The 72089-nt window shown below is 42.6% G+C and overlaps 2 protein-coding genes and 2 long non-coding RNA genes across 12 annotated transcripts; 2 read left to right on the forward strand and 2 right to left on the reverse strand.

Moving 5' to 3' along the window:
• The first annotated feature begins 3647 nt into the window (after positions 1–3647).
• Positions 3648–6650, forward strand: kbtbd13b (kelch repeat and BTB domain containing 13b). Its single transcript, XM_021598811.3, has one exon. It carries the CDS (start codon positions 4459–4461, stop codon positions 5941–5943), a length of 1485 nt encoding a protein of 494 aa, XP_021454486.3. The 5' UTR covers positions 3648–4458; the 3' UTR covers positions 5944–6650.
• A 6311-nt stretch (positions 6651–12961) lies between these two features.
• LOC149983917 (uncharacterized) lies at positions 12962–34673 on the reverse strand. Of its 2 annotated transcripts, XR_016495580.1 has the most exons (4): positions 34470–34671; positions 28627–28786; positions 17645–17759; positions 12962–13515 (listed from the first exon to the last, which is right to left on the reverse strand). It is a non-coding gene; the product is annotated as an uncharacterized LOC149983917 (long non-coding RNA). The 2 variants fall into 2 exon arrangements; XR_016495579.1 differs by lacking the exon at positions 17645–17759 and having other exon boundaries at positions 34470–34673.
• Positions 34674–63413: 28740 nt separating this feature from the next.
• On the reverse strand, positions 63414–66412 carry LOC149983918 (uncharacterized). The gene is made up of 4 exons (XR_016495581.1): positions 65276–66412; positions 64676–64997; positions 64201–64536; positions 63414–63887 (listed from the first exon to the last, which is right to left on the reverse strand). It is a non-coding gene; the product is annotated as an uncharacterized LOC149983918 (long non-coding RNA).
• A 927-nt stretch (positions 66413–67339) lies between these two features.
• On the forward strand, positions 67340–71942 carry LOC110521328 (bile acid-CoA:amino acid N-acyltransferase). 8 transcript variants are annotated; one of them, XM_021598814.3, is made up of 11 exons: positions 67340–67565; positions 67944–68140; positions 68243–68342; positions 68443–68633; positions 68772–68941; positions 69861–69980; positions 70096–70178; positions 70287–70380; positions 70527–70607; positions 70786–70927; positions 71357–71942. In XM_021598814.3, exons 2-11 carry the CDS (start codon positions 67945–67947, stop codon positions 71485–71487), a joined length of 1308 nt encoding a protein of 435 aa, XP_021454489.2. In that variant the 5' UTR covers positions 67340–67565; position 67944; the 3' UTR covers positions 71488–71942. The 8 variants fall into 8 exon arrangements, with proteins under 8 accessions (XP_021454489.2, XP_090089552.1, XP_021454488.2 ...); XM_090233426.1 differs by having other exon boundaries at positions 67345–67579; XM_021598813.3 differs by having other exon boundaries at positions 67345–67569.
• Positions 71943–72089: the final 147 nt, after the last annotated feature.

The raw sequence follows: 72089 nt of genomic DNA on the forward strand, positions 1-72089 counted from the left end.
TTAACTCTATTTCTTGAACTGCATTGTTGGTTAAGGGCTTGTAAGTAAGCATTTCAAGGTTAGTTCTACACCTGTTGTAGACCTGCGCATGTGACAAATAACATTTGATTTCATTTAATTTGATAGCCTGTTTGCTGCTGCTGACTAAGGGCCTGGACAGGGATGGTTAGTGACTAAACAGTGTCAGCGCTTCACCACTGGCAAGTTATCATTCTGTCATCCAAATTCCTAGGTGTCAGACTCACCTTCCAAGTGCGTAATTCATGGGGGGCTAATGTGTTCCTATCAACTTTTGAGGTGTAACAGGGCTACACGATACATCATAAATAAGCCCTTAACCTGTCCTGATGTGATAGAGTTTCTCCCTGACCTTTGGAGGGAAAGTCACCACTCCACTGTTCGCTCCTCCTTAGACGTCCATGAATGGAGTCCACTCTGTTTTCCACTCTATGTTTTGAATGAAAGTTATGATAGTAGGCCTAGATTAGGATTTCTCTATACCACAACCGCTATGAAAATACAATCCAACAAAGCTTGACTGTTGTTTCCGTGGTTGAGGAAGAGCAATAATGACAAGCTAAAGACACTTCACACCTCTGTTATATCAGAGGACGGTAGAGCTCTCTGCCAGAACATATATGCATTTGCTGGGATTACAATCAGTGGGTCCTGTTACGCTCTGTTGTTCCAGCCAAGGGCACAGGTAATGAGAGGAGCCACAACACATGACATACTTGGTCACAGTGTGAGAGTTTTGTGATTGAAAGGGTCAGACTAAACAGGAAAACATCTCCACTACGTGGGTCTACTTTATCATGCTCTGGCACCTTTTGGACTTTGAGAGGACTCAAATTCCTTTGCCTACGTTTACACTTTAGAATTCAATGCTTGCCTGCCGTGCAAACACCAGATAGGCACAAATCCTTATGAAACTCCAGGGCCAGCTTTTTTTTTGGGGGGGGGGGGGGGGGGACTCAATCGGGGTCTCAACTTACTATTTTGTGTAAGAATAATAGAGTACACCAGGTGCAATTTTGAAATTTGGTTGTGTGTTCAGCAGTTTTTCTCTTGTTATGTCAGTCATTGACAGTCACTCAATTAGCCATGTCGGCTAACACTTTTTTTATTGGTAGTTAGTCTAGCCAGTTATCTAAACATGTAGTAATCATGGCCGAAAACTGAACGGGCACGGAGGTCATGTGCCCAGGGACCTGATCTCCAGGGGGCCCCCGTTGATTTTGTTAGTCATTTTCACTCAGATATCATGTTAACATGGCATAAGTCATGGCAGAACTTGTAGAAGTGATGTAAACTTGCTTTCAAACTGCAACATTTTCTCTACGCCCCATGGCAAAATGTGTACAATTGCAGGAAATGTACTTAAAAAACGTTTTGCCCCAAGGTGTGGAGTGGGAAGGGGCGTACCAAATCTTGCTTAAGGCCCCCAAAAGGCTAGAGCCGGCCATGTGAAACTCATTTCATAAACCTTTTATTATTTGAAAATTCTACACTTCACGTAATGCCTCGTTCAGTTGGTGCAGAACAATCTGGTTATGAGAGTCCCTGGAGCTTGTGTGTGACCTAGCTTTCATAATAGTCTCCTTACAAAATAGCATTACAACACAACAGCAATCCAGTCTGATACCAATTACTTTTAAAACTGTGAAAGTGTGTGTGTTGGTGTGAGAGCGTGGTGGTGTTGGGGGTGCAGGGAGGGGGAGGATGGTTATCCAAACAAAAAATTGAGGTCATGTGACTTCTGCCTCATTATTCCGCTTCACTTTAACTCTTCATCTTAACTGGTTGGCTGACAGTGGTCAGCTGACTCTTCCTCACTACCGCCCCCCACCTAGTTGTTTGTGTTGAGGTCTAATGGGAGTGTTACAACATCTGTAGACTAGGAAGTGAACAACATACAGCACTGTGAGAAGTATATGACTTAAATCACCTCGGATTGTGTCTCCCTATGTTAGGGTGACAATCATAGTCTCCTTCAAGATATGAATTTATGTTTCCTGTATACTGTATGTCTCTGTATATATATGTAAATACAGTATAGATGTGTATATATTTATGTGTATTAAAGGGGCAGTCTGCAGATGCTACATACATTTTTTATTTTTTTAGTTAAGGATATATACCCATTGATTATTTAAGAAAATGACTTATAAATGCCTCATGAGCTTATTTCAACTGCCGTGCCCCATCAGAACCCCAAACATAAGCTTGTCTTATTCCAATGTTTGTAAACAAAGCAATTGTAAACAAACAGTATACAGCTTCTTAACATATACCTTTGATTTCATGGATGGCCTGTGTTTTGGGATTGAAAGGGTTGGACTAAACGGGAAAACATCTCCACTATGTGATTCTACTTTATCATCCTCTGGCACATTTTGGACTTTGAGAGGATTCAAATTCCTTTGACTACGTTTACTCTTTGGAATTCAATGCATGCCTGCACCTGCAAACACCCTGTAGGCACAGACGCTTGTGAAATTCATTTCATAAACTTTACATGATTTGAAAATGCATACAATAACCAACACTTCATGAAATGCCTCGTTCAGTTGGTGCAGGACAATCTGGTTATGAGAGTCCCTGGAGCTTGTGTGTGACCCAGCTTTCATAATAGTCTCCTTACAAAATGGCATTACAACACAACAGCAATCCAGTCTGATACAAATGACTTTTAATACTGTGAAAGTGTGTGTGTGTGTGTGCGTGCGTTGTAGTAGTGGTGTTGGGGTGCGGGAGGGGGAGGAGGGTTGTCAAAACAAAAACATTGAGGTCAATGTGACTTCTGCCTCATTAGTCTGCTTCACTATGACTCATCATCTTAAATGATTGGCTGACAGTGGTCAGCTGACTCTTCCTTACTACCGCCCTCATCATCTAAACTGATTGTCTGACAGTGGTCAGCTGACTCTCCCTAACAACCGCCCTCATCATCTAAACTGGTTGGCTGACAGTGGTCAGCTGACTCCTCCTCACCTAGTTGTTTGTGTTGAGGTCAACATCTGTAGACTAGGAAGTGAACAACATACAGCACTGTGAGAAGTATATGACTTAAATCACCTCTGATTGTGTCTCCCTATGTTGCTAGTTACATCTTGTCTTAATAATGTTGATAGTACGCATGTTGTGGTGCTTCATGATAGTTTCACAGGGTGACAATCATAGTCTCCTTCAAGATATGAATACTGTATGACTGTATATATGTGTAAATACTGTATAGATGTGTATATATTTATGTAAGTGTGAAATGTAGTACATTAGCACATGATTTAGTTGCTATGAGTGACTAAACTCACACTTTCAACAGCACTTAATTTTGTCAACATGACTGACAGTCATACATTATGATGACCATGTGAATGGATTTAAGCCTTGAGTGCATCCACGTGGTGGTGCGTTGCACAGGAGTACAGGCATGAGAAGACTCTTGACTTAGATTAGATCATGTGACCTCCACAGGTCAGAGCTCAAAGTGCGACAACAGAGAAGACGTCTTGGAGGCCAGTTTCCATGGAAACGATGGCTGGCACCAGAAGGGCCATGCTGTCTGGGTGAGTGAAGCTAATGAGTTTCAATAAGTGGGGCTGAGGGTTAACTTCACGAAGAGACTTTAATGCAGTTCAGGGCGACCTTTGACCTTACAATTACCCCGTTTCCACGCTTCCGGGCTTTGTTAATTACCTTTGATTACGAATGTGAGTGTAGCAGGCTGCTTCCTCATCTGAGAAGCCCCATTAAAGTGTTATTAGAGATGTTTAATCTGAAAGGCTTGTTGCCATTGTGATTGAAATTGAGCCAGAAATCATGACCATTTACTAAGGCAGAGCTTATTCAATAGATTGAATATTTATCTTTTAAAATGTGGGTCATACTATTCCACGGTGTGGTTAATGTGATACATCTTATTTCTTAGTAGCATATTTCTAATATTTTATTTGCTGCGTACAGTAACATCTCCAGTTAGTTGCATTATAATTAAAGGTTGACCTTACTGTCATCCAGAGTTCCGTAGATAGCTGTAATAGCATTAAACTTAACCCTCAAGTATAGATTAAATTAATTTGACCTGAATTGACATTTCTTTGGCCTTTACCATTGTTCATGAATGACAGAGTTGTCAGCAAACACAATATTCTTGATGTATTGCATTTTTTAACAGATATCCCTGACCTCCTTTTTGGTGGGACGCTGTTTGCTTTTCTGACCTCAACACGCAACTGATGTCTGTTGCTGGTCCTGTGCTATGTATAGCTAGTGCTATTTCCATAGCTGTGAAAAGAATGGAACCTCCCTTTGGAGTAGACCGACTATATGCAGACCCACTTCTGTTTTGTTCCGTTCTAGAGAAAAGTCTTTCGGAAATGTTGTCATCTCTTGTTCGTTTAACTTAGTCTGTGATTGAAATATTGTAATTATATAATTGGAGGAATAACAACCGCAATGTCTAACAATGAGGCTATGGAATGGAACAGCTGTGATAATGCAGTGCGCGAAAGGGATTTGCCATATCGGGTCCCAGGACATGATTTAGGGATAGCCAAGTTAAAGTTAGTAGTGGAGGGTTCTGTTTTTACAGAAGAGAGAGATTTCCTGGTCAAGAGCTGTGAGTATTTCCAAGCTCTCTACCGTTCAGGGATGAAAGAATGCCGGCAGGAGGAAATCCACTTGAAGGGTTTGTGTGCTCGAGGATTCTTGATCGCACTGGTGGTTTTACGAGGCAAGAGACCTATCCTGGATGCTGACGAAATCGTGGAGGCCATAGAATGCGCTGCCTTCCTGCAGGTGGAGCTTCTTGCCAAACATCTCACGGACCTGATCGACTCTGATAACTGTTTGCTAATGTATCACACCGCAGCAACCTTTGGCCTAATGACCCTCTACCATGCTGCTGCACTGTTTATCCGGAACATGTACCATGACTTAGAGGTCGAAGTCAGGAAAAGCTTACCGACAGAACTTGTTCGGTATGTAGAGTCACTGGTTCCTAGCGCATTTGTAGCAGTTGGAGCCCACTCGACTTGTGGTGTGGATGAAACCATCCACACTGGCAACAGGACTTTGTGCTACCTGGACGATGAGGGGAAAAACTGGAAGGTCCTCACAGACCTACCCCTAGAGGCCAGTACCTCTATGGCCGGACTGACCGTTTTGGACAACAAGCTGTATGTCGTGGGAGGGATACAGGTGCAGGGTGCCCGCAAGTACGCTGTGGACACCTGCTTCTGCTACAGCGTGGAGGTTGACCAGTGGACCATGATAGCCAGTCCAAAACAGTTGCGGTACAACTTCTCTCTCGTGGGACTGGATGGATGTCTTTATGCCATTGGGGGCGAGTACGAGCGAACAATCATGTCATCAGTGGAAACTTATGAAGTTGCGACTGGAAGGTGGTCATTTGTGGCACATTTGCCTCGACCAGTCACCGGAGCAGCGTGCACCAAGGGCATGGGCCGGATATTTGTGTGCTTGTGGAAGCCCATGGAGACCACCGAAATCTATGAATACCTGCCCAGGACAGACCAGTGGTTGCTTGTCAGCACTTTGATAAGGCATCAGAGCTACGGCCATGCCATGGTGGCTCACCGGGATAACCTGTATGTCATGCGTAACGGGCCACAAGATGACTTCCTGAGATGCATGATGGACTGCTACAACCTCACCACAGGCCAGTGGACAGCCTTGCCAGGGCACTTTGCCAATAGCAAAGGCTCCCTGTTCACAGCCGTGGTGAGAGGCGACTCGGCTTACACGCTGAACCGAACCATGACTTTGGAGTACGCTATTGAGGGGAAAACGTGGAAGCCCAGGAACCAGATGAAGGGTTTCCCAAGAAGTGGCTCCTTGTGGACATTTTTTCTTAGGATTCCCAAGGGACGCAGAGGGTCCATATTGAATGGCATCCCAGATGGATATGGACAATGTTGAGAGAAAAGATTCCCCTGATCAGATCTGACATTCCCTTGAGAAGATGAGGTAGATGGGATCTTATATGCGATAATTAAATGCCACCTGAGCAAACCGGCAAAGGGATGGATATAGTCTCAGAGTATGACTTTGAAAAACCAAACTAAACATTGCCTCAATGAAAAGACCTACAACTGAGATAGATTCAGATATATTTGGACTTTCATGTGGATTTGTGTGACCGTTTCTTGAAAGTGTGAATAATAATAATAATATGGTGGCTGCTAATTTTTGTCCTACTTCACACATGTACAAGTGTGTTTTATATGCATGTGTTAGTTGGAAATGTGTTTTCTTTCATATCCCAAATCCCCCTGAGACACCCTCGGAGAGTGGGGCCAGGGTCAGCCATTATCAAGAGCAACCCTTGAGCAATTAGGGTTAAGTGCCTTACTCAAGAGCACATTGACAGATTTTTCACCTAGTCGGCTTGGAGATTAAAACTAGCAACCTTTCGGTTACTGGCCCAAAGCTCTAACTGTTTGGCTACCTGCCGCCCTTGAGGCCCCGCAAATCATTGCCAGGTCTAAAAGATCAATACGTATGTGTGTGTCAGACCTATGTGACAGGTACATTTGTTCCTCAGTTGATGTGTTTCATCACTGTGTGTTGAATATCCAGGAATGCGATATATGTCTCTTTGAAATAAAAAAGGACACAGGTCTGCACTCTGGGTGTTTTTTTTTTCAATTATGTTTTATTTGTAATATAAACAGTAAGATATAACAGTGGAAAATCCTGTCATAACCTTGTTCAAAGGGATATTCGCATTTTCAAGTGGAGGAGAGCTTTCATGGGTCAAGTTAGGACAACAATGCATTCAAGGCTCAATTTAGGCGAACATTGTAAAATATCTTGATTACGCTTGGTGTAAAATAAGCTTGGTGTAAAACCCATGTTTTCGGTAGCCAGATTCAAAGAAAGAAAGACTTGGGTTGAATCAGGGCAGCCATGGGCAGGCTGTAATTAGAAAACATCATTAAACACACCAGGACATGTGGTTTTGTAGGACTTACTTAGGGATTGCAAGTCACATGCCATCATTTAGAAATGGTAAATTAAGTTATATGCTATGTTGTGTTGTAAAGATGAGTTATTTGTGTTTCTTTCACGTGACAATTAATCTACCATTATCATTCATCTAGAGCCCAGATCCACAGACTAAGGAACCTTCAGCATAGAGCATTATTTTTTCAATTTGACTCAAGAAATATGTCTCAGTCAGTACATCCACGTCAGTGATTCGACCACAATGCACAACAACATCCCTCTCATCAGTCATGTCCAAGCTCTTTCTTAGCTCCCATTCCTCTGCGTTTCAGAGCTACTGTAGTTTTCCCGTAACACAAAGATTCTGTTTTTAGCGGGCTGCAGCCTTGGTTTCCTGTTGGCATCGACTGACTGAGAGTGTGTGGGAGTATAAGCGCTGTGTATACCAGGCAGAGATAGGCACAGTGGGCAGCTGGGTACACGCCACCGCAGCCAGCAATGTTAAATATGTCCATCCTGACTCAAAATGAAAAGCCCAGGGGTGAGGCGGGGACAGCGTCCTTATGTAGCGTCCTCCACCACCCCTCCCATCTGCCTGCTAGACGCCAGCAGAGAGGCGTGCAAGCTAACGTCTCGACAGTCTAGAGCTGGAGCCAAACACACAAATCATGCACAGACTACTGGAGTGTGGAAAGGACTATTGGTCTGCATGACCTTCATATGAACATCTGATCTGTGCATCACATTATTAGCGTGTTACTACATGATCTGTGTGTTCTCCAGATCACTGTTATACTACCCTTCCCATTCTTTTATTTTTTTGTTTTTCACATGTATTTTATCAGGGAGTCCCATTGAGAATAAGGTCTCTTTTACAAGGGAGCCCTGCGTATACACAATTGACAAATACAGCGCAATACAAATATACAAGATTGGAAAACACACTCAAGAAAAACAACCACATACCTCAGCAAAGAGGGCCCCAATCAACAATTTGAACTGCCCGAGAGGCACCAGTACATCTAGTGGTAGATTGTTCCATACATGGGGTGCAAAGACTAAACACAGATTTACCTAACTCTGAGGAGACCAAAGGGATCTCTAGAGTTAGCGATCCCTGAGACTGGGTATGGTAACTTGTACGTCTAAAGGTTATTGATGATGTTAGGTACAGCAGAATTTTTTGTAAGAGAGCTTTATCAATAAAAAGAGAGCAATGAATCGGCCTACCAAAGAGGGCCAGCCTACTTTCTGGTAAAGAACGCAGGGATGCATACTGAACCTATTTCCCGTAATAAAGCATGATAAACTGCATCTAACAGCTTTAATATAGTGGCAGCTGCATTCATATAGATAATGTTGTCATAGTCTAGAACTGGTAGGAACATCGACTGAATAATCTGCTTTCTGCTATTGAGCGAGAGGCAGGACCTATTTCTATAGAAGACCCTTTTTATTCTTAACTTCTTAACTAACTCATCAATATGCTTTTAAAGAGATAGATTTTCATCTATCTGTAAGGTGCGACGCTAGAGATGAGAAGCAGGTACGGGGAGTTGAACATTTAATGCGGAAATGACAGGTAACAGGACAGGAACAAATTAAATTAAATAACATTTTATTAGTCACATGCGCCTAATACAACTGGTGTAGTGACAGTGAAATGCTTACTTTCGAGCCCCTAACCAACAGTGCAGTTTCAAAAAATACGGATAAGAATAAGAGAAAAGTATCAAGTAATTAAAGAGCAGCAGTAAAAAATAACAATATAAACAGGGGGGTGCCGTTACAGAGTCAATGTGCGGGGGCACCGGTTAGTTGAGGTAGATTGTACATGTAGGTAGAGTTAATTAAAGTGACTATGCATAGATGACAACAGAGAGTGGAAAGTGTGTGTGTGTGGGGAGGGGGGGTGGGAATGCAAATAGTCTGGGTAGCCCTTTGACTAGATGTTCAGGAGTCTTATGGCTTGGGGGTTGAAGCTGTTTAGAAGCCACTTGGACCTGGCTTGGTGCACCGGTACCGCTTGCCGTGTGGTAGCAGAGAGAACAGTCTATGACTAGGGTGGCTGGAGTCTGTTACAATTTTCAGGGTCTTCCTCTGACACTGCCTGATATAGAGGTCCTGGATGGCATGAAGCTTGTCCCCAGTGATGTACTGGGACGTTCGCACTACCCTCTGTAGTACCTTGCAGTGATGCAACCATGCTCTCGATGGTGCAGCTGTGGAACCTTTTTTAGGATCTGAGGACCCATGCCAAATCTTTTCAGTCTCCTGGGGGGGAATAGGTTTTGTCGTGCCCGCTTCACGACTGTCATGGTGTGCTTGGACCATGTTAGTTTGTTGGTGATGTGGACACCAAGGAACTTGAAGCTCTCAACCTGCTCCACTGCAGCTCCGTCGATGAGAACGGGGGCGTGCTCGGTCCTCTTTTTCCTGTAGTCCACAATCATCTCCTTTGTCTTGATCACGTTGAGGGAGAGGTTGTTATCCTTGCACCACATGGTCAACTCTCTGACCTCCTCCCTATAGGCTGTCTCATCGTTGTTGTCGGTGATCAGGCCTACCACTGTTGTGTCATCGGCAAATTGAATGATGGTGTTGGAGTTGTGCCTGGCCGTGCAGTCATGAGTGAACAGGGAGTACAGGAGGGGGCTCCCTTGAGGGGCCCTTGAGGGGCCCCTGTGTTGAGGGTCAGCGTGACGGATGTGTTGTTACCTACCCTTACCAACTGAGGGCGGCCCGTCAGGAAGTCCAGGATCCAGTTGCAGAGGGAGATGTTTAGTCCCAGGGTCCTTAGCTTATTGATGAGCTTTAAGGGCATTATGGTGTTGAACGCTGAGCTGTAGTCAATGAATAGCATTCTCACATAGGTGTTCCTTTTGTCCAGGTGGTAAAGGGCAGTGTGGAGTGCAATGGAGACTGCATCATCTGTAGACATGTTGGGGCGGTATGCAAATTGGAGTGGGTCTAGGGTTTCTGGGATGATGGTGTTGATGTGAGCCATTGACAGATGTGGTGTACTCCTGCCATTGGAGGAATCCCGGAACATATTCCTGTCTGTGCTGGAAAAACAGTCCTGTAGCTTAGCATCTGCTTTATCTGACCACTTTTTTATTGATCTAGTCACTGGTGCTTCTTTAATTTTTGCTTGTAAGCAGGAATCAGTAGGGTGGAATTATGGTCAGATTTGCCAAATGGAGAGATTTGTATGCATCTCTGTGTGTGGAGTAAAGGTGGTCCAGAGTTCTTTTCCCTCTGGTTGCACATTTAACATGCTGATAGAAATTTGGTCAAACTGATTTAAGCGTCAGCGCACGGGTATACAAAGACATACAAGCATTAATGCAGCAGTGGGGAACTGACAAATATAGGGGAGGTAATTAACAGCTTATTGAGTCCAGGTGAGTCCAATAATCACTGATGCGCATGACGGAGGGAAGGCAGGTGTGCGTAATGATGGTGGCAGGAGTGCATAATGCCGGGGAGCCTGGCGCCTTAGAGCGGAAGCAGGTGTGACACTATCCAGATGCATAGATATTTATAAGCGAGGATACGGTCAATGCCGGCACCATCCAAAGTACAAATCATCAGATACATTTTTACGTGTTCTATAGAGTAACATACACTTGGGTTTATCTGCATTTCAGCACATATTTCAGTTCCAATTTGTTGTTGTTGTTGTAAAGCAGTGAATGCAGACTGAAGCTCAGAAAGAACCTGGTCAACCGTGAGTGTAATAGCATACACAACTGTCATCGGCAGGTTACCATTTTTTATGTTGCTCATCAATCAATCATATTATATAGGCATCAACCTTGTTTCGATAATGTACAGTTTACAATCACCTTACCCAGCCTAGACCCTCAAAGAGGAATAACTCCAAGGAAAGATTAGAAGGATAAAAATACCTGTTTTATTTTAGGCCAGTCACCTGTAGTCATGACTACACACTTACTAATGTTGATGATGTTGATTTCTAATTGTATTTTTGTTACTAAATGCAGAATTTCATACTCAAGACCCATTCAAGGAGTTATCCCGTCTATGATAACTCTCCATGCCCCATTGGCCGATGGACATAATCAGAATGGTGGCATCAGTCATCATGTCGGTAGTCTATGCAAACACAATGACCTTTTCTCATTTGGAGAAAAGTCTGTCCTCTGTCCTCTCAATGACCCGGAAACCGATAACTAGTCGAATAGTCGAGGAGTGTCACTTTGTTAATAGGCTAATGGAATTGTGTCCTCCTCTCTTCGACGGCCACCTTTCATTGAGGATAGTCATGTGTATCCTACCTGAGTCCTTCACGGAAGAGTCTTTATGTCTGTTACATCCACTTTGAAGCACTTGTTGTTTTCTCAAGGGAGAAAAGCATGCAGATGTTTAAAATGATATCGTACGTATCCTTTTATATTTACAAAACTAAAATATAAATGCAACATGTGACATATAAGGAAATCAGTCAATTGAAATGAATTCATTGGACCCTAATCTATGGATTTCACATGACTGGGTGGGCCTGGGGGGACATAGGCCCACCCATTTGGGAGCCAGGCCCAGATAGTTTTTCTCCACAAAAGAGCTTTATTACAGACAGAACAACTCCTCAGTTTCATCAGCTGTCCGGGTGGATGGTCTCAGACAATCCTGCAGGTGAAGAAACCAGATTTGGAGGTCCTGGGCTGGCCTGGTTACACATGGTCTGTGATTGTGAGGCTGGTTGGACGTACTGCCAAATTCTCTGAAACGACATTGGAGGTGGCTTATGGTATAGAAATTAACATTAATTTCTCTGGCAGCAGCTCTGGTGGACATTCCTGCAGTTAGCATGCCAATTGCACGCTCCCTCAACTTGAGACATCAGTGGTATTGTGTTGTGTGACAAAACTGCACATGTTAAAATGGCCTTTTATTGTCCCCAGCACAAGGTGCACCTGTGTAAGGATAATGCTGTTTTATCAGCTTCTTGATATGCCACACCTGTCCAAGTTGATGGATTATCTTGGCGAAGGAGAAACGTTCACTAACAGGGATGTAAACAAATTTGTGCACCAAATTTGAGAGAAATAAGCTTTTTGTGTATATGGAACATTTCAGCTCATGAAACATGGGACTAACACTTTACATGTTGCATTTATATTTTTGTTCAGTATATAAACTGTCTTGCAGAACTCACAAAATTTGTTTTGATTACTTTACACATTTATTTGGGGATTCCACCCCTGTAAACGTCATTTTCCTGGTTACGAGCGAGTGGAAAGGTGAGTCTCGTTTCATACCAGAGCATTTTCGTCCACACTCCTTGCGCCTCTCCTTGATGACCTTTTTTAAAAGGAGCCCGAAAGAGGACGGAGTGAAGACACAGAAGTTGAGCAAATCAAGTTGAGAAAAAGACAATATCAGAGAGAGCACAATGGCTTGAGTTTCTCTAATATGGTCCCATAGCTCATGCCATTATTCCAACATGTAACCAATTCAACCAATGTCAACATGGGGACTGTGCTGGTGATGCGGTCATTATTCCAACATGCACACAATCCAACCAATGTCAACATGGAGATTGTGTTGGTTATGCAGTCAGCCATCTGAGGTTATCCTGGCCCCAGGGCATGTTACCACCCCACTGTGTATGTCCACTACGCTCCACAGATGGGACCCTGTTTCACCCGCCTCGAGACACAGCTCATCTCGCTCCCACAGCCGCCTCTGCAAAACATGCAAACACCCCTGCTAAATCAGAGTGACATCAGTAGATTCGCACCATAGCAGTACTTGTCAAACGTTATAGGTGAAGTCTTAAATAAGCTGCTCTCAGCTGTAACTTATTGCAATATAAGAAATGAATTAGGTTGAAAAATCTTTAGAGTGAGTTTTGAGGCTGTGCGGGGACCTTAGATAGAATATTTTTAGCATCCAAAGCATCTCATGGAATGGAACATGTAAATACATTATGATAGTGAAAGGTTTGTAATGAACCAGAAAATAAGTTTGTGTTTTTTTATTGATTCACCTACAGTAGCGTTGAGCACAAACGGGCTAACAAACACATTTACACATTTGGAAGATACACTATATCTAAAAATACACTTTCTGATGTAAAGTTTTTCTCTACTTCCCTTGGGGGCATGCATTTTTAACAGAGCCATGATCAATGCTTTCTCATGTGTTAATAATGTGGGTGTGGCCATACTCAAAAATATTTTTGACATTTTATTTTCCTTTCCAATGTGTACTTGAAACAACACTGAAAACCTTTTTGCTTCCGGTAGATGCCAGGAGATGTGATAAAAAAGTGACAGATGGACATTTCACCGGCAACTCTGGTCCCTTTAGTTACATCACACAATGCTAATTATATTCACTAGAAAGCTAAAATTACTTCCCGTTGAAAGGCACTTTTAATACAATTTGACAGTCTTGATTGTTTTTATTGTGTGGCCCTGTGAGCAATGCAGTCCAAGGAAACAAACGATGTGAGAATCCTTCAGTCACTCAAATCACTTGAAGATCAAGGCCGTTCTGCTGAAGAGAAAAAAACTGTAGGGGAAAACATGCAGTCAAGAGAGATTAGTGTTAGAGGGTGTGACGTCATTTCAACCATTTATGGATGCAATAGTAACCTAACACAAAATAGCATTGGCCTCGCTCTCATTCATATAACTTACTGTCCAAGATGCATTTTTTATATTTCTGAATCTCTTAGTCCGGTGCTAATGCCACATTGGTCATGTTTTATGATGACCATTCTTTGTCCATTTGCAGTAAGTCCATGTCCCAACCTGTACTTCTAAAGCACTGATGGTGCTTGCATTAGGCTACCAGCTCAGAGAGGTATTGTAATGATTAGCGACGACTGCCCAGGAAGTAGCTGTGACAGGATGAATGCTGACAGGCTAACAGGAGGAAGGAAATGTGTGTTGGAAGGTCAGGGGACATGGTCATGTGACAGAAGAAGGTATTTATGAACAGACATACAGCTTCTGTGGACCTTTTTGGCTATAATAATTCTTTATGGATTTGAATATTAGCCAATATTTTGATAAGCTTTCCAACAAGTGAACCAATGACCTCCGTTCCCACCACCTCTTCACAGAACATGATCCATCCTATTCTTCTTTTGAAGTCGTTTTGCTATACAGGGAGGGAGGAGGAACAGAGCGCATGTCATGATGTTACAACTTTGCTGTTGCCCAAACAAGGTATGGTTTACTTTAGAAATGGAGTGTATATCCTTCATGATATAGTAGGATGTGGAGGTGTCTGAGGGTATGTTTAAGGGGGTTATGTGGGTTTCCATCCAGCAACCATATCTGGCTCAAGTCCAGCAGCAGCAAACGTCAAAAATAAACCTCCTCAAGAGCGACTCAAAACAGGAAAATGGAGACTGGGTTTTGTTACTCTGGACATGTGTCTCTGTCCCATCAGGTATTGCTGAGATTGAGGGGTCAGTCTCATAACAGGAAGTGTAGGGGGAAGTTGATCGTATTGTCAGAGAGGACGGTTATGTTAGTTCACTGGGTTCAGCTCAACCCCTTTTTCCAGAACAATGACTGTTAGAGCTGTCTGTTGTATCCAACTGTTAATGGCTGGATAACACCAGATAAAAACATACAATTGAAAACATGAAACTTCATTCAAAACACTCAGTGTGTTTTGTCTGTGTTGGGAATGTGTTATGTCTAGCTATTAACTGTCGTTTGGGGTCAACAAGTCGATGAAGGTTTACGTTTTCTGTCTGTGTTTATATGAGAGAGAAGGGAAGCCAGAGAGTTGTGTGTTATCGGTCCAACCGCCCACTGTAAGAGGAAGAATGAGGTCATTCTAAAAAAAACGTTGCTCTGTGACACAGGCACTGGGTCATGCTAGCCTAGCAGTGATATCATGGCTCCTGTGGTGCCTTTTGACCCTGGGCACCTTATCCTGATCCCATCCTGACAACAGAGGAACTCAGAATGGTTCAGCCTTGATCAACAGCCATGATGCCACATTTACAGCAAATATCATAGAAATGAATGATGCCATGCACCAAATAGCACATATGTATTTCTGCATACTTCTACACAGTCCATTCCTTTCTTGATGTAAAAAAATGAAATCCTGGACGTACAGTAATTTAATCAAACCTGCACTGTGGAACTGCTCTGAAACGGATATCCTTCAATACATCCTTAAGGATAATGAAGTCCTATCTTACTCTTGACCTCTGAGGCAGAATGTCACCTCCAGGTCGACTTGGAGAAAATGGGTCAACACTTGTTTTGTGTGATACCTCTGACACCATATTAGGGCCTTCCCTAAAACATGTGACCTCAATTGCCCCACATAGAAACATACCATTGTTGAGAGACGTCTTTAAGCAATTTTTGTGGTCCACTGTAACTCAGTTGGTAGAGCATGGCGCTTGCACTGCCTGGATTGTGGGTTTGAATCCTGGGGATACCCATACGTGAAATGTATGCAGGCAGATGTCCTTAAATTATAAGTCGCTTTGGATAAAAGTGTCAGCTAAATGGCGTATGTTATTTATTACAGCTTTAGTTATTGCTAGTCTATCAATGTCGTAGCGATGGTACATAAAGGGTCCTTTTTTATAACAATGGGAAGATATGTGATCGTGTAGCCTCCTATCAACAACACAAAGAGAACAGCAACACCTGCTTTTCCTTGATTATCAAGTGTTTGAAAGAAAAATAAGAATGAATTTAATGGTAAGATTTTAACATGGTTTTCTCCATATTTCTATGGAGTACCATCTCTCTGGGGATTACAGTCTTGGGAGGTAGCTACGGTAATGAAAGAGCTTCCCATTTCCCTCCCCACCTCTAATCAATTTTTAACGGGGCGATTAATGGGAATACGTCAATGAGTCTATGGGGTATTTTATGTCTGAATCTCTTGGAGTGCTTGATCTTGAGAGGAAAACATCATGTAAGGACATCTATCAAAACTGATATGGAACCTCTGTTTTCTTTGTTTCAGCTCAGAACGTATGTTGTCTCTAAATCTGGAAGCAATACCATGTCTATTGAGTATCAAAAGAGGACATTTTCCCTTTAGTATGGAGCATTAACTTGATGTACAACTTTCCATCAGATCTCTCAGTTCCATCAGATGGCAATTATCCGACTCCCCTTTGGCCAAGCAACTAATCCGAAATGGAAATTGAATGGATAAGGGCACTGTCCCGCATGAAGTTCAGTTCCCTATTCTCTCAACACTGGTAAAGGTCAAAGCCTAATGTGGGTTGTGTTGCTTTAAAACATCTATATTGGGAAACCAGCCAGCCAAAGATTTGTACTGAATGTGGCCCATAAAAAGACACATTAGCAAACGATTCGGTCCCTTGCAGTCGACTGAAGTGCAAATCACTGAGTCCCCATTGTGTCTGATGAATGATGTCTATTAGCCTCGTAAAAGCACTAGTATAAGTATTGCTTCAGTTATCCCATCTCCTGCTTCAGTTATCCCATCTCCTGCTTCAGTTATACTATCTCCTGTTTCAGTTATCCCATCTCCTGCTTCAGTTATCCTATCTCCTGCTTCAGTTATCCTATCTCCTGCTTCAGTTATACTATCTCCTGCTTCAGTTATCCTATCTCTTGCTTCAGTTATACTATCTCCTGTTTCAGTTATCCCATCTCCTGCTTCAGTTATCCTATCTCCTGCTTCAGTTATACTATCTCCTGTTTCAGTTATCCCATCTCCTGCTTCAGTTATACTATCTCCTGCTTCAGGTATCCTATCTCCTGCTTCAGTTATCCCATCTCCTGCTTCAGTTATACTATCTCCTGCTTCAGTTATCCTATCTCCTGCTTCAGTTATACTATCTCCTGCTTCAGTTATACTATCTCCTGCTTCAGTTATCCCATCTCCTGCTTCAGTTATACTATCTCCTGCTTCAGTTATCTCATCTCCTGCTTCAGTTATCCCATCTCCTGCTTCAGTTATACTATCTCCTGCTTCAGTTATCCTATCTCCTGCTTCAGTTATACTATCTCCTGCTTCAGTTATACTATCTCCTGCTTTAGTTATCCTATCTCCTGCTTCAGTTATCCTATCTCCTGTTTCAGTTATGCTATCTCCTGCTTCAGTTATCCTATCTCCTGCTTCAGTTATACTATCTCCTGCTTCAGTTATACTATCTCCTGCTTCAGTTATCCTATCTCCTGCTTTAGTTATCCTATCTCCTGCTTCAGTTATCCCATCTCCTGCTTCAGTTATACTATCTCCTGCTTCAGTTATCCCATCTCCTGCTTCAGTTATCCCATCTCCTGCTTCAGTTATCCCATTTCCTGCTTCAGTTATACTATCTCCTGCTTCAGTTATCCCATCTCCTGCTTCAGTTATACTATCTCCTGCTTCAGTTATACTATCTCCTGCTTTAGTTATCCCACCTCCTGCTCCAGTTATCCCATCTCCTGCTTCAGTTATCCCATCTCCTGCTTCAGTTATACTATCTCCTGCTTCAGTTATCCCATCTCCTGCTTCAGTTATACTATCTCCTGCTTTAGTTATCCCACCTCCTGCTTCAGTTATCCTATCTCCTGCTTCAGTTATCCTATCTCCTGCTTCAGTTATCCTATCTCCTGCTTCAGTTATCCTATCTCCTTGACATCGATTATCTATATTTCTGTCATTGTACTGCTAATGAATAACCTGTTATTACCTGAATAACCAACACTTCATTTGCGTTCCTTTTTCATGCTTGGCCAAGTCAAGTGTGTAGATGTGGTGGTTATTGTATCCGTCCTCCTCCTCATCCTGTCATGAGTAAAAGCACTCTGAAATCAGAGGAGACATTTTAATAATCTCCCACAAGGCATGTAATGAGGTTGGGTCCCTGTGCACCACATGTCATATCCAGGGCTTTTTAATAGATAGGCATTTTGTGAGGCGTCAGATGGAGGAGTGGGAGGATGGGGAAAAGTTGTGGCAAATTGCCCCATTAGAAGCCATTCAAGGAGAAGAGTGTTTAAGGTGGTGGTGTCGTGGGACTGCCTACCGCCTGTTACAGTGTGTGTGTGTGTGTGTGTGTGTGTGTGTGTGTGTGTGTGTGTGTGTGTGTGTGTGTGTGTGTGTGTGTGTGTGTGTGTGTGTGTGTGTGTGTGTGTGTGTGTGTCAGTGCATGTATGCATGCTTGTATGAGTGAGATGGACATTCAGAGACTTGTCCCGAAGCCACTCCTGCATTGTCTTGGCTGTGTGCTTAGGGTTATTGTTCTATTGGAAGGTGAACCTTCGCCTCAGTCTCAGGTCCTGAGCACTCGAGCAGGTTTTCATCAAGGATCTATCTGTACTTTGCTCTGTTCATCGTTCCTTTGATCCTGACTAGTTTCCCAGTCCCTGCTGCTGAAAAACATCCCCACAGCACGATGCTGCTACCACCATGCTTCACCGTAAGGATGGTGGCAGGTACCCTCAAGACATGACACTTGGCATTCATGCCAAAGAGTTCAATATTGGTTTCATCAGACCAGAGAGTATTGTTTCTCATGGTCTGAGAATCTTTAGGTGCCTTTTGGCAAACTCCAGGCAGGCTGTCATGTGCCTTTTACTGCGGAGTGGCTTCCATCTGGCCACTCTACCATAAAGGCCTGACTACCATAAAGGCCTGACTGGTGGAGTGCTGCAGAGATGGTTGTCCTTCTGGAAGGTTCTTCCATCTCCACAGAGGAACTCTGTAGCTCTGTCAGAGTGGCCATCGGGTTCTTGGTCACCTCCCTGACCAAGGCCCTTCTCCCCCGATTGCTCAGTTTGGCCGGGCGGCCAGCTCTCTACCTGCCGAAGGCCAGCTCCTTGATGAAAACCTGCCCTCAGCCAGTGATGCTCCTACCAGAAAAAATTCACTAACTATAGGGTATTGTGTGTAGATTGATGAGGATTTTAATTTTATTTAATCCATTTTAGAATAAGGCTGTAATGTAACAAAATGTGGAAAAAGTTCAACGGTCTGAATACTTTATGAATGCACTGTATGCTAAAATGATTGGCTCCCGTAATAAAGATAAGCAGATAAGACTATAAAATAAGTAATACAAATATGGAGCTGTATTATATTCTCAAAACATTTGGGAAATTATCTATTTTTATACTAATATAATTTCTCAGAGAAAGAGATTTTGTTTAACATGTAATATTTGTTTTTCTTTCGATGTAAAACCCACCACTGGTGTGTCACGCAAAGAGCTCTATGTTCATGTCATCCAACAAATGTGATCTGGAGTTTACAAAATGGCAATGACACTTGGATTAGAACTGGTGCTATGGTCAGATGACTTCATAATGCACACCAGTGGTGGGTTTTGCATCGAAAGAAAAATGTATATGCAGAAAGGAATCTCAGAACTACTGCAAAATATAGTGGCGGATCTTTGATGTTATGGGGCTAGTTTGCTTCCACTGGTCCTGGGGCCCTTGTTATTAAAGTCAACGGCATCATGAACTTTACCCAGTATAGGGACATTTTATCCAAAAACCTGGTTGCCTCTGCCAGGATGCTGAAACTTATCCGCAAGTGGATCTTCCAGCAAGACTTTAACGCCAAGCACACATCAAAATTCGCAAAGAAATTATTAATTTACCACAAAATCTAATTTTCTGTAATTGCTGTCTCAGTCTCTGACCTTGAACCCCATTTAAAACCTATGGTTTGAATGAAGAGGCCATTCCATAAGCACAGACGAAGAATATCAAGGGTCTGGAAAGATTGTGTTTTGGAGGAATGGTCTAAAATCACTCCCATTGTGTTCTTAAAAGATTTTTAGAAAAAGAGCGAGGTATTGAAAGGTATTGAAAACAGGGGAAAACATTGGCACCCCTATTGAAAACAGGGGTGCCAATCATTTGGACCTATATCTTTTTTTAGAAGAAAAAAATTATTTGTTAAACAAAATCTTTATCTGGGCAATTATATTAGTATAAAACAATATTATAAATAACAAATATCAAGGGGGTCAATCATTTTGGACATGACCGCATAACTGCATAACTGCATAACATCATCGTGTACAGTAAATAGTTTTGAGACCTGATCATTAGGCAGCATTTTTGTTAGAAGGGAGAGGATGAAAAATAAATATATATTTGATCTGAGGTGGGTCAGCACAGCTGTAATGTGTATCCAGCTTTTGTCTAAGAGAATGGGGAGTAGTCGACCCTTACCTCTGGTCCAGGGTTAGGATTGGGGTAGGGTCATCTGATCTACTATACAGTGCCTTGCGAAAGTATTCGGCCCCCTTGAACTTTGCGACCTTTTGCCACATTTCAGACTTCAAACATAAAGATATAAAACTGTATTTTTTTGTGAAGAATCAACAACAAGTGGTACACAATCATGAAGTGGAACGACATTTATTGCATATTTCAAACTTTTTTAACAAATCAAAAACTGAAAAATTGGGCGTGCAAAATTATTCAGCCCCTTTACTTTCAGTGCAGCAAACTCTCTCCAGAAGTTCAGTGAGGATCTCGGAATGATCCAATGTTGACCTAAATGACTAATGATGATAAATACAATCCACCTGTGTGTAATCAAGTCTCCGTATAAATGCACCTGCACTGTGATAGTCTCAGAGGTCCGTTAAAAGAGCAGAGAGCATCATGAAGAACAAGGAACACACCAGGCAGGTCCGAGATACTCTTGTGAAGAAGTTTAAAGCCGGATTTGGATACAAAAAGATTTCCCAAGCTTTAAACATCCCAAGGAGCACTGTGCAAGCGATAATATTGAAATGGAAGGAGTATCAGACCACTGCAAATCTACCAAGACCTGGCCGTCCCTCTAAACTTTCAGCTCATACAAGGAGAAGACTGATCAGAGATGCAGCCAAGAGGCCCATGATCACTCTGGATGAACTGCAGAGATCTACAGCTGAGGTGGGAGACTCTGTCCATAGGACAACAATCAGTCGTATATTGCACAAATCTGGCCTTTATGGAAGAGTGGCAAGAAGAAAGCCATTTCTTAAAGATATCCATAAAAAGTGTTGTTTAAAGTTTGCCACAAGCCACCTGGGAGACACACCAAACATGTGGAAGAAGGTGCTCTGGTCAGATGAAACCAAAATTGAACTTTTTGGCAACAATGCAAAACGTTATGTTTGGCGTAAAAGCAACACAGCTGAACACACCATCCCCACTGTCAAACATGGTGGTGGCAGCATCATGGTTTGGGCCTGCTTTTCTTCAGCAGGGACAGGGAAGATGGTTAAAATTGATGGGAAGATGGATGGAGCCAAATACAGGACCATTCTGGAAGAAAACCTGATGGAGTCTGCAAAAGACCTGAGACTGGGACAGAGATTTGTCTTCCAACAAGACAATGATCCAAAACATAAAGCAAAATCTACAATGGAATGGTTCAAAAATAAACATATCCAGGTGTTAGAATGGCCAAGTCAAAGTCCAGACCTGAATCCAATCGAGAATCTGTGGAAAGAACGGAAAACTGCTGTTCACAAATGCTCTCCATTCAACCTCACTGAGCTCGAGCTGTTTGGCAAGGAGGAATGGGAAAAAATGTCAGTCTCTCGATGTGCAAAACTGATAGAGACATACCCCAAGCGACTTACAGCTGTGATCGCAGCAAAAGGTGGCGCTACAAAGTATTAACTTAAGGGGGCTGAATAATTTTGCACGCCCAATTTGTCAGTTTTTGATTTGTTAAAAAAGTTTGAAATATCCAATAAATGTCATCCACTTCATGATTGTGTCCCACTTGTTGTTGATTCTTCACAAAAAAATACAGTTTTATATCTTTATGTTTGAATCCTGAAATGTGGCAAAAGGTCGCAAAGTTCAAGGGGGCCGAATACTTTCGCAAGGCACTGTATGTGGTTAGGAGCAGAGCCATATACAGTATTTAGAGAGTTGGGCCAATGCGGATATCTGCATTATGATACATTTACATAACACTTCAACATTCTATGGCAGCCATGTTAGTCCCCATAACATTACATGGGGAATATTTAAACAATGCTGTGTAACTGAATGTGTAGAATTAGAACAATATACATGTATACAGTTCTTGTTAGGGATAGCTTCTCCCTCAAGTGGTAGGGACAGGCAGACTATTACTGCAGGTCCCTTAGCTTGAGTGGAAGTATTTTGACTTGTTGCCATAGTGAATTATGAGGCTTTAAGTGAGGTGACCTGGCTTACGAAGCATCCCTTTTCCCTCTGTATGACCTAAGCATAACCATATTTGTTTTCATTTTACAGTAAGTGATCTGTCTCTCCATGTCTGTCTGACTTCCCAGCTGTAAAAGCCGGCCGCTGCGGCAGGCACTGTGACAGTGACAGAGTGATTCGAACCCCTTCACCCGTCTGTGCCGCAGCCAGTCATTGATCTGTTTTCTGGGGAGAGGCATATAAATCTGTCTATTTGCACCGGGAAGGAGATATACGCCCTGCCTCCTTGCATACGCAGCGTCAGAAGTCTTATATCAAGGAAGGCTCCAACTTCCACAGGATAAAAGAGAATGAGACAGTCTTTGTGTAGTAGGGTAAAGAGAATGAGAAAGTCTTTGTGTAGTAGGGTAAAGAGAATGAGACAGTCTTTGTGTAGTAGGGTAAAGAGAATGAGAAAGTCTTTGTGTAGTAGGGTAAAGAGAATGAGCCAGTCTTTGTGTAGTAGGGTAAAGAGAATGAGACAGTCTTTGTGTAGTAGGGTAAAGAGAATGAGAAAGTCTTTGTGTAGTAGGGTAAAGAGAATGAGCCAGTCTTTGTGTAGTAGGGTAAAGAGAATGAGCCAGTCTTTGTGTAGTAGGGTAAAGAGAATGAGACAGTCTTTGTGTAGTAGGGTAAAGAGAATGAGCCAGTCTTTGTGTAGTAGGGTAAAGAGAATGAGCCAGTCTTTGTGTAGTAGGGTAAAGAGAATGAGCCAGTCTTTGTGTAGTAGGGTAAAGAGAATGAGCCAGTCTTTGTGTAGTAGGGTAAAGAGAATGAGACAGTCTTTGTGTAGTAGGGTAAAGAGAATGAGACAGTCTTTGTGTAGTAGGGTAAAGAGAATGAGCCAGTCTTTGTGTAGTAGGGTAAAGAGAATGAGCCAGTCTTTGTGTAGTAGGGTAAAGAGAATGAGCCAGTCTTTGTGTAGTAGGGTAAAGAGAATGAGACAGTCTTTGTGTAGTAGGGTAAAGAGAATGAGCCAGTCTTTGTGTAGTAGGGTAAAGAGAATGAGACAGTCTTTGTGTAGTAGGGTAAAGAGAATGAGCCAGTCTTTGTGTAGTAGGGTAAAGAGAATGAGACAGTATTTGTGTAGTAGGGTAAAGAGAATGAGACAGTCTTTGTGTAGTAAGGTAAAGAGAATGAGCCAGTCTTTGTGTAGTAGGGTAAAGAGAATGAGCCAGTCTTTGTGTAGTAGGGTAAAGAGAATGAGACAGTCTTTGTGTAGTAGGGTAAAGAGAATGAGCCAGTCTTTGTGTAGTAGGGTAAAGAGAATGAGACAGTCTTTGTGTAGTAGGGTAAAGAGAATGAGCCAGTCTTTGTGTAGTAGGGTAAAGAGAATGAGACAGTCTTTGTGTAGTAGGGTAAAGAGAATGAGCCAGTCTTTGTGTAGTAGGGTAAAGAGAATGAGCCAGTCTTTGTGTAGTAGGGTAAAGAGAATGAGACAGTCTTTGTGTAGTAGGGTAAAGAGAATGAGCCAGTCTTTGTGTAGTAGGGTAAAGAGAATGAGCCAGTCTTTGTGTAGTAGGGTAAAGAGAATGAGACAGTCTTTGTGTAGTAGGGTAAAGAGAATGAGCCAGTCTTTGTGTAGTAGGGTAAAGAGAATGAGCCAGTCTTTGTGTAGTAGGGTAAAGAGAATGAGACAGTCTTTGTGTAGTAGGGTAAAGAGAATGAGAAAGTCTTTGTGTAGTAGGGTAAAGAGAATGAGACAGTCTTTGTGTAGTAGGGTAAAGAGAATGAGACAGTCTTTGTGTAGTAGGGTAAAGAGAATGAGCCAGTCTTTGTGTAGTAGGGTAAAGAGAATGAGCCAGTCTTTGTGTAGTAGGGTAAAGAGAATGAGACAGTCTTTGTGTAGTAGGGTAAAGAGAATGAGACAGTCTTTGTGTAGTAGGGTAAAGAGAATGAGACAGTCTTTGTGTAGTAGGGTAAAGAGAATGAGACAGTCTTTGTGTAGTAGGGTAAAGAGAATGAGCCAGTCTTTGTGTAGTAGGGTAAAGAGAATGAGACAGTCTTTGTGTAGTAGGGTAAAGAGAATGAGACAGTCTTTGTGTAGTAGGGTAAAGAGAATGAGCCAGTCTTTGTGTAGTAGGGTAAAGAGAATGAGCCAGTCTTTGTGTAGTAGGGTAAAGAGAATGAGCCAGTCTTTGTGTAGTAGGGTAAAGAGAATGAGACAGTCTTTGTGTAGTAGGGTAAAGAGAATGAGCCAGTCTTTGTGTAGTAGGGTAAAGAGAATGAGACAGTCTTTGTGTAGTAGGGTAAAGAGAATGAGCCAGTCTTTGTGTAGTAGGGTAAAGAGAATGAGACAGTATTTGTGTAGTAGGGTAAAGAGAATGAGACAGTCTTTGTGTAGTAAGGTAAAGAGAATGAGCCAGTCTTTGTGTAGTAGGGTAAAGAGAATGAGCCAGTCTTTGTGTAGTAGGGTAAAGAGAATGAGACAGTCTTTGTGTAGTAGGGTAAAGAGAATGAGCCAGTCTTTGTGTAGTAGGGTAAAGAGAATGAGACAGTCTTTGTGTAGTAGGGTAAAGAGAATGAGCCAGTCTTTGTGTAGTAGGGTAAAGAGAATGAGACAGTCTTTGTGTAGTAGGGTAAAGAGAATGAGCCAGTCTTTGTGTAGTAGGGTAAAGAGAATGAGCCAGTCTTTGTGTAGTAGGGTAAAGAGAATGAGACAGTCTTTGTGTAGTAGGGTAAAGAGAATGAGCCAGTCTTTGTGTAGTAGGGTAAAGAGAATGAGCCAGTCTTTGTGTAGTAGGGTAAAGAGAATGAGACAGTCTTTGTGTAGTAGGGTAAAGAGAATGAGCCAGTCTTTGTGTAGTAGGGTAAAGAGAATGAGCCAGTCTTTGTGTAGTAGGGTAAAGAGAATGAGACAGTCTTTGTGTAGTAGGGTAAAGAGAATGAGAAAGTCTTTGTGTAGTAGGGTAAAGAGAATGAGACAGTCTTTGTGTAGTAGGGTAAAGAGAATGAGACAGTCTTTGTGTAGTAGGGTAAAGAGAATGAGCCAGTCTTTGTGTAGTAGGGTAAAGAGAATGAGCCAGTCTTTGTGTAGTAGGGTAAAGAGAATGAGACAGTCTTTGTGTAGTAGGGTAAAGAGAATGAGACAGTCTTTGTGTAGTAGGGTAAAGAGAATGAGACAGTCTTTGTGTAGTAGGGTAAAGAGAATGAGACAGTCTTTGTGTAGTAGGGTAAAGAGAATGAGACAGTCTTTGTGTAGTAGGGTAAAGAGAATGAGACAGTCTTTGTGTAGTAGGGTAAAGAGAATGAGACAGTCTTTGTGTAGTAGGGTAAAGAGAATGAGAAAGTCTTTGTGTAGTAGGGTAAAGAGAATGAGACAGTCTTTGTGTAGTAGGGTAAAGAGAATGAGACAGTCTTTGTGTAGTAGGGTAAAGAGAATGAGACAGTCTTTGTGTAGTAGGGTAAAGAGAATGAGACAGTCTTTGTGTAGTAGGGTAAAGAGAATGAGACAGTCTTTGTGTAGTAGGGTAAAGAGAATGAGCCAGTCTTTGTGTAGTAGGGTAAAGAGAATGAGCCAGTCTTTGTGTAGTAGGGTAAAGAGAATGAGCCAGTCTTTGTGTAGTAGGGTAATGAGAATGAGACAGTCTTTGTGTAGTAGGGTAAAGAGAATGAGACAGTCTTTGTGTAGTAGGGTAATGTGCATTAAGTGTGCATCAAGGGAATATGTATGTGTGTGCATGACAGGGTTATTCTTACTGTATATTAGGGATATTTGCGGTCTGATTCATCACCCCGTTCTGGCAACAGATGCAGAGTTGATTAAATCAGGTGAAACTGGTGTGATCCGGATCTGAAAAGGCTAAGCTAATAAAGTGTCATCCCTGTCAAGTTAGCCAAACTGTGTCCCATTATTTTCAAGATTATAATTTTTTTTTCAGGCTGAAGACAGTGGTCAGTGTTTCTCTCTCTTCTTTGTGTTAGGATGCAGCTGTGGCTCTGTTCGGACCGCCCCAGCCTGTGACTAACCCCCCCCCATCATCACTCCCCCTTCCAATCCATGTCCCCCTGGCCCCATCCCCTTATATGGGCAATCAGCAAACTCAAGCCGGAAACTCTGCTTTCTTCAGCAGAAAGAAGGCCTTTTGTCTGAGCAAACAGAGTGCCCCCTCACAATCAACCCAAACCCTCACAATCAGCTGGGGCAGCCAAGGAACTGCAGAAAAGGAGAGAGAGAGAGAGAGAGAGAGAGAGAGAGAGAGAGAGAGAGAGAGAGAGAGAGAGAGGCTATGGCACAGTTTGCAGAGATTTCCAGAAATGTCTCAGACGTTCCAGCCACAGCCTAACAAAGACTCCACTGAGGTACCACCTCTATGACCTCACCCCCTCCCCGTTTGGGAGAAGCAGAGCCCCTTTTTCAAGCCGCCGTTTTCACACGGTGTGTTTTCTTAAAAGAGCAAATCTCCTCAGACGCAGCCAGGCGCAAAGCCACCACCGCGGAGCCAAGATGTCTAGCGAGCGCCTCCAAAGGAACAAGAAGCGATTCTCGCTCGACAGGTCCTGGCGGGCGCCGAAATGAGACCCTCATTCATCAAGAGATTCCCTCAGTCTTGAGTCGCCCCTTCCACACAAGGACGTGTGTTGTTCACAATCGCCCCATGTCAACAATGTACAAAGTGTTCATTTTCAGCTGGGCCCTAAATGGTCCTCTTCTTTAAAAGAAAAGGGTGTAATTATTATAATTATAGGGTCTCCGTGAGGTAATAGAATGTTGGGCCTGATTAAACAAATGTAGCAATAAAACGGCACTGTGGCCTTTCTGTTTGGTCTGTCTCATCCCTGGCCATGTTGTGCTCATAGAGCAGCTTTTGAAAGGGGATCGTTTTTTGGAGCTCTATGGCCGACACACTGTTGAAGTACTCTCATTACTCCCTCGGGAGGTTGGGCTCCTGCAAGAGTCCAACCCAGCAACCTAGGCCATGCAGGTCATCCTTGCCTTCAACTGGCCAACTAATGAAAGCACACTTAATCGTAGAATGCAGGCCTGGACTTTTGAATGTGTCCTAAATCCTTGGATTGGGACTTACAGCTTGGCCTTTAGAATGCAGACGGCTTGTTCTTGTTCCTATAATGAAGGTTTTTATACTAAAGTGTCTCAAAATCAGTGGGTATTTTTTTATCTTATAGATTTAATACCAGCTTTGTCCCCGCGACAGTGGCAGTATGTAACTTAATACACAGTTATGCCATTCATAAAAATGTTGACGTGTGTGTCTACTGTCTTCCCAGCAGACTGTTATTGCTTCAGTTATCCATTGGATAACTGCAAACCATGTCAACTAGAAACGAACAACAGCATGTTCATAGTTTCCCATGTCCAACAGACAACCTAACCCTTGTGCTCAAGTGAATGTAGCTAAGTGTAGTTTAAGTGGTGGAAGTGTGTAGACACCCCCCCTTCCGCCCACACACGCACTTAACGTTAACACACGTCTTTCTCCAGGCTGCATCGCAACCTGTATCACGGTCTTGATTGGGAGTCCCATAGGGCGGCCAGTCGTCCAGGTTTGGCCGGTGTAGGCCGTCACTGTAAATAAGAATTTGTTCTTAACTGACTTGCCTAGTTAAATAAAGGTTAAATAAAGAAATTAAATAAAAAATTCTCAGTGTGTAGTTGACTTCTACTAACCGATGGTGGCCTTTGGCACACTTCCACCCAATGTCAAAATAAGCTTGAGACGTCAGAAGCCTGATTTTTAGTGTCAACACACACACATACAAATACACACAGAAAGGAAAGATGTGAGCTCTGAATAAAAAGGGGTTAAAATGTAGTTAACACAGGTCAAATCATGGGTCAGAATCATGCAAAAATGGTTTCACCCAAAGGTTAATTCGTCTAGCCGGTTTCTAAACGTTGGTTTGTGTTCTGTCCTAGTTCTTCCACCGTACGTCATTCAGCACGTTAGCATAGTGGATTAAAGAAGTGAGCAACAATCGCCCACTAATCCATTGAGCTTGCATAACTGTCGCACTGCTCTTTTTCTCCTCCCTACAATGGATTATGAACCAAACAACGCCGCCCTTCTTTCTCATGAGCTGAGCAGTAGGAATGTCATCTTAACCTTAGTTTATGACAATAATTATCATTCAAAACAACATCGGCTGCCCAGGTAGGCTGTATGTCAAGAACAGGATCAGGTTTTGAGACCCACTAATACAGAATGTTTATGTAACAGGTAAGCTGTGGTGGTTTGAGAAGACTTCTTTAGTATCTGTGCAACAAAAATTGTAATTGGAAAATGTGGCTATGTTGTTGTCTGGCCCTGATTACACATTAGCTCGAACGAGGTTCTTGTTACACGGCTTTTGTTATGCAAACTTAGAAAAAAACACAACAGTATCATTATCCCTACAATAGTATCCCTGCATGTTCTGAAATTGCCAAGTTGTTTCAGATATGTGAGCACTTGTTGCAGTAAGAAAGAAATTATGTATTTATTTAACATGGTAAGTCAGTTGAGAACAAATTCTTACTTACAATGACGGCCTTCCCCGGCCAAACCCGGGCCAGTTGTGTGCCGCCCTATTGGACTCCCAATCATGGCCGGTTGTGATACAGCCTGGAATCAAACCAGGGTCTGTAGTGACACCTCTAGCACTGAGATGCAGTGCTTTAGAACGCGGTGCCACTCGAGCCACTTGGGTGAAAGAAAGAAAGAAAGAAAGAAAGAAAGAAAGAAAGAAAGAAAGAAAGAAAGAAAGGCAGGAAAGGACAAATTAACTAAATAAAACAAGGATAGCAGCTCTCTCTCTCCTTATCCCACTCTCTTTTCCCTTATCTCCTTTTCTCTCAATTCCCACTCTGTCTGACTCCTTATCCCTCTCTCCTCCTGTCTCCTTATCCCTCTTTGTTTGTCTCATCTCGTTCTCTCTGGCTCCTTATCCCTCTCTCTCTGTCTCCTTATCACTCTCTACTCATGTCTCCTTATCCCTCTCTGGCTCCTTATCCCTCTCCCTCTGTCTCCGTATCCCTCTCTCTCTGCCTCCTTAACCCTCTCTCTCTGTTTCCTTATCCCTCTCTCACCCTGTCTCCTTATCCTTCTCTCCTCCTGTCTCCTTATCCCCCTCTCTCTCTGGCTCCTTATCTCTCTCTCTCTCTGGATCCTTATCCCTCTCCCTCTCTGTCTCATTATCCCTCTCTCTCTCTGTCTCCCTCTCTCTCTGCCTCCTTATCCATTTCTCTCTGACTCCTTATCTCCCTCTCTCTGGCTCCTTATTCTTCTCTCATTCGGTCTCCTTATCCCTCTCTCGCTGGCTCCTTATTCCTCTCTCTCTGGCTCCTTATACCTCTCTCTCTGGCTCCTTATCTCTCTCTCTGGCTCCTTATCTCTTTCTCTCTGGTTCCTTATCCCTCTCTCTCTGGCTCCTTATCCCTCTCTCTCTGTCTCCTTATCTCTCTCTCTCTGGCTCCTTATCACTCTCTCATTATGTCTCCTTATCCCTCTCTCTCTGGCTCCTTATCTCTTTCTCTCTGGTTCCTTATCCCTCTCTCTCTGGCTCCTTCTCTCTCTCTCTGGCTACTTATCCCTCTCTCATTCTGTCTCCTTATCCCTCTCTCTCTGGCTCCTTATCTCTTTCTCTCTGGCTCCTTATCTCTTTCTCTCTGGCTCCTTATCTCTTTCTCTCTGGTTCCTTATCCCTCTCTCTCTGGCTCCTTCTCTCTCTCTCTCTGGCTCCTTATCCCTCTCTCATTCTGTCTCCTTATCCCTCTCTCTCTGTCTCCTTATCTCTCTCTCTCTGGCTCCTTATCCCTCGCTCATTCTGTCTCCTTATCCCTCTCTCCATCTTTCTCCCACTTCTGCTCTGTTATTACACTAAATACAGTAGACTGCACTGACAGACCTATTTTCTCTGTCTCCCTGCTCCATCCTTCTCTCTCTCCCTCCCCCATCCTCTCTCTGTGGTAAGCCTGAGAGTGTATTTTGGTTACGAGGTGGAATATTATGAGTCTAAACGCTCTAGACGCTACTACGCTGAAATTCCTCATCTGTCTCTATTTCTGCTCTCTCTCCCTACTTTTTTCCCTCCCTCGCTCTCTTCCTCTCTCTGCAGTGTGTGTATAGTAGCTGTGTCCTGAATGCTGAGCTGGAGCCAGCATGTCCCCAGTTCACCTGTCTGCCGCGCTGCATAAGCAGTATTAAAGAGCCCCAACCTCCCCCGTGATGAGCGTCAACTGCAAGAGGGACACTAAATCATCATATTGTGTTATCATTGTATTGTATTTTATTATTTTATATGTGTATGTATGTGCTCGAGTGTGTGTGTGTGTGTGTGTGTGTGGGGGGGGGGGGGGGGGGGGGGGGTACTTTATATGAGTGGCTTAAATTTTGAGGAGTAGTAATACTACCGTAGTATACCAAATTGCATTAGATCTGCATGTGTGTGACTTCTCGACTGTGATTGTGTTTGGTTCTGCATCCTCACTTGGGTATGTAAGATGAATGAAACAGGGAGATAAGATGTCTCTTTCTCTCAAAAACATATTCTCTCTTTCCCACATCATCTCTCTTTATAAGAGTAAGTTGAGCCAAAGGGTAAATTGAGCCACTCTTGTTTCTATGAAACCATACACAAAATAAATCATTTTACCAAATATTTAGGAAGAGGTATTTCATGGAGTCTGTGAAGGAAGACACCACATGGAAAAAGTGAGAAACAAGTTAGGTCCACGAATCTGATCTTCACCAAGTCAAATAATTTATTGTGTTAGAGGTTTCATGATGCTTGTATCCAAATGAAAGTAGATACTTTTAAGATTGTTGTATACATCTGTTGGTGTATCTATACACTTCAAAATTAGGTCCTAAACCTAGCATGAAAGTGCATCCTTGTAGCTGTGTGGGCTAATATAGTCAAGATGTTTGCCTTGGGGTAAGATGAGCCTATGGTTGAGTGAATGGCAAGTTGAGCAAATTGAAGTGTTTTATTCCCAGGTGTAATGCAAGGTGTTTTCACTGGGATATGAAGTAACATCAGGGCCTGGCCTATGCTACAGCTGCAATATGTAACTTTTTGGGCAATCTAACCAAATGAACATAGAAATGTGTGTTGTAAATCTTTCATTCTCAACGAACGCAATTCTAAGAATTGTTAGATCTGTTCTATGAAGGCTATGTCTATGCTTCCCCTTCTTAAGTTTTGAAATTTTTACTTTATGTTTTGTACACCAATACATTTGGTTATGGAAAATATATTTCACAACGGTTTAGAAGTTACCATGACTCTCTACACTATACTTGCTTGTTTTGTCACATAAACTGAAATTAGGTGAACTATTAGAATTTTAGCAACCAGGAAATGGGTCACGCAAAACAAACTCGCCCACTGGAACGTCTTCCCAGACAGTGGTTAGTACTTACCCTTGCTTGGGAAATAGCTACGCTAGTGAAAATGGGCTTCAATTAAGTTATTCAACAATCTTGTAAAGATGGGCAGGATATGGATTAAATCCGACTGGCCTGAGATTGGTGTGTAGTTGGTAAGTAGCTACATTTTGTTTATAGCTAGCTAGCTACCTAGCTATTTGTCATTGTTTGGTAGGCTGTGCTGCTATGATACCGGGATGTTACTAGCTAAATACATAGCTTCTCCTTAACATGTCATGTGAGAGGAAGATTTGCCTTCTGAAAGTTTTCACACCCCTTGACTTCCCGATTTTTGTTGTGTTACAGCCTGAATTCGAAATTGAGGACAGGGAGGCGGGTTGGGGGATGAGGGGTGGGAAGGGGTATAGTTGTGAAAACTCTCGACATCTGTCGTTATGTAACCAAGGAGGTGAATGCTGTTGAATTCTTAAATTAATTTTAAAAAGATGGTGTCAGTGTGGACTCTTGACAGCTTAGTATTAAACTCCCCTCTTAACCCTGAATCCTATGAGGAAAGCCCATACTGGTCCTCTTCTGTAAGAGGGTTTGGGTTTTAAAGGGGTGACTGCGACTGGAAATGTAGGCCTACATGGTGTTTTGGCAGCAGGTTTGGGAAAATGTTGTGCAACGTAGTTAACACTATCATGTTGGGGGTGGGGGGGAGCATTCACTAAAAACCTCACACTCTGACCTGATTGGATCTCATCTGGCATTCCCAGGCAACCAATTTGACAGAGCTTGAATAATTTTTTTTTTTTAATTAAATTTTAAAAAATGTTACCCCTTTTTCTCCCCATTTTCGTGGTATCCAATTGTTGTAGTAGCTACTATCTTGTCTCATTGCTACAACGGGAGGCTCTTGAATAATTTTTTAAAGAATAATGGGAAAATGTTGCACAATCCAGGTGGGGAAAGCTTAGAGATTTACCCGGAAACACACAGCTGTAATCACTGCCAAAGGCGATTCTAATTTGTATTGACTCAAGGCGTTGAATACTTAAGTGTTATATTTTTCATGATTTTTTAAAACAAATGTTAAATATTTTCTTCTACTTTGACGTAACAGAGTACTTTGTTTCGATCGTTGACAAACAATGATAATTTAAACCATGTTAATCCCACTTTGTAACACAACAAAATGTAGGAAAAATCAAGGGGTGTGAATACTTTCTGAAGGCACCGTAGCTAGCTAGCTCATAATCATGCAACCGTGACGACATGTTTGATGCACGTTACCAGCTTTCTTTCAATAATGTTTTAACTCAAACTGGCTAGCTATTGTCCTTGTTTGTTGTGATTGAAGGGCAAAGACACACGCATGAAACACTTACATCAAACCACAACCCCAAGACAACTCTTGTTTGACTTCTGTCATGGCCGCTAACCTTTCTTAATGAGCATTGATGAAAAACAAGGCCAAATCAGGAAGTGCAGTTGACCTTTAAAATATGATTGAAATTATTAAAAGACAAAAAATCGATCTTGATTGTGTTGAATTATGTTTGGGATATAAAGATAGACATGGTTTTAAAAGTTAGTGGTAATTGCAGCCACTGTCCCCGCATAAGGCCTTTTGATTTTGGTAGGCCATCATTGTAAATAATATTTTTTTCTTAAAACCTCTTTGGGATAGAGGGCAGCATTTTCACTTTTGGATAAATAGTGTGCCCAATTTCAACTTCCTGCTACTCATGACAAGAATATAATATATGCATATTATTAGTAGATTTGGATAGAAAACACTCTGAAGTTTCTAAAACTGTTTGAATCATGTCTGTGAGTATAACATAACTTATGTAGCAGGCAAAACCCCAAGGACTAAACATTCAGATTTTTTTTTTTAGGTCACTGTCTATTCAATAAGTTCTCATTGGAAAACAATATTTCTAAGGCACTTGTTTGCAGTTCCTACTGCTTCCACTGGATGGCACCATTATTTGGAATTTGGTTGAGGTTATTCCTTTGTCCAATGAAGAAATACGGCCATCTTGGAACAGGGTAACGTTATGAGTACTGTTTGAGAGTTGCGCAAGACTTGAAAAGTAGCGTTAGTTTGTGATCCTCCTGTATTGAAAACAGATAGACCCATCTTCAATTTGATCGATTATTAACGTTTAAAAATACCTAAAGTTGTATTACAAAAGTAGTTTGAAATGTTTTGGCAAAGTTTACAGGTAACTTTTTGGATATTCTGTAGTGACGTTGCGCAAATTGGAAGCTGTTTTTTTCTGGATCAAACACGCCAAATAAATGGACATTTTGGATATATGTCGACGGAATTAATCGAACAAAAGGACCATTTGTGATGTTTATGGGACATATTGGAGTGCCAACAAAAGAAGCTTGTCAAAGGTAAGGCATGATTTATATTTTATTTCTGCGTTTTGTGTGGTGCCTGCAGGGTTGAAATATGCTATGCTCTCTTTGTTTACTGTTGTGCTATCATCAGATAATAGCTTCTTATGCTTTCGTCTTTTTGAAATCTGACACGTTGGCTGGATTCACAACGAGTGTAGCTTTAATTTGGTATCTTACATGTGTGATTTAATGAAAGTTTGAATTTTATAGCATTTTTTTTTAAACTTGGCGCTCTGCATTTTCCCTGGCAATTGGCCAGGTGGGACATTTGCGTCCCCCTATCCCAGAGAGGTTATTAACTGACTTGCCTAGTTAAATAAATGTTAAATAAATAAAATATTTCATTGAGTACAGCCATGTGTAGATGGCTTAACTTACCCCGTCCTGCGTCTCAACTTACCCCATACCTGGGCTAAATTGTGCCATGGGACCAGTTTTTTGTAAAACTGTAATGTTTACATTCATTCAATTTTTTTTTCAGGGAAACACAACATTCTGAAATATATGAATATATCTTTGTTAGAAAGAATACTATAGTGCCCCTGACCGAGTGATGCTGAATGTATAAAAATTCTACGCTTACCCCACTCTCCCTTACCTCTCTTATTCCGTCTCCTTCTCAAATTGTCTCTCATTCTTCCCCTTTCTCTCACTCATTCCCTCCCCTTCTCCCTCTTCCCATCGCTCATCCCCCTCCCTTTCTGCCTCCCTCCATCCATGCCCTGCAAGCCTCAGTGGGGGCTCGCGGGCTGCAGAGGAAGCGCAGTGCGTGCTCATCTCGTAGCGAGGGGGACGGAGAGAGTGAGAGAGAGAGAGAAAGAAGAGAGAGGGGGGATTCACAGAGCGCCACTGTGGCTCCGATGTGAGCTGCGTTCTTCAACACGACAACGAACCCCCTGACCCGAATACTCAGCGAGACACGCCCTCCACAGCCCTGACGCAGAGCCACATAGGCCACCTGCTGGACAGGGATGGAAATGCAAATGTTTTCCCTTTTTTATTAACTGGTTTTTCTCTTGCATCTTTTACACCTCTTGCCAGGCCCTTCTCTTTTATCATTTGTGGTCTGTCAGAAAGTATGGTTGTTTTATGCAGTTGAATGTTGTAATTCTTGAATATGTATTTTATCTTGGTTTCTTTTTTGCGGAGGGTTCTGCCTGGTTCTGTTTCTGCCTGTGCCCAGCTCCTCCTTTTCTCCTCTCAGTCTGTTTCTCTCTCTCCTGATCTTTCTGTCCACGTCACCACCCTTGTCCGTCTGCACAGCTTGCCTTCTCTCTTTCTCTCTCTCTCTAACTCTCTTATTGTCTCACGTTTTCTCTCTTTTTCCCTACATCTTGTTCCTCCCGTTCTCTCCTTCCTTCACAATAAATATTTTGTTTTTCCCTCCGTCATTCTATTTAAAAAAAAAACTATATGGGAACCCAGAAACACACAATAAGAGCATGTCTGTCTCCTTCTCCCCACTCTCCTTACTCTGCCAGCCAGTCTACTCAGAGACCACGGTTAGTGAGATGCAGAGTGAAAGAACACAGAGGGCCCAGTGTGAGAAGTAACCGTTTCTCTAGTGCCTGAGAATTCAAGAACAATTTGCCGAAAAAAAACCAACAAGAGGCACTCGATTACTCAGCCTCCCCTCTAACGCTCACACACTGACTCATACACAAACACATTCAGACCTACCCATCCATCTCCAGGAAAGAAAAAGAATAACATTTTCCCTGCAGACAGACCTCCAGTGTATCCACGTGTACAATGAATGTCTATTCTCACAAGAGATTTTTGATTTGAAGTATGAGAGGGCTATGTAGATCCATATTCGAGCTGGTTTGACTACAGTGTGCCCATACGGGGGGTGAGGGGTGGGGGGACAGGGGGAGGAGTGTGGGGGGTTGAGTGGTGGGATGACAGGGGGGAGGCGGATGGGGGGACGGGAAGGCGGGTTGGGAGATGAGGGGTGGGAAGGGGTATGTGAAGACTCTCGACATCTCTCATTATGTAACTAAGTAGGTGCATGCTGTTGAATCTCAAGCTCGTTTGAAAAAGATGGTGCTAGTGTGGACTCTTGACAGCTTAGTATTAAACTCCCCTCTTAACCCTGTATCCTATGAGGAAAGCCCACACTGGTCTTCTTCTGTAAGAGGGCTTGGGCTTTAAAGGGGTGGGGGTGACAGCGACTGGAAATGTAGGCCTACATGGTGTTTTGGCAGCAGGTTTGGGAAAATGTTGTGCAACGTCGTTAACACTATCATGTTGGGGGGGGGGGGGGGGGGGGGCATTCACTAAAAACCTCACACTCTGATCTGATTGGATCTCGTCTAGCACTCCCTCCTCCAGAACTCATTTCAACACAAGGGGCACACTTTCATACACAAACACACACACAGATATGCACCGGGGGTCGCCATAGCAACGGCCCACTCCGCTGTGACAATGCTCTACCGGAATTTCAGTTGGATCTGGAATCTTCCCACGCTGAGGGACGGGGCACACCTCCTGGCCAAACATGCTGTTGATGCATCCCATTTGAAGAAAAGATTACCCGTTGTCATAGAGAGATCGTCTGATGAATGTGGTCTTTCATACCACCAGTGGGTTTGCATTACACTAGTTTCCTTGGATACACATTGCATCAGGCTACACACTAATATGGACTTCAAGTAGCATGCATGTTCGATCGTCTCTTGTGAGCACTCATCTTGGTGTGTTTTTGGTTGAAAATGGCTGTAGATCTAGAGTCTTTAACAGGTCGAAATGAATTGACTGTCTTCCTTCTTCATCGTGTGAAGAAACGGAGATGGGAAGAAAGTAGAGGTGGAAAGGAGACTGTGTATAAAATGCAGAGGATGTGTGTGTGTGTGTGCGTGTGCTCCCCCCAACATGAACGTTTAACGAGGTTGTGTATCTGTGAGAAAAACCTTGCATCCCCACACCTTCTCAATCCCCTAATCCCCTTCTGAAACACATGCATACAACTAATCCACCAGCCACCCATATCAAATCAAATCAAATTGCGCTGAATACAACAGGTATTACCTTCACCTTACTGTGAAATGTTTACTTTACAAGCCCTTAACAACAATGCAGTTCAAGAAATAGAGTTTAGAAAACATTTACTAAATAAAATAAAGTAAAAAATATCAAATCAAATCAAAAAGTGACACAACAAAATTACATAACAATAACGAGGATATATAATATATAACATATATATAATATATATGTATAATATATATAATATATAATATATAATGTGCGGGGGTACATGTTAGTTGAGGTAATTTCTAAAATCACTATGCACAGATAGTAAACAGAAGGTAGCAGCAGTGTAAAAACAAAGGGGGTCAATATAAATAGTCCAGGTGGCCATTTGATTAATTGTTCAGCAGTCTTATGGATTGGGGATAGAAGCTGTTAAGGAGCCTTTTGGACCTAGACTTGGCTCTCCGGTACTGCTTGCCGTGCGGTAGCAGAGAGAACAGTCTATGACTTGGGTGACTGGAGTCTTTGACAATTTTTTGGGCCCACCTCTGACACCGCCAAGTATATAGGTCCTGGATGTGGAATATGGGACCCAGTAATGTACTGGGCCTTACGCACTACCCGGATGCCAAGGAGTTGCGGTGATGTTGTAGAACTTTTTGAGGATCTGGGGACTCATGCCAAATCTTTTCAGTCTCCGGAGGGGGAAAAGGTGTTGTCGTGCCCTCTTTACAACTGTCTTGGTGTGTTTGGACCAGGATAGTTAATTGGTGATGTGGACACCAAGGAACTTGAAACTCTCAACCTGCTCCACTTCAGCCCCGTCAATATTCATGGGGGCCTGTTCGGCCCTCCTTTTCCTGTAGTCCACAATCATTTCCTTTGTCTTTCTCACATTAAGGGAGAGATTGTTGTCCTGGCACCACACTGCCAGGTCTCTGACCTCCTCCCTATAGGCTGTCTCCTGATTGTCGGTGATCAGGCCTACAACTGTTGAGTCATCAGCAAACTTACTGATGGTATTGGAGTCACCCACATACACACAACTAATCCACCCAGCCACCCATACACACAACTAACCCACCCACCCAGCCACCCACATACATACAACTAATCCACCCATTCACCCACATACATATAACTAATCCACCCACCCAGCCACTCATACACACAACTAATCCACCCACCCACCCATACACACGACTAATCCACCCAGCCACCCGCAGACTCACAACTAATCCACCCATCCACCCACATACACACAACTAATCCACCCAGGCACCCATACACACAACTAACCCACCCACCCAGCCACCCACATACATACAACTAATCCACCCATTCACCCACATACATATAACTAATCCACCCACCCAGCCACTCATACACACAACTAATCCACCCAGCCACCCATACACACCACTAACCCACCCATCCACCCACATACACACAACTAATCCACCCGGCCACCCATACACACAACTAATCCACCCACCCACCCATACACACAACTAATCCACCCAGCCACCCGCAGACTCACAACTAATCCACCCATCCACCCACATACACACAACTAATCCACCCAGGCACCCATACACACAACTAATCCACCCAGCCACCCCACATACATACAACTAATCCACCCATTCACCCACATACATATAACTAATCCACCCACCCAGCCACCCATATACAGACAACTAATCCATCCAGCCTACCATACACACAACTAACCCACCCATCCACCCATACACACAACGAATCCACCCATCCAGCCACCCATATACATACAACTAATCCATCCACCCACATATACACAACGCATCCACCCAGCCACCCATACACACCACCAATTTACCCAGCCACCCATACACACAACTAATCCACCCATACACACTACTAATCCACCCAGCCACCCATACACACCACTAATCCACCTAGCCACCCATACACTCAACTAATACACCCATACACCCATACTCACAACTAATCCACCCAGCCACCCATACACTCAACTAATCCACCCATACACCACTAATCCACCAGCCACCCATACACTCAACTAATCCACCCATACACACCACAAATCCACCCAGCCACCCATACACTCAACTAATCCACCCAGCCACCCATACACACAACTAATCCACCCAGCCACACATACATACAACTAATCCACCCAGCCACCCATACACACAACTAATCCACCCATCCACCCATACACACCACTAATCCACCCAGCCACACATACATACAACTAATCCACCCATCCACCCATACACACAACTAATCCACCCAGCATCCCACATACACACAACTAATCCACCCAGCCACCCATACACACAACTAATCCACCCATCCACCCATACACACAACTAATCCACCCAGCCACACATACATACAACTAATCCACCCATCCACCCATACACACAACTAATCCACCCAGCCACACATACACACAACTAATCCACCCATCCACCCATACACACAACTAATCCACCCAGCCACACATACATACAACTAATCCACCCATCCACCCATACACACAACTAATCCACCCATCCACCCATACACACAACTAATCCACCCATCCACCCATACATACAACTAATCCACCCACCCCCCCCCCCCCGAGACTTTCTAAACAGTGAAAACAATAAAGCTACTGTACGGGCAGCATGGAAAAGCTTAGTGAAGCAAACCACAATCCACAGTGGTCAGAACAGACCTTTCCTCCTGAGCGACTGCTCTGAACCGTTCCCATGACCTCATTTGGAAACTCCAATGGCTGTGGAAGGGATCCATCTCATCTAATTGTGTTCACGTGCTTCTCAAGTCTCAAGGGGCTTTCAAATCCAATTGAAAATATACTACTTGGAAGCAGTATATTTGACTACATTTAGTTTTTTATGATATTACTGTATTTCTTTGTGTCATTCACATGACAGTGCTTTAATAGTATCATGGTTAGGCACCCAAAGTTACATTGTCCAAGTAGACCTGGCCCTAGTCATATCATATAGACCTGGCCCTAGTCATATCATATAGACCTGGCCCTAGTCATATCATATAGACCTGGCCCTAGTCATATCATATAGACCTGGCCCTAGTCATATCATATAGACCTGGCCCTAGTCATATCATATCATATGGACCTGACCCTAGTCATATCATATCATATGGACCTGGCCCTAGTCATATCGTAGACCTGGCCCTAGTCATATCATATAGACCTGGCCCTAGTCATATCATATAGACCTGTCCCTAGTCATATCATATAGACCTGGCCCTAGTCATATCATATAGACCTGGCCCTAGTCATATCATATCATATAGACCTGGCCCTAGTCATATCGTAGACCTGGCCCTAGTCATATCATATAGACCTGGCCCTAGTCATATCATATAGACCTGGCCCTAGTCATATCATATAGACCTGGCCCTAGTCATATCATATACAGTGCCTTGCGAAAGTATTCGGCCCCCTTGAACTTTGCGACCTTTTGCCACATTTCAGGCTTCAAACATAAAGATATAAAACTGTATTTTTTTGTGAAGAATCAACAACAAGTGGGACACAATCATGAAGTGGAACGACATTTATTGGATATTTCAAACTTTTTTAACAAATCAAAAACTGAAAAATTGGGCGTGCAAAATTATTCAGCCCCTTTACTTTGAGTGCAGCAAACTCTCTCCAGAAGTTCAGTGAGGATCTCTGAATGATCCAATGTTGACCTAAATGACTAATGATGATAAATACAATCCACCTGTGTGTAATCAAGTCTCCGTATAAATGCACCTGCACTGTGATAGTCTCAGAGGTCCGTTAAAAGCGCAGAGAGCATCATGAAGAACAAGGAACACACCAGGCAGGTCCGAGATACTGTTGTGAAGAAGTTTAAAGCCGGATTTGGATACAAAAATATTTCCCAAGCTTTAAACATCCCAATGAGCACTGTGCAAGCGATAATATTGAAATGGAAGGAGTATCAGACCACTGCAAATCTACCAAGACCTGGCCGTCCCTTTAAACTTTCAGCTCATACAAGGAGAAGACTGATCAGAGATGCAGCCAAGAGGCCCATGATCACTCTGGAGGAACTGCAGAGATCTACAGCTGAGGTGGGAGACTCTGTCCATAGGACAACAATCAGTCGTATATTGCACAAATCTGGCCTTTATGGAAGAGTGGCAAGAAGAAAGCCATTTCTTAAAGATATCCATAAAAAGTGTTGTTTAAAGTTTGCCACAAGCCACCTGGGAGACACACCAAACATGTGGAAGAAGGTACTCTGGTCAGATGAAACCAAAATTGAACTTTTTGGCAACAATGCAAAACGTTATGTTTGGCGTAAAAGCAACACAGCTGAACACACCATCCCCACTGTCAAACATGGTGGTGGCAGCATCATGGTTTGGGCCTGCTTTTCTTCAGCAGGGACAGGGAAGATGGTTAAAATTGATGGGAAGATGGATGGAGCCAAATACAGGACCATTCTGGAAGAAAACCTGATGGAGTCTGCAAAAGACCTGAGACTGGGACGGAGATGTGTCTTCCAACAAGACAATGATCCAAAACATAAAGCAAAATCTACAATGGAATGGTTTAAAAATAAACATATCCAGGTGTTAGAATGGCCAAGTCAAAGTCCAGACCTGAATCCAATCGAGAATCTGTGGAAAGAACTGAAAACTGCTGTTCACAAATGCTCTCCATCCAACCTCACTGAGCTCGAGCTGTTTTGCAAGGAGGAATGGGAAAAAATGTTCAGTCTCTCGATGTGCAAAACTGATAAAGACATACCCCAAGCGACTTACAGCTGTAATCGCAGCAAAAGGTGGCGCTACAAAGTATTAACTTAAGGGGGCTGAATAATTTTGCACGGCCAATTTTTCAGTTTTTGATTTGTTAAAAAAGTTTGAAATATCCAATAAATGTCGTTCCACTTCATGATTGTGTCCCATTTGTTGTTGATTCTTCACAAAAAAATACAGTTTTATATCTTTATGTTTGAAGCCTGAAATGTGGCAAAAGGTCGCAAAGTTCAAGGGGGCCGAATACTTTCGCAAGGCACTGTAGACCTGGCCCTAGTCATATCATATGGACCTGGCCCTAGTCACATCATATAGACCTGGCCCTAGTCATATCATATAGACCTGGCCCTAGTCATATCATATAGACCTGGCCTTAGTCATATCATATAGACCTGGCCCTAGTCATATCATATAGACCTGGCCCTAGTCATATCATATAGACCTGGCCCTAGTCATATCATATAGACCTGGCCCTAGTCATATCATATAGACCTGGCCCTAGTCATATCATATAGACCTGGCCCTAGTCATATCATATAGACCTGGCCCTAGTCATATCATATAGACCTGGCCCTAGTCATATCATACAGACCTGGCCCTAGTCATATCATATAGACTTGGCCCTATTCATATCATACAGACCTGTCCCTAGTCATATCATATAGGCCTGGCCTATCATATAGACCTGGCCCTAGTCACATCATATAGACCTGGCCCTAGTCATATCATATAGACCTGACCCTAGTCACATCATATAGACCTGACCCTGGTCATATCATACAGACCTGGCCCTAGTCACATCATATAGACCAACCCTGGTCATATCATATAGACCTGGCCCTGGTCATATCATATAGACCTGACCCTGGTCATATCATATCATATGGACCTGGCCCTAGTCATATCATATCATATGGACCTGGCCCTAGTCATATCATACCATATGGACCTGACCCTAGTCATATCATATCATATGGACCTGGCCCTAGTCATATCGTAGACCTGGCCCTAGTCATATCATATGGACCTGGCCCTATTCATATCATATAGACCTGGCCCTAGTCATATCATATAGACCTGGCCCTAGTCATATCATATAGACCTGGCCCTAGTCATATCATATGGACCTGGCCCTATTCATATCATTTAGACCTGGTTAGTGTTGATCATGTGTGTGTTCTGTACATGTCACGTACAGTAGAGAAAAGCCGCTCAAAAGAGAAAAGGAACAAAGCAGACAAGGGTAGAAGGGAGTGGTCTCCGCATTTGGAATTCCCCTCCACCGTCTCCTGCTCCTCCTTCGATTCCTCATCTTGCAGCATAACAACAGCTTGACTCACGGAGCCTGGAAATAATCCTGTTGGACACGTCTCAGCCCGCGGCATGCAGGTTTGTGTGACAGTCTGACTCTGGACTCACGTTTCCATTCCCCATCTCGTGACCAAGAAAGGCCATGCTCCCTCGTCCCCCCCTTTACTTTCTAATCTCTCGTTCCGTGCAGCTGGAGCACTTTTGAGGAACAGTTGACCAAGTAAGGTACACACACAAGTATAAAGTATACACAGAGCTATGAGGTCAGGTTGCCCACCCACCACTGCAAGACAAAACAGCTGGAACTTATCACGCTTCCTTTGGAACCTAGACATTCCAATAGTCCTCTGTATGACCACACACACACACACACACGCACACGCACACGCACACACACTCATACACACACACACACACACACCCACACACACACACACACACACACACACTCATACACACTCATACACACACACACACACACACACACACACACACACACACACACACACACACACACTCATACACACTCATACACACACACACACACACACACACACACACACACACACACACACACACACACACACACACACACACACAGAGGTAATAAATCACATAGCTTTTTGGTAATAGGGAAAAATATCCCAGAGAGACAGAAACAAATGACATCTAGTTGCATGGTGTTTCATGTGGGGCTCAGTGCTGGCTGTCAGCTCTTTAAGATAACAATGAGAAAGCAAGACCATGTTGTGAAGCAGACTAAAAGGTCAATGATCAGAACCCCATCACAACACATGCTAGAGAGCTAATAGAAAAGGAGATGGACTATTAGAGAGGAAATATTGTCTCCATCTGAATTCAGGGTCTGTATGGATACTAGGTTCATGTTCCAATGCTGTTGAATAGTTTCAGCTCCTCACCCTCTTTGTGTTCATGGCATTTGTTCCAACGGACCAGAGGGGTATACTACAAAGCAGGATCAATGAGTTAGCCAGCTAACTTTGATATTTTTTTTTAACTGCTAACTTGGATACAAAAATAAAATAATAATAACTATTGCTTTTCGGATTAATTTAGATATGTGTTTTTGGTTGTTGAGTCAATCAGACCATGCTCATTTCAAGCTCATCTTTTACAAATGTTAAAAATATTCTGAATATTTAGGCAAATTAGCTGGCTAACTCATTGATTCTGCTTTGTAGTATACCCATCTAGTCAAAGTGCCAATGACACTGTTTGGTACTCTTCACAACAGAGACAGACAAAACTCAGCATCTTCAAAACAAACCACCAGCTGAATATGTAGGCCTGGGGATGAGAGAATTGCTATGGTTACCAGGCCGAGCATTCTGGAACATCACGTGGACCACCCAGCACAACAGAACTCACGTGTGGGCACACGCATGAAGGAACATTCATTCATCACACACACACACACACACACACACACACACACACACACACACACACACACACACACACACACACACACACACACACACACACACACACGCACACACAGGAGATACACAGTCATGGCCATCCACGTGCCCCTCTCATTCTAACAAACAACTGTAGTCTTGGAAGCGTCATGCCCTTTTAAAACATGTGGGCTATTTTAAGGGCCTGAATAAAACTCATAAATCTATGCCATAGTATCAGTCATTAATCAGTCTGGGTTCATGAAAATACTTCCTTTGTACTGCAAACTAAATGCAGAGGCCAAAGCAGACCTGACCAAAGAATGACACAGGGAAGGCCTTTTTAAAGGGGTTGCTAAATCCATTTTATAATTGAATGATATATACCCATTGATTCTTACAGAATATAAATGCCTCAGTTGAACTGTCGTGCCCCTTCAGAACCCAAATATAAGCTTGTTTTAGTCCAATGTTTGTAAACAAAGTAAATGTAAACAAACACTGTATAGCTTGAAAACATTGTTTAAATTATACTTTTGATAGCATGATTGGTCAGTCCTTGCATCCAGAGCCATGTTTATGAATTTGAGAGTGATTACATTTCTCCAGCACCATCCATCAGCTTTTTACCAAAACAGTGGTGGGGGCTGTTGTTATTGTTTCAACTGCTGATTGGCCCTTTAAGGTTAAAGGTTAGACAGAGTTGAATCTTTCAAGCTATTATTTATTTCTAGCTAGGAACAACTGTGTATTCCCAATACCCTGTTGGGTTGCTTCAGGCAGAGCAGTGTTCAGCTAGGTATTTTTTGCCCCTTTCCCAAGGGATGACTTTAATATGGTCTATTGTTTAAAAAAACTATACTCTGACCTTTTATTCAGCTTTAGGGACACAGCTCTTGCTGCACATATTAAAGGCATGAGTTTGCTTGGGTAGATAAGGTTCAAAGGTTATGGAAGGGTGAGAGTTGTGAGAGCTCAGCAGGACTATTACATTTGGCCCTTAATCTTTAAGAGGCTGTACACGTGGGCAAGCATGCTGACTTGGTTGCCATGGTGGCAGGGGAAGGGTAATGGGGTCGTCACTAGTTACCACAGCCACGAAGTCATAACCCCGCCTATTTCTACAATTTATCTTCTTAAAAGGTGATTTGAAACCTAACCTTCACCCTAGCCTTAACCACACTGCTAATGTTATGTCTACAACGAACCTGAAATTAAGACCCAAAAGCTAGCAAAAATATATATAAATGATAAATGCTATTTTACAATGTAGGCCATTTTGACTTTGTGGCTGTGGTAACTAGTGGAAAATGGTAATCGGGGAGTTCAATCATACACAAAGCCGCAGGGAGTTGATTGACAGCTCTGACATACCCTAACTTGTTAAAGCAGTTGGAGCTAATTAGCACTCAGGGCCTGTCCTCTGTTTATCCACAGGAGTTCACTTTGACTGATTGTCAGCCAGTCAGTCAGGTAGAGTAGCATGTACCTATAGTATCTAACTTGTGGAAATGAAGGTGTGAAGCTCATTTAGCTGTATGCTTTAGACCGTATAAAGGAGGTTTCAAGTGAAGCTTACCATCTTCCATGACGTCGACTAAGACGATCAAGTCAGGAAAAGTGGTTGTACACAAAGGGGGCAGGGGAATACCTACTAGTTCCATATTGTGGTAGTTATTTTGTGTCACACTAGCTTTGAGGACAACAGTTCACCTAAAGTCCATATCAGCCTAAAAATAGGTCAGGCTGTACCAGAATAAGCTCTACTATCTCAAGTCAATTTTGCTTTTGGGACAAAAGTATTGGCGCAATAATTGGAACGCTGCACCTATTAAAGTATCAATTGCCTTATCGGTTTCCTCCAGTTCTGTAGAGTCAGACAGAAAACACGAGCAAATACTGTGTGTATTGTGTTGGAAATACCAGGGGAGCTGACGTCAATGTCTCGAGTTATTCAACCAATGTCTGTAATTGCAGTCTCTCTGTCATTGCTTTCAAAATGTCTCCAATGTAAGTTGCCAGTGTATTCCCCTTATAGAGTCATTCTAAAAATGGTAGAACACAGTATGCTCTTATGCGTAATGAAAATTCTCAAGGGTCTCTGTCTATCATCTAACGATAAAGCAAAGCAAATGCATAGCTGGTGCCCTGAGTAGTATTGAAAATCATACTGTCTGTATTTCAAAATACCCCAGTATATGGTTTATTCAGATTCATACAAATAAACATAAACACAGACACACAAAACCACACACAACATTCCATAAAGTAACAGGCTCCACCCCAACACCTATCAGAGAGATATGGATGGCAATCTCTGGAGCGGCCAAGCATTATTTTCACATTTCCAATCCCCAAATGATCTCTAATCAGCCCTACACCCAAGCTCAACCAGAGCATTTATCATTCTCTAACACCATAACTGTGTCTCAGCTCAACCAGAGCATTTATCATTCTCTAACACCATAACCGTGTCTCAGCTCAACCAGAGCATGTATCATTCTCTAACACCATAACTGTGTCTCAGCTCAACCAGAGCATTTATCATTCACTAACACCATAACTGTGTCTCAGCTCAACCAGAGCATTTATCATTCACTAACACCATAACTGTGTCTCAGCTCAACCAGAGCATGTATCATTCTCTAACACCATAACTGTGTCTCAGCTCAACCAGAGCATTTATCATTCACTAACACCATAACTGTGTCTCAGCTCAACCAGAGCATGTATCATTCTCTAACACCATAACCGTGTCTCAGCTCAACCAGAGCATTTATCATTCATTAACACCATAACCGTGTCTCAGCTCAACTTGAGCATTTATCATAACACCATGACTGTGTCTCTCCTCCCATTGAGCTGGCTATTGATTTATAAGTTGGCCACATCCCCTTTAAATGACAGTCTCTTCTTTGATTCATAGACTCTGAGTTTACCCAATTGTCTGGTGACTCGTCTGGTGAAAGCTTAAAGACAACGATTAAAAGGGTTGATGAAATTGGAAATTGTCTATTTGCAAACTGTAGCCCGTAGCAACAACACCAGACATCATTTGATTGCAACAGAACTGGTATTAAGCAAAAGGAGTGACTGATGATGGCTTAACTCTTACACCAAGAGGTTTGAACGTCTTGTTGAGGTTGCTAGGTGATGGACTTATTTTGTGAAGCAGTTTTCATCTGCTTTACAGTGAACACATTGAAACGTCAAAATAATTCAAGTTAAAACATTCGGGTGAAATATGGTGTCTGGTTAGTGCCCTGCAGAGGACTGTTAGCGAAGGAATGTTTTAATGCCCCCCCCCACACACACACACAAACCCATACACACGTCATCATCACATATTGAACACAGATGTTTAGATCGCAATCTCAGACAGCAAAACACACAATCACATTCCTCTTGTAGATGAATCCAAAGACAAAAGTGTCAATGTGAAGGATGTCAACTTGCGGTTTCACTGCAGCCCAAAGAGAGGGAGAAAAAGGCTTTTGGTGATGGGACTAACCGCCAGCATCCTGGCTAAGCCACTGTGGGGTTGACAAGGAGACAGGCTGTCTGAAACTGGTGTTGGTGGTTGTGGTGTGTGTGTGTGTGTGTGTGTGTGTGTGTGTGTGTGTGTGTGTGTGTGTGTGTGTGTGTGTGTGTGTGTGTGTGTGTGTGTGTGTGTGTGTGTGTGTGTGGCGGCGCGTATGGGAAATAATGTTTAACAATATATCTTGCTCTGACTAAATTTGTTTTTCGATTCAACGTCTTCTATCTCTCTATCGCTCTGCCTCCTAACTGAAGCAGTAACATCCATCCACTGTGTCCTCTTTTGCCCCTTTTCTCTTTTAGAGATCTGAACCCCATTAGTCTTATCATTGCATTACAGCAAGAACGCAGGGGAGCAAGACAGTGAGGAAGAGGAGATAGAGGGGCATGAGACAGTGAGGAAGAGGAGATAGAGAGAGGGAGGAGGGCAAGGAGGAGAGTGTGTGTGTTGTGTGTGTGTGTGTGTGTGATGTGTGTGTGTGTGATGTTTGTGTGTGATGTGTAATATGTGTGTGTGTGATATGATGTGTGTGTATGTGTGATGTGTGTGATGTGTGTGTGTGTATGTGGGATGTGTGTGTGTCTTCTATTGTGGTTGTTGCAACAGACCCTTTACTCAGTACTTTCTTGAAGCACCTTTGGCAGCAATTACAGCCTTGAGGCTTCTGGGTATGACGCTACAAGCTTGGCAGACCTGTATTTGGGGAGTTTCTCCCATTCTACTCTGTACATCCTCTCAAGCTCTGTCAGATTGAATGGGGAGTGTCGCTGCACAGCTATTTTCAGGCTCTCCAGCGATTTTCGATCGGGTTCAAGTCTGCCTGGGCCACTCAAGGACATTCAGAGACTGCGTTGTCTTGGCTGTGTGCTTAGGGTTATTGTTCTGTTTGAAGGTCAACCTTCCTCCCAGTTTGAGGTCCTGAGTGCTCTGGAGCAGGTTTTCATCAAGGATCTCACTGATCATCTTTCTCTTGATCCTGCCTAGTCTCCCAGTCTCTGCTGCTGAAAAACATCCCCACAGCATGATGCTACCACCACCATGCTTCACCTTAGGGATGGTGTCAGGTTTCTCCAGACGTAACACTTGGCATTCAGGCCAAAGTATTCAGTCTTGGTTCCATTAGACCAGAGAATATTGTTTTTCATGATCTGAGAGTCCTTTAGGTGCCTTTTGGCAAACTCCAAGCGGGCTGTCATGTGCCTCTTACTGAGGAGTGGTTTCCGTCTGGGCACTCTACCATAAAGGCCTGATTGGTGGAGTGCTGCAGAGATGGATGTCCTTCTGGAAGGTTCTCCCGTCTTCACAGAGGAAATCTGGAGCTCTGTTAGAGTGACCATCTGGTTCTTGGTCACCTCCCTGACCGAGGCTCTTCTCCCCCGATTGCTCAGTTTGGCCGGACGGCCAGCTCTAGGAAGAGTCTTGGTGGTTCCAAACGTCTTCCATTTAAGACTGATTGAGGCCACTGTGTTCTTGGAGACCTTCAATGATGCATAAATGTTTTTGTACCCTTCCGCAGATCTGTGCCTCAACCCAATCCTGTCTCGGAGATCTACGGGTAATTCCTTCCACCTCATGGCTTGGTTTTTGCTCTGACATGCACTGTCAACTGTGGGACCTTATTTAGACAGATATGTGCCTTTCCAAATCATGTCCAATCATTTGAATGTACCACAAGTGGACAATTAAGTTCCAAAAACAAATCATTGATGATCAATGGAAACAGGATGCACCTGAGCTCAATTTCGAGTCTTCTAGCAATGGGTCTGAATACTTATGTAAATAAGGTATTTCAGTTTTTTCTTAAATAATCTAATCAATGTGCAAACATTTATTAAAACCTGTTTTCACATTGTCATTATGGGGTATTGTGTGTAGATTGATGAGGAAAAATGGTAATTTAATCAATTTTAGAATAAAGGCTGTAACAGAACAAAATGTGGAAAAGTCAAGGGGTCTGAATAGTTTCCGGATGCACTGTATATGTTCATGTTTGTGTTAGGCTTTGGCGGTATATTTTATAAACCATATACTGGGGTATTTTGAAATATAGACGGTATGATTTTCAATACTACTCAGGGTGCCAGCTATGCATTTTCTTTGATAACTTGCTAGCTAAGGGGCTAGCTTGCAAGATCAAGCTTCTTGGTTGAAGCAGAGACAATCAATCCCCTCCTGGATCCCTGTTGCCTACATTTGTTTTGTGTGTAATTTTCTTTTAAACTTTGGGAAAGAAATAGAGCTCCTTGTATGCACTGCCAGTAATACCATATACCCCAGTACGGTACAGGAACGGTATGAAGATATGACAATCTTGATACAGCCCAACCCTTGTTTGTGTCCTTGTGAATGTGAACATGTGCTTGTGTAGTATGGAGCTCTTTGACTTACCTCTTCTGTTGCACACTAATTACCCTACCCCAGGGGTCCTGTCTCCAGGCTGAGAGACCCAGCTAGGGGGTACAGTATGGTACTACAAAAGCTTAATCATCTGAGGTTTCAAGAGGTTCCAAAATTGACAGCAGTAGAGTGGCCATAGAACTACTGCCTTGCTTTGTTTCAGAGGACATCGTTTTGTGGTTTGATGATGTGATAGATAATCTCATAGTATTGTAGTTTCAGAGTTTGATAGATAATCTCATAGTGTTGTGGTTTGAGGATGTGATGGTTTGGAATGGAGGTGGATTGGGGGAGTGATTTCGGTGTGGTTTCGGGGTGTGATGAAGGTTTGGCGTGGGGGTGGTTTGTGGGAGTGGTTTAGTTGGAGGTATATAGGGATCTCTGGGTGGGTGACAGAGAGGAGAGAGGGGGAGAGAGACGATTTGTGTACCATCTGTTTGGACTCTTGTAGAACACTCCCAAGGGTCTCTATTGCCTTGCTGGACAAGACTGCAGACATGGGTGTGTCTGGTTTCACCCCAAACACACACACGCACATAAACACACACACATATCTACGCAAACACACACACACACACACACACATGAACTCAATGAACTTCAAGACATTATTATGTAATATATGCCATTTATCAGACGCTATATGTATAATAGAATTCACACACATGAACAATCAATAAATTCAACAATTTAAGTCATTTTAGCGTCTGAGTTGTCATTTAGGCTTGGCGGTTACATGAATGCAAACTCAGTCTCTTTATTGTCTTATTTATACATCCATGTTAATCCATCCATTAATTGAATGTGTACACACACACATACACAGTGGGGGTCCCTGATTGAATGGTCATGGCCTCTCTGGTAACAGGTGTCTTCTCTATTGTCCAGAATTAAGACAGTCTTCCCTCCCCCTGTGAGTAAGCAGACAATGATTTGCGAGAAGCATGAATTCTTAAATAGTGAATATCTTAAATTGGCCTGCATGTGTGTAACATTCATGTTTAACATTCAATATGGTTATTTTTCTTCACCAGTCACCATTGTTAGCACTGTAGCATATGTTTTTTGGGCTGAGGGGAGTGGTGTCAGACATTTTTCATCAGGCCAAGGACAGCTCAGCTCTGTCTACTCAATGCGTTTCTATATGCTTTACACCGGTCACCATTGTTAGCATTATTAGCATTAGCTCATTTATCATGGTTGTAAATATCCAGACTAAAGAGGGAGAAGTTTGAGGCGTTTGTCAAATGTGACAGAGCAAAGAGTAATACAACCTTATATTTGGGGTTATGATAGGGAGTAAGACATATTCTTTAGAATGTAGATTATCTTTATGTGCAGCCAGACGTTGTGGTGGCATTGAAAAATAGATGGTGAGGAGGCAGTAACGATGGCATAAGAAGTATTCTACTGAACAAAAATATAAACGCAATATGCAACAATTTCAATGATTTTACTGAGTTACAGTCAATTTAAAATTTAAATAAATAAATTAGGACAAATTACAAAATGACACATTAGTTTCCTTACCCTCAAAGCAGTCTAAGCATTATTTGGTTTAGTTTCCCTGGCACTGTTTCCACATGCTAACATTTTAGCAATCCCATTCAAGTCATTGGACCAATATTAGCATTTTCCGTACTTCGTGTTCAAATCATCCAAAAAATATATAAAATTGATTGTGAAGCTCCACAAAGTCACTTATAGATTATTTGAACATGATGCACAAAAATGTTTAATATCGGTTCCATGACTTGAATGCTAAAATGTTAGGTAAATTAAACCAAAGAATAGATTGCTGTCATACCTTGTCCGTAGACTGCTTACAGGGTAAAGAAACCAATAGGTAATCTCAAAAATGTGGTGACCTGTCCCTTTAATGTTTAATATGATTGCGCTTATTTCATTACAACTAAGAGAACTATGGCCAAATGCCTCAGTCAGTACAACAGGATCCAGATATGGACCATCCCTGCCAAGGAATGCCAGTATGCCAGTGTGGATTGGGCGCTAATGGGCATCTGATGCCCTGCCAAGTGCCAGGCATCCATTATTGCCCTCAGACTCTAACCCAGAGTACACTGGGCTATGCTGTGAGGGGGTGTTTTCCTCAGGTTTTTTCATTCCACTTAATTTCCGTCTTTTTATTTTCTTTCAGTCAACCTTCTGCAGCTTTTTTCTCTCCATATCTCATCCATCCCACACATACTTCAGTTTATATTTCAATCCAGGAATGCTTTACATTTACATTTGCGTCATTTAGCAGATGCTCTTTTCCAGAGAGACTACAGTAAGTAGTGAGTGGATATATTTTTTATACTTGTTTTCCTTATTTTTATCGGCATAGGAAAACTGTGTGGCGGCGCGCATGAAAAATAATGTAGAACAATATATCTTGCTCTGACTAAATTTGTCTTCTCTCTCTCTCGCTCTCGCGTGCTTTCTTTCTCTCTCTTTCTCTCTTTCTCTCTCTCTCTCTCGTTCTAATCCATCTCTCAGTCAGAGGTGTACCCTCCCTTTTACCTGATCCCCGTCCACAGTGATCTATCAAGACCCTGTTGATACTGTCCCTAAAACTGACCTGAGAACAGTGGGCGACAGACAGTGGTGTCCTCCTAAAGGGTCAAAAGGCCCTCCGGGGACAGATGGTGTGTCACATCACCGGAGGACACTGAGACAGGCCAGTTTGTCGTTGTGCGCTCACTCGGATAATGCCACAACAAATGGGGCCTCTTTAGGGGTCAAAGGTGAGTGGGTGTGTTGCATGGTGGGTGGGGGGCCATTAAACAAAGAGGGGTCATTGAGTTTACACAGCCCGGACTGGAGGTAGTTGTTTTGGCCTGCCTGCTTTTTCCATTGGTTTGCAGGGGCGTGACACCATGAAACTAGCATCCCATTTTCCATTAGTCTACAAGTGTATAGCACAAGAGCCTTCTGATTTTGTGAACAGACGGCTCTCTATGGCACCATATAGACTAGCTATCTCATTTCTATAGGTTTGTTTGTTGATGGCATGTTTCACTTACTTTGTGTATGTATTTATTCCTTCAGTCACTTGCAAACTTCATCAGTTCTGAGTTTGTCCACCACCTCAGACCCACAGGAGGCTGTTATGGGAAGAACGGATCAAAAGAATGGCCGGAACAGAGCAAATGGAATGGCATCAAACACATGGAAACCATGTCTTTGATGTATTTGATACCATTCCACCTATTCCGAGCCAGCCATTACCACGAGCCCGTCCTCCCCAGTTAAGGTGCCACCAACCTCCGGTGCTCATACCTCTGCAGCATTAGGTCACCTCCCATTTTAAATAGGTGTTCCCAAATGTTTGTCAGGGCAATGTCTGTTAAGCTAGGTGAGCCTTGGTTTTAAGCTGTCAATATATTTATTTATTTTTAACTTGCTCTGGAAATGCAGTTTAAAAAATATAAATATACAATACTTTTGAATAGTTTTTATCTCAGTCTATATTTAAAAGTTAGCTTTTTCAAACAGAAATGTGCATCCTGTAGCTCTAACTCCAGAAAGTTTCGGGACACTGTGAAGTCCATGGAGAATAAGAGCACCTCCTGCTAGCTGCCCACTGCACTGAGGCTAGGAAGCACTGTCACTACCGATAAATCCACGATAATCGAGAATTTCAATAAGCATTTCTCTACGGCTGGCCATGCTTTCCTCCTGGCTACCCCAACCCTGGCCAACAGCTCCACACCCCCCGCGGCTACTTGCCCTAAGCCCCTCCAGCTTCTCCTTCACCCAAATCCAGATAGCAGATGTACTGAAAGAGCCACCCTGCTGGACCCGTACAAATCAGCTGGGCTAGACAATCTGGACCCTCTCTTTCTAAAATTGTTCCATTGTTGCAACCCCAATTACTAGTCTGTTCAACTTCTCTTTTGTATCGTCAGAAATTCCTAAAGATAGGAAAGCTGACGAGGTCATCCCCCTCTTCAAAGTGGGTGACACTCTAGACCCAAACTGTTACATACCTATATCCATCCTGCCTTGCCTTTATAAAGTCTTCGAAAGCCAATAACAAACAGATCACTGACCATTTCGAATCCCACCGTACCTTCTCCACTGTGCAATCTGGTTTCCGAGCTGGTCATGGGTGCACCTCAGCCATGCTCAAGGTACTAAACGATATAATAACCGTCATCGATAAAAGACAGTACTTGTCTTCATTGACCTGCCAGTGTCTTCATTGACCTGGCCAAGGCTTTTGACTCTGTCAATCCCGTATTCTTATCGGCAGCCTTGGTTTCTCAAATGACTGCCTCACCTGGTTCACCAACTACTTCTCAGATAGAGTTCAGTGTGTCAAATCGAATGGCCTGTTGTCCGGACCTCTGGCAGTCTCTATGGGGGTACCACAGGGTTCAATTCTCGGGCCGACTCTTTTCTCTGTATATATCAACAACGTCGCTCTTGCTGCGGGTGATTCCTTGATCCACCATTATGCAGACGACACCATTCTGTATACATCTGTCTCCTCCACTCCCTTTAAGCATCAGCTATCTGAGCAGCTTACCGATCGCTGCAGCTGTACACAGCCCATCTGTAAAGAGCCCATCCAACTACCTGCAATGTTTTTAATTGACTTTTTTTTTTCTCCTTTGCACATCATCATCATCTGCACGTTTATTCCACGTGTAACTCCGTGTTGCCTTTTTTTTACCCCTTTTTCATGGTATCCAATTAGTAGCTACTATCTTGTCTCATTGCTACAACTCCCGTACGGGCTGGGGAGAGACGAAAGTCATGCGTCCTTCGATACACAACCCAACTAAGCCGCACTGCTTCTCAACACAGCACGCATCCAACCCGGAAGCCAGCCGCACCAACGTGTCAGAGGAAACACCATGCACCTGGCAACCTTGATTAGTCGCACACTGCGCCCGGCCCGCCACAGAAGTCGCTGGTGCGTGATGAGACTCAGGGTGCTCCCTACCAGCCATATCCCTACCAGCCAAACTCTCCCTAACGACGCTAGGCCAATTGTGCTACGCCCCATGGACCTCCCGGTCACGGCCAGTTACAACAGAGCTTGGGCACCAGAGTCTCTGGTGGCACAGCTGGCGCTGCAGTACAGCGCCCTTAACCACTGCGCCACCCAGGAGGCTTAAAATAAAGCCTTTTTAAGTGATTGAGGAAGGCCAGCTCTTTCATAATATGTGATCATAAAGTCATCAACCAACCCTTCCAACTCTTAATACAACAAAGCAAATCAAACGAAGTCAAACAAAAAGTATGTCATAACTTTCGAATTCAGTACAGTTTGAAAAACAGGAGAGAACGAAGACCCTCTCTCTCGTTCTCTCTCTAAGCAACCAAGCCTGTGGAGGAATTTGCGTCTGTTGTTTAAGGTATGCACATGGGTTTTACAGGAGCCAGGCGTATGGAAAGTATCAGGGGGAGGACGTCTTCTTAAGCGATAAAGACTTCCAGAAACTGCAGGTGGAGACTGACTGACTGACTGACTGGGTCTGGGTCTAGGCATCAGGGTATAGACGCTGAGATCACCGTGTCTGATTCCACTCCATTGACAGACCTCACATGGTTCTGGTTTAACGATGCTTAGCTCATTCGGAGTCCTGCTGACTTTGACCCAAATGTTAAGGGTGTATATGCCGGGGAATGCATACACATGGAGAGCACCCTGAGGGACATGGGGTTGTTGATGTCGGGAACATCTTGAGAAAATACTGTAGGTCTATGGAACTGTTCATGTTCAAGCCCATCGAATGGACCACTGGACACAAAACATGGGGACACTGCTTTGTGCAAGTTGAGTTGACCCTGCTGTGTCGGGAGTTTTTCCTCTTGCCAGTCAATTGGCACAAAACACAGGACACAAGCAAGGGGAGGATGCATAAGAAATGATTTACACATCCACACAGTACAGAATCCCCTTCAGGCAAAAGTAGTACTAGTCCCCATTTGCATGGCACTCGAGTGCAAGACATAACTATGGTCTTATATCCACACACACCGTCAATGTGCCTCCCACCTTCACCCCCATCCATAATGACATCACCGGCTCCACACGCGCCCATCTGGTTGATCCAGTCCAGAGCTCTTCCCGGTGGCGTCACTTTTCTCGCCCTGTCTACCAGCCTGGAATAACAGTGTGCTTTGCACCGGAATGTCAGATGCGAGGAGGGGGGTGCCCTCGCGAAATGTGGATTATCTCATCCCTTGTTGTCTCTGCTCCATATTTGTGATTATTTTTCATTGTGCTGGCTTACCCTATCACCTGGAATGTCCACATCAGCAACATAGGCCGTATATTGGCATTCGGTGTGGACTGTCTCCAGACCCTCCAATTGTATGTGCTTTACAGACAGTGTACAGAAGGATAATATGGACTTCAGCCCCTCCACATATTGTATGGACTTCAGCCCCTCCACATATTGGCATTCTGTGTGGAATATTTTCAGCCCCTCCAAGTGTATTTTCTGAACAGACAGTGTACAGCAGGATAATGTATGGATTTCTCTGGTAAAGAGATTAACTTTTTAAATGCCAGTGTTTTGTTCTGAGATTAGATTAGGAATTGAGCTCAATGGATTATTGATATAATTTCAAAGCAAAAGAGAACAAAGAGATGATCTTATGTCTTATGGATGTTTGTGCACACAAGCCCTAATTGGACACCCAAGCAATAACAACACACTTTACAGCAATGAGCACACACACACGCACGCACACACACATTTGTTTTACTATCCTTGTGGGGACCAAACAGTTGATTCCCTTTCAAACTCCTATTTTCCCTAACCCCTAACCCAAACCCCTAACCCTAACTCCTAGCCTTAATGTTAACCCCTAACCATTAACCTTAATTCTAACCCTTAACCTTATCCTATCCTTAACCCTAACCTTATCCCTAATGTCCCCACTAGTCAGAATATCTTTGTTTTACCCACGGATGTGTGGCCACGCATGACTCCAACACCATCATCAAGTTTGCTGACAACACAACGGTGGTAAGCCTGATCACCGACGGCAACGAGTCAGCTTACAGGGATGAGGTCAGAGATTTAGCAGTGTGGTGCCAGGATAACAACTTCTCCCTCAACTTCATTAAGACAAAGGAGCAGATCATGGACTGTAGGAGAGAGAGGGGAGAGCACGCCCCCATCAACAAGGCTGTTGTGGAGTGGTTTGAGAGCTTCAGGTTCCTTGGTGTCCACATCACTAAGGACATGGTCCACACACATCTGTACAGTCTTAGCCTAAAGAGGGTATTGCAGCGCATTGTTCCTCTCAGGAGGCTGAAAAGTTTTGGCATGGGCTCTCGGATCCTCAAAACGTTATACAATTAAACCATCGAGAGCATCTTGACTGGATGCATCAACGTTTGGTATGACAAATGAACAGCCCTTGACCAATAGACTGTTCACTCTGCTACCAACAGGCAAATGGCTCTCGGACCAACAGGCTCCGAGACAGCTTCTACCCCCAAGCCATAAGACTGCTAAATTGTCAAACTGCTAAATAGTCAATTAATGGTACCCGAACTATCGCTATCTTGCACTGTCCTGATTCACACTCACAAGACTATATTTACACACCATAAAAACACTCACAAGACTATATATACACACCATATACACACACCCACACACACTACATTGACACTCCCACACAAATTCACTACATACGCACAAACAAACATAACACACACACGCATACCGACACAACACGAACACACATACATACACATTACACACACACTCTTACAGTCATCATATGCTGCTGCTACTCTGTCCTTCTTTTACTCTTATTATCTCTTCTGATGCATAGTCACTTTACTCTGCCTTCATATGCATACAGTATCTACCTCAAATACATCGTACCTCTGCACATTGATCTGGTACTCCCTGTATATAGCTCCACATTGATCTGGTACTGGTACTCCCTGTATATAGCTCCACATTGATCTGGTACTGGTACTCCCTGTATATAGCTCCACATTGATCTGGTACTGGTACTCCCTGTATATAGCTCCACAGTGATCTGGTACTTTGTACCCACTGTATATAGCTCCACGTTGATCTGGTACTGGTACTCCCTGTATATAGCTCCACAGTGATCTGGTACTAGTACTTCCTGTATATAGCTCCACATTGATCTGGTACTGGGACTCCCTGTATATAGCTCCACGTTGATCTGGTACTGGTACTCCCTGTATATAGCTCCACAGTGATCTGGTACTAGTACTCCCTCTATATAGCTCCACATTGATCTGGTACTGGTACTCCCTGTATATAGCTTCACGTTGATCTGGTACTGGTACTCCCTGTATATAGCTCCACAGGGATCTGGTACTAGTACTCCCTGTATATAGCTCCACAGTGATCTGGTACTCCCTGTATATAGCTCATCAGTGATCTGGTACTGGTACTCCCTGTATAAAGCTCCACATTGATCTGGTACTGGTACTCCCTGTATATAGCTCCACATTGATCTGGTACTGGTACTCCCTGTATATAGCTCCACATTGATCTGGTACTGGTACTCTCTGTATATAGCTCCACATTGATATGGTACTGGTACTCCCTGTATAAAGCTCCACATTGATCTGGTACTGGTACTCCCTGTATATAGCTCCACATTGATCTGGTATTGGTATTCCCTGTATATAGCTCCACATTGATCTGGTACTGGTACTCCCTGTATATAGCTCCACATTGATCTGGTACTGGTACTCCCTGTATATAGCTCCACAATGATCTGGTACTGGTACTCCCTGTATATAGCTCCACATTGATCTGGTACTGGTACTCCCTGTATATAGCTCCACGTTGATCTGGTACTGGTACTCCCTGTATATATCTCCACATTGATCTGGTACTGGTACTGCCTGTATATAGCTCCACATTGATCTGGTACTGGTACTCCCTGTATATAGCTCCACAGTGATCTGGTACTGGTACTCCCTGTATATAGCTCCACATTGATCTGGTACTGGTACTCCCTGTATATAGCTCCACATTGATCTGGTACTGGTACTCCCTGTATATAGCTCCACATTGATCTGGTACTGGTACTCCCTGTATATAGCTCCACATTGATCTGGTACTGGTACTCCCTGTATATAGCTCCACAGTGATCTGGTACTGGTACTCCCTGTATATAGCTCCACAGTGATCTGGTACTGGTACTCCCTGTATATAGCTCCACATTGATCTGGTACTGGTACTCCCTGTATATAGCTCCACATTGATCTGGTACTGGTACTCCCTGTATATAGCTCCACATTGATCTGGTACTGGTACTCCCTGTATATAGCTCCACAGTGATCTGGTACTGGTACTCCCTGTATATAGCTCCACATTGATCTGGTACTGATACTCCCTGTATATAGCTCCACAGTGATCTGGTACTTTGTACCCACTGTATATAGCTCCACGTTGATCTGGTACTGGTACTCCCTGTATATAGCTCCACAGTGATCTGGTACTAGTACTTCCTGTATATAGCTCCACATTGATCTGGTACTGGGACTCCCTGTATATAGCTCCACGTTGATCTGGTACTGGTACTCCCTGTATATAGCTCCACAGTGATCTGGTACTAGTACTCCCTCTATATAGCTCCACATTGATCTGGTACTGGTACTCCCTGTATATAGCTCCACGTTGATCTGGTACTGGTACTCCCTGTATATAGCTCCACAGGGATCTGGTACTAGTACTCCCTGTATATAGCTCCACAGTGATCTGGTACTCCCTGTATATAGCTCATCAGTGATCTGGTACTGGTACTCCCTGTATAAAGCTCCACATTGATCTGGTACTGGTACTCCCTGTATATAGCTCCACATTGATCTGGTACTGGTACTCCCTGTATATAGCTCCACTGTGATCTGGTACTGGTACTCCCTGTATATAGCTCCACATTGATCTGGTACTGGTACTCCCTGTATATAGCTCCACTGTGATCTGGTACTGGTACTCCCTGTATATAGCTCCACATTGATCTGGTACTGGTACTCCCTGTATATAGCTCCACATTGATCTGGTACTGGTACTGCCTGTATATAGCTCCACATTGATCTTGTACTGGTACTCCCTGTATATAGCTCCACTGTGATCTGGTACTGGTACTCCCTGTATATAGCTCCACGTTGATCTGGTACTGGTACTCCCTGTATATAGCTCCACATTGATCTGGTACTGGTACTCCCTGTATATAGCTCCACAGTGATCTGGTACTGGTACTCCCTGTATATAGCTCCACTGTGATCTGGTACTGGTACTCCCTGTATATAGCTCCATTCTTGTAGGTTTAATTGTATTCCTCTTTTGCTACTATTTTATTTTTAAACTCTGCATTGTTGGGAAGGGCTCGTAATCAAACATTTCACAGTAAAGTCTACAACAGTTGTATTCAGCACGTGACATACAATTGGATTTGATTTTACAGACACAGGGTAGGTTGTCGTTGTAAAAATAATTTGTCCTTAACTGACTTGCTTAGTTAAATAAAGGTTAACTAAAAAAATAACAACAACAAAAATAAACACACACACACTGTTTTAGGGTCCCAATCAAAAACTCATAGTATTGAAATGTGGGAGTTTAAGGCTGTGTATCTACAAATCTGCTCTCCTTCTCCCTTCTTACCCAATTTAAAGCAATACTGATTTAATAACACCAAAACATGCTACTGAGGAACCAATGGCAGAAAACGAGCTTACACCGCCCTCTGCTGTTTATTCAGTAATATGACCCCACTCTGAAAACAGAAAAATACTTTCAACAGTAGAGTCCATAGCCAGCAGTGGCGATAGAACAATCTTCAGCAGGAATGAGCCTGTGTGCTTTAAACTGACAGCTGGGAAGATGATGAGGTTTTATTGTGATTTGTGCACAAACTGTTATTTATCTGGGTATTGAGTCTGAGTACTTCAGTGCGGCACAAAGTGTGTATATTTCAAATATTTAAATATTACATTTCAAGACATTAGACTGGAGAGGCAGAAGACAAATTTAAGTTATTCATTAACATGACTGTGAAGTGCAATGATTATGTTGTATTTTATTTCATTGTATTATATTGTATTGTTTTAATGATTACTTCATTGGCAAAGTGGGTAAACTTAGACAGGAAATGCCAACAACGAACAGTGAGCCATTGTATTCATGCATAAAAAAACTAATAATGAAAGAAAAGCATTTCAAGTTTTAATTTTGTAAAGTTAGTGTCGGAACGATTATATAAAATTATTGTTATCGATCAATAATGACAAATCTCCTGGCATTGACAACTTAGATGGAAAGCTACTGAAGATGGTAGCTGACTCTATAGCCACTCCTATCTGACATATCAATCATCTTAGCCTAGAGGAAAGTCTTTGTCCTCAGGCCTGGAGGGAAGCCAAAGTAATTCCGCTACCCAAGAGTAGCAAAGCGGCCTTTACTGGTTCTAACATCAGATCTATACGCTTGCTGCCAGCTCTTAGCAAATAGTTGGAAAAAATTGTATTTAACCAAATATAATGCTGAATATAATTCAGAGCTATCTATCTAATATAACTCAAAGGGTTCTTTAATGGAAGCTTCTCTAATGTCAAACATGTCAACCGTGGTGTACCACAGGGCAGCTCTCTAGGCCCTCTACTCATTTATCTACCATTGACCTGCCACTGGGATTAAACAAAGCATGTGCAGACTCTAGTTTTGTCTAATCTTGATTATTGTCCAGTCGTGTGGTCCAGTGCTGTAAGGAAATACCTAGTTAAGCTGCAGCTGGCCCAGAACAGAGAGGCACGCCTTGCTCTTCATTGTAATCAGAGGGCTGATATAAATACTATGCATGCCAGTCTCTCTTGGCTAAGAGTTGATGAGAGACTGACTGCATCACTTCTTCTTTTTATAAGAAACATGTGTTGAAAATCCCAAATTGTTTGCATAGTATACTTACACACAGCTCTAACACATACACACTTACCACAGCAGACATGCCAACAGGAGTCTTTACACAGTCCCCAAATCCAGAACAAATTCAATAAGGAGTACAATGTTATTTGGGCCATTATTGCATGGAACTCCGTTTCATCTCATATTGCTCAAATAAACAGCAACGCTGGTTTTAAAAAACATATAAAGCAACACCTCACGACACAACACCTCTCCCCTATTTGACTTAGATAGTTTGTGTTTATGCATTGATATGTAGGCTATGTGTGCCTTTATTTTTTTTTTATATAGTTCTGTCCTTGAGCTGTTCTTGTCTATTAATGTTCTGTATTATGTCATGTTTAATGTTTTGTGTGGACCCCAGGAAGAGTAACTGCTGCTTTTGCAACAGCTAATGGGGATCCTAATAAAATACCAAATACCCCAAAATGGTATTGTATTATATTTTATTGTATTATATTTTATTGTATTCAATTATATTGTATTTTCTTGTATTATACTGTATTGTGTTATATTTTATTATATTGTAGTGTATTATATTGTATTCTTTTTTATTGTATTTTATTTTTTTGTATTCCATTGTATTGCATTTTATTGTATTGTATTTGATTATATTGTATTGTATTCACTTAGGATTGAGAAGCAGTAGAAGTCGGATAGAGGTCTATTTTTATCTTGTCATTCATTGGTCAGGGTGAGTAGGCAGGCTTCTACCAAAGTTCACAGTGGCGTATTCAGTGGAAGAAGTGCCCACTTTAGCGATGGCAGCGGTGGCTTCGTTGGGCCTCCTGGGGATCTTGTGGAAGTTGACACTGGCGTAGTGGAGTGAGTCAGATGGGTTTGTGGGTAAATTGGTTGTGGTCACCGGACCTGAGTCTAGCTGTAGGGGGTGCAGTTTTATTGCACCATGGCCACCCTGAAGAGAAGGAAGAAGAGGAGGAAGAGGGAAAGGAGGAAGAGGATGAGCAGAGAAAGAAAGAAGATGATGAGGAGTACATGCTGAAGGAGAGAACATAGTTTGACACACTTACATAACCTCTCTCTCTCACACACACACACACACACACACACACACACACACACACACACACACACACACACACACACACACACACACATTTATATTATTCCCCTTCTGCTCTTACCCTGTGTGTTGAGGAGGCAGCTCCTGTGGACATTTTCTTAGTCCCCACGAGGTCAAATGCTAATTATAGGTGGTTTAAGGTTAGAATTAGTGACAGGGTTAGAATTATGTTAAGAGTTAGGGTTAGGAGCTAGGGTTAGTTTTAGGGTTAGTAGCTTGGGTTAGGTTTAGGGTTAAGGTTAGGTTTTTGAGTTGAGGTTAGGGTTAGGGTTAGTCATTTGGCACGCTCTAATCCAGAGCAATTTACAGGAGCAATTAGGGTTAAGTGCCATGCTCAAGGGCACATCAGCAGATTTGTCATGTGGTCGGCTTGGGGATTTGAACCAGCAACCGAAACAATGCTCTTAACTGCTAAGCTACCTGCCCTAGAACCAAATTTACTTATCAAAGGTACATTGTCTTAGTGTTGATGGTGACATGGATGAAGATGCAGGAGACATGGTGTTCAGTGTGGTGGTCACTGCGGTGGTGGTCACTTCAATGAGATTGGAGAAGGAGGCAAAGAAAGAGGATACAAGGAAAGACAATTTGATAAGGAAAGTAAGCAACAAAACAGGAAGTGCTAACTGTATTTGTACTATGGAAGGCTATTCTATAGAATTGTGTTTTATACTCTGCATATTCAAAGAAACACACAAATACACGGTCCATCTAACCCAAAGCAAAAATAGCAGCTTTGTGACCAATTTACTAGTAGGCCATATTTCTCTGTTGTCTAAAATCTAAATAAATTGAAGGAAAAAAAACTGTGCTGAATAGATGATATGAATGGCAAACCTTACACTTACCATTAATACCATTAAGTTGTACTTCAGTGATCAGGTCAATGTAGGCAGTAGTTTTCCCACCACAACAGAATATCCCTGTATTCTCCCCAGTCAGATTGGTGATGGTCATAGTGAAGACTCTCTCTCTTCCCTTGTCTTGTCAGACACAAAAAAATGGACCTTGTTCATTCGATTCTTTTCAAGATTGTAAATCTATATTGCATTTACAGATGAAGAGACCATATTTTTTGCAGAAATACTTGATTCTGTCCTTATGGTCATTTGGATACTTGCAGCTGATGGTAGCGGTTCCTCCCAGATAAGCAGTCTCTGTGAATGATCTCCTACAGCAGTTATCTGTCAATGGAAAAAAACTCTGCCTTTATTAATAAACTCAGTCTTTCCGTTCACCCTTAGTTGACTGACCGCCGTGACTCATTATTCTCATCACACAGGGAATTAATAATTGAGTTAAATTAAAGTGAAAGTCTCTCACCTTCCTTTACTTCCAGCTCCACCTTAGTCCTACAGCAAGTTGACGACGTGTCTGGTGTGTCCGCAACATAGTAGTAGCATCCTTCATCTCTATAATCCCGTTTTTCGATGACCACCGTGAAGAGTTTACTGTCAGTGTCTTTCAGAGAGAATATGTCCTTGTTCTCCCAGGGGCTCTTTGTCTCACTGCTAATTTTCTCTTCACAACTCTGGCTGGACTTCTAACAGAAACATTTCTGGTTGCTTTTATATGCGTCTGGGTATTTACAGTTGAAGATGGCAGTTCCTCCTGAGTATCCTTCCACTTCAAGGCAGCTCTCAACCTGAGATTGACATTTACATCTATGTCATTTAGCAAGCAGTCTTATACAGTCACTGCATTCAACTAAGGTAGATAAAACTACCCCATATCACAGTCTTAGGAAGTAAACACTTTCCTCAATAATGCAGCTATCAATATTGAGATGAGACATTTTAAAACAGAGGTGGCATCATATTATCCAAAACAAATTGGTAGTCCAAACTCTAGAGTAAAAGTTTTTATATGAAGACTAACTAGGTGTTATTACATTGTTATAGAGTGGTATAACATGCTTATTACCTGTCATGAAGGAGAGGATGGTGATTATCAGTAAGTTCCTCATCTTGTAGATTCTGAGGCTCAGCTTCTCTCGGACACAGTGAGAGTGAGAGACTCAGTAATGTCTGGTTGGTCCAACTGTCTCGAGATGTAGTTCCTGATATACTGTAATGCTATGTATTCAACTCTTGATTTCTACTCTCTTTCTCTCTTTGCACTGGTACATTCGAACAAACTATGTACCTTCCTCCTTCTGCATCTCTCTCTCTCTCTCTCCATTTCTATACTTGTGTCAACACTCCTACCACATCTTCTTTTTGACAATCCTTCCTGCTTCCTCCTTATGGAGCATAAAATAAAGGCCATGAAGCAGCTTGGCTGTTGAACTTCAATATTGGATATGGTGAATTCATCCTCTCTCAAGTTTTCCCCTTTTCAGCATGGTATCCTTTAAAAACTTACTTGGTTAACCATCTGTGGTTTGAAGAGCATTTTCATTAATCTTTTTTATGTCTATCTGAAATATATTTTACTCAACCTCATGAACTGGATCCAGTTGACTGTATAAAGAGCCATTAGCTTGTTTACAGTGGAGCTACGTTTTAAGTAGTTTAGGCTTACTCCAATTCACTCTGAAGCCTATCCATTGTGCCTTCTGTTTTGATGGGATGAATCTTACTTGTTTAGCATGATTTATTTTGTGTCTTCCTATATTACTAAGATATTAATAGTCCCACTACTGAGAGCCCTTTGAAGCTGTAAAATAGAGGAAACAGTATTGTCATCTTTTCCATCTCTCCTTATGTAATGTAATTTGAATTTGCCTACATGAGAGCTCTCCTCTTTCTGTCTCTCTCCCTCTCTCTTTCTCTGAAAATTCAGCCAATGGCTGGGTTTATTGCGAACAAGCTTTACATGGAAATGAGAATTATGGGTACATTTATTTATTTTATTTTACCTTTATTTAACTAGGAAAGGTCAGTTAAGAACAAATTCTTATTTACAATGATAGCCTACCCAGGCCAAACCCTCCCCTAACACGGACGATGCTGGGCCAGTTGTGCGCTGCTCTATGGGACTCCCGATCACGGCCAGTTGTGATACAGCCAGGATCGGACCAGGGTCTGTAGTGATGCCTCCAGCACTGAGATGCAGAGCCTTAGACCGCGGTGCCAGTCATGGGTCATACAGGGGGATAGGACAAGGGAAGGAGAGTAATGGTGTATTGCATCAGATGACCTGGCCTCCACAATCTCCCGACCTCAACCTAATTGTGATGGTTTGGGATGAGTTGGATCTCAGCCAACGGAAAAGCAGGAAAAGGAAAAGCAGCCAACAAGTGCTCAGCATATGTGGGAACTCCTTCAAGACTGTTGGAAAATCATTCCATACCTCATGAAGCTGGTTGCGAGAATTCCAAGAGTGTGCAAAGCTGTCATCAAGGCAATGGGTACCTACATTGAAGAATCTCAAATATATGTTGATTTGTTTAACACTTTTTGGGGGTTACTACATGATTCCATGTGTTATTTCATAGTTTTGATGTCTTCACTATATTCTACAATGTAGAAAATAGTAAAAATAAAGACCTTGGAAAATAAAAACCTTGGAATAAGTAGGTGTGTCTGAACTTTTGACTGGTACTGTATATCTCTCTCACATGGAAATGTCCCACTCCTCAAGGTGGACAATTAAGGTTTCCAAATTCTTTCAAACATCTTTCTTCTGGCCAAAAACACATGTAGGGGTGGGCAATTCCAGTCCTTGAGGGTCTGATTGGTGTCACAGTTGTGTTGCAGCCCCAGCTAACGCACCTGACTCCAATAATCACCTAATCATGATCTTCAGTTTGGAATGCAATTTTGGCATGTAACTACATAGTTACAACTCCAGTTCGTTGCTATAAAAATGCTATAAAAAAGCTATAAAATGTTTTGTAGCAATTATTAGACATAGGTTACAAAACTTCGTTCAAATAAAGTGTTCTACCAAAAAACCTGTAGCATATTAGCCTACCTAACTTCCTCTACAATATGTCGAGCCTCCTTTAATTTGGCAAACCATGTTCCACCTTAAAAAAAACATAATCCACTGCGTCGTCTCGCTCTGCCCCAGTCCTGTCAATGCCGGACTTCCACTGTTTTGAATTTGACTCATGAGAGAAACTTAGCCCATAGGAATGTGGATTTTTAAAGCATAAGACACACAATGCAAATCTTGTAAGGCACAATTTGCAGACCCAATACAGAAGGCATCGACACCTAATTGCAATAGCCGTTTCCTACAGCAGTTGTTAGGACAACACGGGCAAGTTGGTAAAACTGCGTAATGTTATATGCTACGTTTTTGTAGAAGCTGGCGACATTAACGTTATTAATTAAGACTTCCAGAATATGGTATATTAGGCAACACTTTCTTTTGTGCGGGCGATAATAACTGTTGTGTGATGCTACATTGTTTATTGTTGTCTGAATTGGTTGTTACACAGTAGCCTACTTACTGTAAGAGGTAAACACTTCCAATGCATGCTGCTCTGAGTCTTTCAAGCTCTAGCCAATGACGCTCAGTCTGTCAACATGAACTTTGATCCTCCTTAACTTTGGTGTCCCATTTCACAATTTAAGCTACTTACTAACGTTATATGTCGGTGTCTCTTTGTTGAGAGGAAATTTCTATGCAATTTTGACAGGATGACTGAAAAAGCAGCGTCGCCCATGCTTTTGCTTCACCCATCCAGGGGACTAATCGATGAAAAGTTCAGTTTAATCGTCCAAAATTTGTCACAAATTCAAGATATCACCTTGCACGCGCTGATCCACTCAGATGATGGCGACTACTGGGAGGCCTTTGGCCACTATGTTAGTGATGCTACAGGATTTGTAAATGGTAGGCTACTTGTATTTAATGTCACACATCAGTTATCAATAATCTGAAGAGTTCAATTCATATTTAAAACCTCTCACATAAACTACCCAAATATCTTTACAGTTGCCAATGATTCTAGTTTAGGAGGGACATATGATGGCGTGGAACCCATGGGACTGTTGTGGAGCATGAGACCAGTACCTGGCAGTAGAATTGGACTCAGGTAAACTGAAACGCCACCCTAAAAATAATACATTGATAAAGTTGTAATTTTGTCATTAAAGGACACCAGTTGAATTATAAACAATGTCTTGTAATTTTAGGTTGAGGAAGAAGGAGGTCCACACTCCCATGGTGGTGCACATCTCTGTGTACAGGGGACACATGAGTCAGGGTTTCAGAGAGCAGGTGGCCCTGGCGAGTGTCGTCACAGAGCGCTGGTACATGGCCCCAGGAGTCCGCAGGGTCGACATCACAGAGGGAGGGATCACAGGGACCCTATTCCTGCCACCAGGTATGTCATAGTTTTTAGCTACATACACCCCACTTTCAATAATTACAATTAAAATCATCCAAAGATATGATTTAGATATGATTATCATAAGTGGAGTGCATATAGCCCAGGTCTGAACAGACCATGTTGTGTTGGAAGGACCCGGGCCCTTCCCTGCCCTGTTGGACCTGTGGGGTGGAGGTGGCGGTCTGGTGGAGTATCGCTCTGCCCTCCTGTCGTCGCATGGCTTTGTCTCTCTGGCCCTGGAGTACATGACACCCCGGACCTCTGGGGGCTCAACCTCTCATGTGGGGAACGAATACTTTGAGGTACCAGTATATGTTACTAGACCACTGCATTTTGGCTGATCTGCACTGTCATATTTAGTGTCATAGGTGCCTCAAATGACAGTGATCAACTGATATATAGCATATATTTTACTTTCACAAGGTGATATGCTCTGTATATGGTGTATTCTTATTCAGGAAGGAAGCTATAAGCTGTAGGTAATTAAACCCACAAAGCTCATCCAAAGGTTCATTCACCTTGTCTGTGCAACCAATCCCTTGCGCAACATACACATTCAACTGTTATTTGTAGGAACTGACATTGGATTTTGTTCTTATCTTAATAGTGTGTTGTAAAATGTGTCATTGGGTTACGTATGTTGAAGTATGAACCTTAAAGAGAACATGACTAGACAACTAGACCTATTTCCTACAATACAAAAAGTATGAGAAATGTATGCACTCACTACTGTAAGTCGCTCTGGATAAGAGCATCTGCTAAATTACTAAAATGTAACCTTCTCCCACTTTTGTGGTACTTACATTAATATTTAATAAAGTTATTACTACAGTAATAAAGAAACCAAATATCCTGTGTCACAATATGACTGCTATGGTAACAATTTAAAATCAAGTTTTGTACGACAGTCTTAGTAAGTAGCCTTTCACGAGCCTTGGTTTGTGCGAGCCGGAACGACTCATAGGGCAGGAGCCTACTATATCTCCTGTTTCTGTAGCGTGATACATCCCCTTGACGGGACGCTAGTCTATCGCAGGGCCTTAACCCCAATCTATCTCCTTATCTCCTTAATGCTGAGGGCCAAGCAGGGATGCATCGGGTCCCATTTTTACAGTGTTTGGTATGACTTGGCCGGGGATCGAACTCCCAACCTTCCATTCTCAGGGCGGACACACTAACCGCAGTTGTAGTTCATATGAAATGTTCTATTTTTCACTCTAGGCTGCGTTCACTGTTCTAAAACAGCACCCTCAGGTGTGTGGGGACAGTATAGCGATACTGGGCCTGTCCTTTGGGACCTCAGTGGCTTTGGGGATGGCCGTGTACTCCACTGTGATTCAGGTAGGAGAGTGCTCTTACCACACTGGCAGAATAATGTGTAGTTGTGTGTATATATTTGTGTTTTTGTCTGTGTGTGTTTGTATTTCGGTGTCTTAAACTGTTGGTCCTCCCTCAGCCCAGGTGTTTGGTATGTGTGAGTGGCAGTCATGTCCAGCCGGTGAAAGGCTCACTCTCTGATGTCTTCGGCGAGATTAATAAGTATGTGTACTATCACATGTTTAAAGATGTGTATGCATTTGTGCTTCCACTTTGATCCTCTAATAATAATTAAATTGAACTTACTCGTCTGTGTGTTTAATTTCCTAGAAACGTCCGTAACACTCGCTATGATGAGGAGAATCGAGTGATCTGGCGGGATCTGCTCCTACCCATTCCAACTGATCCAACCAAGAAAGTGGATGTGGGTTTAACTCAAACTGGATTTTACCCTGATTTTAACCTATACCCTCATTGTACTCACTTTATAGCTGTTCTCCCTTGTCTGTTTGACTTTATAAGGTATGTAGTATTGTCTATCCCCATGGTTTACTGTTGTGTCCTGGTTAGGTGGGGCAGCTGAAATGTCCTGTTCTAATGATAGTGGGTGAGGATGACCAAAACTGGCCTGCCACTGAGTCAGCAGAGGACGTGAGTACATTTTCTAACAATGCTTGGATTGCTGCAGAAATATGTATTATTAAGTGGTACTACTGTAATTTTTTAAGTGGTTCTACTGTAAAAAAAAATATATATATATATATATACAATATGTTTTTGACGCCCAACACTTTGATGTAGATCTGACAGAGTTCTTGTGCCTCCTCAGATGAAGCAGATGATGGAGAAAGCAGGAAACAGTCACCTGCTGACCACTCTGTCCTACCCTGGAGCTGGTCACCTGATTGAACCTCCGTATAGTCCTCATATCCGTGCCAGCAACTTCATGGTGGCTGAGACAAAACAAAAGTGTAATTTAACGTTGCTTGTGTGTTTGGTGTGTTTGTGTCCTTGTTATTATCAGAGACAGTTTGACAGTATCTTATTTTCTGTTTTGGGGATGTCATTTTCTACTGCTAATCGACAATACAACACACATTATCACAGTAATATGGTTGCAATGACTCATTTGTCTGGTAATATGTGAAGAACTCTCGTCACACATGCTGTTTGTTTTGCCTGGAGATGGACAAATTACTCCCCGTTAATGTTTTACGAGGCAATAAATACAATTTAAATCAAGTACATTACATACTGTCAGTCTGAAGAGCAATTTAAAAGTAATGACTTGTTTCCATGGCTGTTTCTAGCAAACATATAGAAATGGGTTGTGTGAAGCAGTGGAATAATCATACTTGTTCTCTTTATGTTTGATGCTTCCCCTCCTGATTTGATTGCAGTGGTGGTTCTTTGGGGAGGAGAGACAGCACCACACGGTCACGCACAGGAAGACTCCTGGAAGAAGATCCTTTCTTTTCTGGAGGAGCACCTATATCGAAGCACAGATGTGACCTCACAGTCAAATCTGTGACCAGGCCAGAGACACAGACATATTATTACATTTTTTGCAATTATGACTTATCTTAATTCTCATCAGAGATGTGATGAAAAAATAATTATGTTGACACAAGTGTGCATGGGATTAAACCACATAAATCGACGAGCCTATGTCTTAATCCAAATTTCGTGTCATTCCCTTTCTCCTGGTTTTGGTGATCAACACGAGCCATAACGTTCAAAGATTGAGAAGATCTCTCAGAGTTAGTGCATTGTTACAAATGTTTCATACAGTCTTTCATTTCAATTAAATAGACGTTATCACTGCTTTCTTTCCAGTTTTACTGCTGTCACTAGCAATATTGCATCTAAACCTGATAATTTACTAATGTGCATTTCTACTTTTACAAAGGCGCTACTACTAATAGGTTGTACAAAATTGTCTTCCTATTGTCTTCCTTGAATAAAGGAAAGCGTTTGAAAATGTAAGAACTCACCTCATTCCTTTTTTTCATGGTCAGTTTTTATCTGAATATCAAATCATCTCTGGATAACAGTTGTGTACCTTACTGTGATTGTTTCCGTTTGACCATTTTAATATCAAACAAAGTCACTATTCTCATTCACAAAATATCA

This window comes from Oncorhynchus mykiss, chromosome 4 (assembly GCF_057628025.1).
Source record: "Oncorhynchus mykiss isolate SJ-2025 chromosome 4, ASM5762802v1, whole genome shotgun sequence".
Taxonomy (NCBI): domain Eukaryota; kingdom Metazoa; phylum Chordata; class Actinopteri; order Salmoniformes; family Salmonidae; genus Oncorhynchus; species Oncorhynchus mykiss.

Coding starts and splice junctions, on each gene's coding strand:
- kbtbd13b (XM_021598811.3), top strand. CDS start 4,459: ATGTCTAACAATGAGGCTATGGAATGGAACAGCTGTGATAATGCAGTG.
- LOC110521328 (XM_021598814.3), top strand. CDS start 67,945: ATGACTGAAAAAGCAGCGTCGCCCATGCTTTTGCTTCACCCATCCAGG. Junction 69,981..70,095: donor TGTACTCCACTGTGATTCAG/GTAGGAGAGTGC, acceptor GTCCTCCCTCAG/CCCAGGTGTTTGGTATGTGT. Junction 70,928..71,356: donor GGCTGAGACAAAACAAAAGT/GTAATTTAACGT, acceptor ATTTGATTGCAG/TGGTGGTTCTTTGGGGAGGA.